The sequence below is a fragment of the Salvia splendens genome, chromosome 5 (assembly GCF_004379255.2).
Source record: "Salvia splendens isolate huo1 chromosome 5, SspV2, whole genome shotgun sequence".
In the NCBI taxonomy this organism is placed as follows: Eukaryota; Viridiplantae; Streptophyta; class Magnoliopsida; order Lamiales; family Lamiaceae; genus Salvia; species Salvia splendens.
In genome coordinates, this window is record NC_056036.1 from 33,426,675 (window position 1) to 33,485,604 (window position 58,930).

General features: G+C 38.5%; 9 protein-coding genes across 14 annotated transcripts; 5 read left to right on the forward strand and 4 right to left on the reverse strand.

Annotated features, from left to right (window-relative positions):
• The first annotated feature begins 6,267 nt into the window (after positions 1-6,267).
• LOC121802885 (probable inactive leucine-rich repeat receptor-like protein kinase At3g03770) lies at positions 6,268-9,143 on the forward strand. The gene is made up of 6 exons (XM_042202573.1): positions 6,268-7,663; positions 7,760-7,884; positions 8,016-8,259; positions 8,345-8,544; positions 8,610-8,702; positions 8,779-9,143. Exons 1-6 carry the CDS (start codon positions 6,283-6,285, stop codon positions 9,010-9,012), a joined length of 2,277 nt encoding a protein of 758 aa, XP_042058507.1. The 5' UTR covers positions 6,268-6,282; the 3' UTR covers positions 9,013-9,143.
• Positions 9,144-9,706: 563 nt separating this feature from the next.
• Positions 9,707-13,098, forward strand: LOC121805557. 2 transcript variants are annotated; one of them, XM_042205458.1, is made up of 9 exons: positions 9,707-9,852; positions 10,120-10,667; positions 10,760-11,523; positions 11,593-11,800; positions 11,870-12,034; positions 12,108-12,281; positions 12,376-12,534; positions 12,610-12,723; positions 12,801-13,098. In XM_042205458.1, exons 2-9 carry the CDS (start codon positions 10,128-10,130, stop codon positions 13,032-13,034), a joined length of 2,358 nt encoding a protein of 785 aa, XP_042061392.1. In that variant the 5' UTR covers positions 9,707-9,852; positions 10,120-10,127; the 3' UTR covers positions 13,035-13,098. The 2 variants fall into 2 exon arrangements, with proteins under 2 accessions (XP_042061392.1, XP_042061391.1); XM_042205457.1 differs by having other exon boundaries at positions 9,716-10,667.
• Positions 13,099-13,157: 59 nt separating this feature from the next.
• Positions 13,158-14,611, reverse strand: LOC121805558 (probable adenylate kinase 7, mitochondrial). Its single transcript, XM_042205459.1, has 4 exons — positions 14,195-14,611; positions 13,966-14,106; positions 13,629-13,805; positions 13,158-13,500 (listed from the first exon to the last, which is right to left on the reverse strand). Exons 1-4 carry the CDS (start codon positions 14,531-14,533, stop codon positions 13,351-13,353), a joined length of 807 nt encoding a protein of 268 aa, XP_042061393.1. The 5' UTR covers positions 14,534-14,611; the 3' UTR covers positions 13,158-13,350.
• Positions 14,612-21,232: 6,621 nt separating this feature from the next.
• Positions 21,233-24,900, forward strand: LOC121805501 (uncharacterized sugar kinase slr0537-like). Its single transcript, XM_042205379.1, has 5 exons — positions 21,233-21,641; positions 22,052-22,314; positions 22,558-22,675; positions 23,741-23,949; positions 24,219-24,900. Exons 1-5 carry the CDS (start codon positions 21,345-21,347, stop codon positions 24,631-24,633), a joined length of 1,302 nt encoding a protein of 433 aa, XP_042061313.1. The 5' UTR covers positions 21,233-21,344; the 3' UTR covers positions 24,634-24,900.
• Positions 24,901-25,141: 241 nt separating this feature from the next.
• LOC121805502 (dnAJ-like protein slr0093) lies at positions 25,142-26,994 on the reverse strand. 4 transcript variants are annotated; one of them, XM_042205380.1, is made up of 7 exons: positions 26,566-26,994; positions 26,411-26,488; positions 26,250-26,325; positions 26,077-26,150; positions 25,914-25,991; positions 25,632-25,708; positions 25,142-25,360 (listed from the first exon to the last, which is right to left on the reverse strand). In XM_042205380.1, the coding sequence occupies exons 1-7, from the start codon at positions 26,608-26,610 to the stop codon at positions 25,318-25,320; spliced, it is 471 nt and encodes a 156-aa protein (XP_042061314.1). In that variant the 5' UTR covers positions 26,611-26,994; the 3' UTR covers positions 25,142-25,317. The 4 variants fall into 4 exon arrangements, with proteins under 4 accessions (XP_042061314.1, XP_042061316.1, XP_042061315.1 ...); XM_042205382.1 differs by having other exon boundaries at positions 25,664-25,708; positions 26,566-26,993; XM_042205381.1 differs by having other exon boundaries at positions 25,142-25,708; positions 26,566-26,992.
• Positions 26,995-39,153: 12,159 nt separating this feature from the next.
• Positions 39,154-40,947, forward strand: LOC121802329 (cysteine proteinase inhibitor 6-like). Its single transcript, XM_042201971.1, has 4 exons — positions 39,154-39,368; positions 39,435-39,654; positions 40,013-40,158; positions 40,530-40,947. The coding sequence occupies exons 1-4, from the start codon at positions 39,162-39,164 to the stop codon at positions 40,662-40,664; spliced, it is 708 nt and encodes a 235-aa protein (XP_042057905.1). The 5' UTR covers positions 39,154-39,161; the 3' UTR covers positions 40,665-40,947.
• A 1,847-nt stretch (positions 40,948-42,794) lies between these two features.
• Positions 42,795-46,023, reverse strand: LOC121805406. Its single transcript, XM_042205247.1, has 2 exons — positions 45,552-46,023; positions 42,795-43,628 (listed from the first exon to the last, which is right to left on the reverse strand). The coding sequence occupies exons 1-2, from the start codon at positions 45,971-45,973 to the stop codon at positions 42,992-42,994; spliced, it is 1,059 nt and encodes a 352-aa protein (XP_042061181.1). The 5' UTR covers positions 45,974-46,023; the 3' UTR covers positions 42,795-42,991.
• Positions 46,024-46,172: 149 nt separating this feature from the next.
• On the forward strand, positions 46,173-53,220 carry LOC121805731 (DNA polymerase delta subunit 4-like). The gene is made up of 2 exons (XM_042205706.1): positions 46,173-46,419; positions 52,840-53,220. Exons 1-2 carry the CDS (start codon positions 46,272-46,274, stop codon positions 53,031-53,033), a joined length of 342 nt encoding a protein of 113 aa, XP_042061640.1. The 5' UTR covers positions 46,173-46,271; the 3' UTR covers positions 53,034-53,220.
• Positions 53,221-53,300: 80 nt separating this feature from the next.
• LOC121805730 (RNA polymerase sigma factor sigA-like) lies at positions 53,301-55,704 on the reverse strand. Of its 2 annotated transcripts, none has more exons than XM_042205704.1 (8): positions 55,564-55,704; positions 54,902-55,447; positions 54,393-54,813; positions 54,266-54,319; positions 54,102-54,179; positions 53,968-54,030; positions 53,616-53,728; positions 53,301-53,530 (listed from the first exon to the last, which is right to left on the reverse strand). In XM_042205704.1, exons 2-8 carry the CDS (start codon positions 55,417-55,419, stop codon positions 53,422-53,424), a joined length of 1,356 nt encoding a protein of 451 aa, XP_042061638.1. In that variant the 5' UTR covers positions 55,420-55,447; positions 55,564-55,704; the 3' UTR covers positions 53,301-53,421. The 2 variants fall into 2 exon arrangements, with proteins under 2 accessions (XP_042061638.1, XP_042061639.1); XM_042205705.1 differs by having other exon boundaries at positions 54,902-55,471; positions 55,564-55,659.
• Between the last annotated feature and the right edge of the window lie 3,226 nt (positions 55,705-58,930).

The window sequence follows — 58,930 nt, forward strand, 5'->3', positions numbered from 1 at the left end:
ATCAGATAATCAGACCACCCATGAGGGTGCATATCGGACAGATGATCAGACCACCCATGAGGGTGCATATCAGACATATCAGATAACAGACGATCCTCGCTTCGGTTATCCAGAAGACGAGTGATCACAAATAATGCAGCGCTGCTGTCCTATGGCATGCCAATTGTACCCAACACATATGACCAAGCAAACAGGACGTTTTATTTCATATTCTTCTTTCAAATCTCCTTTTCACATTTATTCCATTTCCAAATATCACTTCAGATAATCATTCTTATCGAATTCACAGACATTCTTTTAGTATATACTTTTATAACCTTTTCATATTATTCTCTTGTGTTCATTTTATTCAGGCTCTACCTATCAGATCACTTCTTTTTCATATACATTCAGACATATTTCACATTATTTAGACCTTCATAATTTATTACATTTCATTGCATATCATATCCATTGTCTTTTATTCATATTCGTACCATTATTTCTGCGGATCATTCATATTAAAATTAATAAGTATCACAACAATCCACAAATTAAATTATAAGCATATTTAAGCACATTATTTAATTAACATCGCACAAATAATCACATTATTGCACACATCATCTCAACCAAGGAATCGAAAACCATAGAGAGGATACGCTACCTCGCAGGCTTATGAACATAAGCCTATTTCACCTTTCGACCCTTAGATATCTTCTAGATCCATTCATTTTTGCACGGCTCGTGTTACAAGCTTCTATGCCTTATACTATAAATATCGTAAATATGAGTAACATATACTTATTTTCATCAACTTCAGCTCATTAAATCTTCCAAATAAAATCACTAAGTATTATGTTACTCACGGAATACTATTCATAGAAAGTATATAATCATATAATTAATGTATTAAAATTGCTAACCTCAATTAGAAAGTTCCCAAAATTTACATTAATACTCATATTCATTCTAAATCACAATTTCATGATCAAACATCTTAAATGAATTCATTTGCTCTATTATCTTAATATCCCACTTATACATTAACTTTCTAATATAACAATTGCACTGGACTGATTTGTCATAAAACTTCTATATTCATTCGGATGGATTTAGAGGCTTGACCTAATATTTTTAAATACCCAGAGAAGTATAGTCTAATAATCCAACAAGATTTATTCAAAAATTCCTAATGGTTTAAGAGATATCACCATTTCCCCCACAGACTACCAAAATCAGACAATTTCTGGCAGTATTTTCTAAACAATTTTTTATAAATGGTGTTTGTACTCTTTAATTTATCATAAAATTCCCAGAATACCTGGAAACCATATAGTTAATATAAACATTATTTATTCGATTTTAACTCTAGTTAAAGTACCCAGAATAATTCAAATAAGACATACGAAAATAAGGCAGTTTACCAGAATTTCGACAGTTTATGGACATATGGTTCAAACAATTTATACACATAGTAAACGAACTCCTAAATTCTCCATAAAAAATTAGGGATCCTCTAGACTCATTATAATTATTATAGAAATTGTTAAACCAAAGTTTTCACTATTCTACTCATGCTAAACAATTCGGAACTGATCACTGAAAAACAGGAGATTAAACCTTGTTGATCAAATTCTATTTCAATTCATGTTAAATCAACTCTTAAATCATTTATTTCATCTATCATGAACATCTAACCACCAAACTATAAACCCTAAAGTATATTTTCAGTCTCAACATCAAGTTCATACCATGGCAATTTAACTTTGAAATTACCCATCAAAACGTGGCATACGACGTCCATACACTACGTATTCAACAATTAATCGAACATAAAACCATATATCCATCAACACCTATGGAGCTCGAAATTTTCAGATTTCTAACCTTAATACATATTGAATTTTATGCTACAAAAATAGTATAGGAAGAAAGGCTTTACTTGATTTCATAACGTTTACGCGATTGGATCGATATTTCGACGAAAAATCGAAACATAGGATTGCCATGAGAACTCACGGTTCTCTCTTCTCCCATGGATTCTGATTTTCATCCTCTTTTCCCAATAAAGAAGAAGTCAAGCTTAATGCCCGCACGGGCTAGCTCAGTTGGCTCCAGGGGTGGAGATCTGTAACAATGAGCGGGTGTTCGAATCCCACTACCATCGTTAGGAGGCTGCCATCTCTCGGGCACAAGCGTGAGGCCTCTGTGGAGGTGGGTCTCCGGTGGGACAGTGGGTTGAACTCTCCCCTCTAGTGGGCTGCTGAGTACCGTGATTTACCCCCCCTCACTAATGTCGGGCCGGGGGTGGGGGCGCCTGGGGTTGGCGATACAACCTTTTGTAACAAAGAAGAAGTCAAGCTTAATAGATAATGATAGGTGACAACTTTTCTAGAAATTTCTTTTAATTTCTAGTTATTTAATTAGTTAAATTAATTTTATTTCTTGTGCTAATTTATTTCCATTTCATATGATTCCACATTTATGAATTCTATTTACCATCTGGTAGCACATTAATTCTAGTTTAATCTAAAATTACTCCTGTCCGAAACCTCAAATGCTTCGACGATCGATTTTACGAAAAATCGAAATAATCGGCGATAAAAATTCCAATTACCTTCAAATGGCCCAAAATAATTCCTCACATTATTTACAATTATTCTAGGCCATGATTTATAATTTATAAAATTACTAGCCCTTAGCTTCGATTTATGATTTTACACGAACAAAAGAAATTGCCGAAAATTGACTAATCGGCATTTCGTATCAAATTTATACCTTACGGTTTAACTTAACTACTATTCCTCACCACACATCCAAACCTTTCATCGAGCCCTATAATTCGGGATGTTACATGAGGAGTCGCCTCCCGATTCCATTGCCCACTACCAACTCCAGAAAAATCTAATTGAGCACATCTGGACGAAATTTTGGCAACCATTAGCCGATCTCCCGCAACATTTTTTTGGCTAAACTCTTCAGCGGTGCAAGTGAAGGAGGAATATAAAGTAAGCAACGATTATTAGTGCTTCAATTTCAGATTATGTGATTTATCACTTACAAGAAATTGTAATTTTAGAATTTCAATTATGTCATTTTCGATTATCAATAGGATGTCATTTATATGATTTTATTATCATGTTTAATTTAAACTAAATTGGTTGAAAAAAAAATTTAAAAGAATATATTGGGACTTCTGGAGAGATAGTGGATTGGGAGTGTTACTATTTATTCCCTACTTCCCACAATAAGAGTCACTATTGGCACGAATTTTAAAAAATTAAAGAATAGTGAGTTGGAAAAGTTAGTGGAATATGTGATCCACTTTTTTTATATTGATTTTATAATAGAATGTGAATGAAATGAGTTAGTGGATAGTGGTAGGACCTACTTACCATTTATGGTAAAAGAGAAATGTGATTCTTATTTTGGAACAAACCAAAAGGACAAATGTGACTCTTATTGTGTGACAAATGAAATATTAAATAAAAATGAGTTAGAAAGTGGTGTGAGACCCATAAATAATTAATAGAAGTGATGAATTTAATGGATACTTTGTTAATGACCTAATAAGGTTTGACTTTTTAGGAATTTCAACTAATGAAGGAATGCATCAAGCAAAATATTAAAGAACAATCCAATATTATATATGGTGACGGAAACAGAAAATAGTGAAACTCGAGGGGTTGGATACATATAGCAATTAATAATCCATTCGTTCTATAATGAATGTCACACTTGACTGATGACTCATGATTTTAGGATATGTTGTTTTGTTGTGTTAAGTGGAGAGATAAAATATATTTTTATATATTTACGTGAGGGGGAGTGATCAATTGCTAACTCAACCTTTAATTTCTAACTACAACTAATTTAAAACCATAAGATATGTAGAGATATAGTAGTTTATAAATTGTCATGTGTAATTTCGTTTTATTATTATTTAAATTTAAAAAGATTATAAAACTACCAAAATTAGGATTTTGGATCAAAATGTCAATATGATGTATTAAACATATAAATACGATTCATTGAAAATGTCAACACAATTTAGCATTGACATTTTATATGTATTATATTGACATATTATGATAGTTATATTGACATAAAACTGTTACTTGAAAAATACGCAAATTCAAAAAAAAAAAATTCAAATTTTGACATTGGAACATATGCAAGTGAGATCTCGTTAGAATTCTTATAAAATTATCATTAATTTGAAATATTTTGTGTAAAAAAATAATATAAATTGAGAAAGTTATAATAAAAGTTTAGAGATATTTTTTAAAAGTTAGTTATAGCTAACTTTTTGTTAATTGTTACTAATACCCCTAATTTACATTTTTTGTGCTTCGTATTGATATTCGTAGATGAATGATCTTGTGCATTGATTTAATGATCCAATGCATATCATTTAGTTGTAGTAAGCAATTTAAGAATTAGTTAGCAATATAACACACCCCTTGACGTGAGAGAGAACATTTTAAAAAAAGAGTGAACTAAATAAATGGTACCTGATATTTCACTTTGCCACATAAATGGTACATGATCTTTATTTTATATCGTTTTTGGTATCCCATAACAAAAATAACTCTAGGTACCAAAAATGTGATTTTTTTTTGTTATGGAGGATATTTTTAGAATTTCAATTAAATAGAACCAAATATGTGATTTTTTTTCTTCCTTTCTTATTTCTTTTTTTTCTTCTTTAATTTATTCTTCTTTCTTTTTTCTTCATTTTCTTCTTTCTTTTTAGTATTTTATCTTCCTTTCTTCTTTATTATTTCTCCTTAGTTTATGTTCTTTTTTTCTTTTCACTTCTTTTTCTTCTTTTTATAAGTGTTTTATACATACATATAATTGCATTATAATATAAATCAATAACAAAATACCTAATTAAATTAATTATTTAAAGTAATTAAATCAATTGAATATTTCTAGTTAAATTATTTATACTCATTTTAGGGTTGAAACACCTAACTAAAAATATTCAACTTTTTATCATTATGAATACAATTCACAATTTTAAATTTTAATTAAGACTATATTGATTAGTTATTAATTTAATTTAAAATAATAATAATTATTTATTAATTACTACTAGTTTTTACTATTATAACAATAATATTATTATAATAATTAAATATAATTATAACTATAATTATGATTAAGTATATTTAAATGATATTAAAAAATAAATTATTTATTAATTTATAACATCAAAATAATAATATTAATGTTGATTAATAATAATAGTATAAAGAGTGAGGTGAATGACAGAAGATATTATAATATCACTTTTGGTACTAGTTTTGTCAATGCCCAAAATATCCTTTATGACACAAATGGAAAAATAAATTTGTTTAAATGGTATTTTGGGGTGAAAATTACATAAGGTACCAAAAATGTGATTTATAGGTACAAAAAATGATATGAAATAAAGATCAGGTACCATTTATGTGCGAAAGTGGAAGATCTGGTACTATTTATGTAGTTCACTCTAAAAAAAATGAAATATGGCATCTTTTATGAGAAAACTAAAAAGAAAAGTTTGACATCTATTTTGGGACAAAGAAAGTACTAAATAAAATAAATAAATAAATAAATAAATAAATAATTGTATTTCTAAATACACACTATAACCAGAAGTAATATGCAGATTATTTTGATATACTACTATATTCAAGCCAAATTACAATTATTTATTTTGGTTGAGATACAGATAACAATTAATGGAGTCCTAAATAAAATAAATAAATAAATAATTGTATTTAAAAATCACACTATAACCAAAAGCAATATGCAGATTATTTTTCCAATAAATACATTTACAGATTTATTATTTTATTGATTAAATGACCAAAATATTCCTATTATGCGAGCAACATTATATAGCCTAACATATAGTATCCAATTACTAGGATTGGTAATCAGGTGACTACACCTTATTTCCTGACAATAATCTCTGTCTTTGTTCATAGATTTGAAAGTTGGATTTTTAACAGTAAACTAGTTTTTTGTTTTCTTTCCTTTCCCTCTTAGTCTCAATGCTCCATTCCTTATCACCTCAGCCATCAATGCCAAAGTTCCCATTTTTGCTACTCTCATCAATGCTGATTATTCCCTTCCAACCCCCTCTCATTATCATTTGAACTTGTTTCAACTCTTCACCATTTATGTCAAATTCTGTCTGTTAATAAAAGCTTCAAGTTTCACACTTTTTGCTGCCTTTACTTGTATAGAATCCACCATTCTTCTCTTTCTTTCTTTCTTTCTTTCTTTCTTCCTTCTCCATCTTTAATGTTTCCTCAATATCTTATCTCCATGAAACTATCAATTCTACAACAAATAGGGTGTTCAAATTACTATGTTTTAGTGTTTCTTTCATGGCTGCTGTTAGCATGCAGCACTCATCAGCTGAGAAGTTATGAAACTCAGCTTCTTCTTCAGCTGAGGAAGCATTTGGAGTACCCTCTGCCTCTGAGCAATTGGGAAAATCATAACAATCCTGATTTCTGCAATTTGTTATCTTCACCACAGCTCACCATCAAATGTGAGAATGATTCTGTCACCGAGCTTCGGATCATGGGAGACAAACCTGCAAAGGTTAGTAATGAGTTCAGAGGGTTTGCAATTCCAAATATAACATTGTCTCAGAGTTTCTCTATGGATTCTTTCATTACAACCTTGGTAAGGTTGTCCAGCTTAAAGGATGTTACTTTAGTGTCTCTAAGCATATGGGGTCCACACTCTGATAAAATCAATAGATTGTATCTGCTTGAAGCTTTAGACATGAGTTCAAATTTCTTGTTTGGTTCAATTCCTTCTCAAATGTCAAGTATGTCTAAGCTTAGGACTTTGAGCTTTGATCAAAACTATTTCAATGGCAGTGTTCCCGAGTGGTTGGATTCATGGTTGAATCTCACAGTCTTGAGCTTAGAGAACAACAGATTGAATGGTGAGGTTCCTTCTGCAGTTTCAAGAATCACAACATTGATTGAATTAGTTTTGTCTCACAACTTTCTCACTGGAAAGTTTCCTGATCTGAGCAAACTCTCCAGTTTGCAGTTGCTAGATTTGAGAGAGAACAGTTTCGATTCCGGATTGCCCCCTCTGCCAAAAGGGCTGGCTAATGTATTTCTAAGCAATAACTCATTTTCTGGTAACATACCAGAACAATTTGTTAACTTGGATCAACTTCAGCATCTTGATTTGTCGAATAATCATCTTAGTGGAACCCCTCCTCTGCTCTTCTCTCTCCCGAATATCAGTTACTTGAATCTGTCATCCAACACTCTTAGTGGATCACTTCCCGAGCATCTCAAGTGCGGAGAACGACTTAGTTTGATCGATCTTTCTGATAATAAAATTGTAGGCCAGCTCCCTAATTGCTTGGCAGATGAAAGAATAGTCAAAATTAGTGGGAATTGTTTCTCTACTGATGCCAGAGATCAGCATTCTGCATCATACTGCAAAGACGTTAGTAAGGGCGAAGGACGGTCTAGAATGAGGGAAATAGTCCTTCTGGCCGGAACTATCGTTGTAGTGATAATCCTCTTGCTTGTTGGTCTTATGTTTTTCTGCAAAAGGCACCGAACACAGCATGCAGTAGTTCAGCATATTGCACCTAAGGTTAAACAAGACGATCCACTAATTTCCCCCGATCTCCTAGCAAGTGCCAGTATGTTAACTTTTCTGCACTATGGCTCAGTTACAATGTCATCTATCCTTTTTTTTGCTTCTAAATCTTGAATTTTATGTTTTTTCCTTCCATCAGCGATACTTTCGGAAGTTGAGAATCGAAGTTCTCCACCCTATAGGGTGTTTACTTTACCAGAACTTAAAGAAGCTACAAAAAACTTTGATCAGTCATCTTTCTTGGGCCAAGGTTCTTTCGGAAAGGTAGGCGGCTTAGCCAATTATGGAGTTATTTTTTGCCTCGGAAGATAGGCTCTTTGATGTGCTTTTGCATATGTTGGAAAAGTTTCATAGTTTTAGCTATCTGTCTGACTCCTCTGCCTTCACTTGTACAGGTTTACAAGGGAAGGTTAGAGAATGGAAGCTTTCTTGCTATCCGATCTTTAACTCTATACAGAAAATGCTCGATCCAAAACCTCAAGCTGCGGCCTGATTTGCTTTCAAAGCTTCGCCACCCTCACTTGGTTGCCCTTCTTGGTCATTGCATTGATGATGGAACACAGGACGACTCAACTGTGCGTAGGTTGTACCTCATGCAAGAATTCGTTCCTAATGGAAGCTTCCGCTCTCATCTCTCAGGTACTATACGCGTCGCCAATCTTTTTATACGAGACATAAGTTATAAACTTTATAAACAATGGAATTTGGTGGTGTTGTTGTACAGAGAAGGTCCTGAAGTGGCCAGAAAGATTGGCTGTTGTAATCGGTGCAGCCAAGGCCGTACATTTTCTTCGTACCGGGGTGATCCCCCCTTCTCTGAGCAATCGTCTAACGACCAACAGTATACTGATAGATGAGCATGGGATTGCAAAGCTTAGTAATTATGGAATGTCTCTCATTGAAGATGAAATTGAAAAAACTGATGTATGCTCCTCCCTTCACTTTTGATTTCATATTAATTCTTGTAAGCAGCTATTTATCTTTTACAGGATGATGTTCACAACTTCGGGTTCATATTACTCGAGTCACTGGTAGGTCCTATCGCAAGTGGAGAAGGCGAAGCATTTCTGCTAAATGAGATGGTATGTTATGTTGCTTCCTTTTAATGCAGTTTATGGTTTAGGTGTTTGATTTTTTTGGCTCTCTCTCGAATGGCAGACATCATTCAGCAGCCAAGACGGTAGGCGAAAGATGGTGGAACCAATCGTGCTAACTACGAGCTCACAGGAGTCGTTGTCCATTGTGATATCCATCACGAACAAATGTATATCAGATGAATCCTCGGGGTGGCCCTCGTTTGAAGATGTGCTGTGGAACTTGCAGTATGCTGCTCAAGTGCAGGGCACGGCCGATGCTGATCCGGATAGCGCATCGCATCAGAGCTTCGGCTAACCTCTCCTCCTCTTTTGATTCAGCTCATGTGTTGGTTGTAATTCTTTGATTAACTTATAGTACTAGTAGGGAATGTAAATGCATTGTTTTTCAGTATTTGATGTATACATTGAAGAAATTAGGTGGTGGCTCTTGATGGATTAGTTAGGCATTTAAGTTAACTTGGCTTAGAAATTTAACAGCCCAACAAGAATACTAATGTAGATGCAGTGGAGTTTTCAACTTACCATTATGTAAGTTGATGAGCATTTAAGGTTACATCAACTCTAACTCTCTCACCTTCCATCACATTTATACTTACTATTTGTAGAGAGAGAGAGGCAAGATTTCATACTCTACCAACTCTCTCTCTCTCTCTCTCTCTTGCTGGTAAGGTATTGTATGACATAATTACTACTCCAACCAAATAAAAAATATCCAAGTTTAGGTAAGAAGAATAACATGTAGCATCCATAACATAATTAAAATGAACATATATTTGTACACTAGTAAATAAACACAAATACACACAGTAAGAGTGGGAAGAAAACTGTATCATCTATTATCCCAAAGATTTGTTTAGTGATTTCAGGGGAGACAAACGCTAAGTGTGATTACTATTAAGACAAAATATTTACTGTAAATTGGCACATCTTTTGATGTGGTTATCACATGCTTGCATAATTACTCCATTCTTGTTTTTTTTAATCAACATATGTACAAACAAAACCACATTCTTCTGCTTCACCTTATGTTTACCTCACTCAACCTCTCTCTCTCTCTCTCTCTCTCTCTTGTTAACATGAGTTCGAGTGGTTGAGTTTTCACTGTTACCTCATTTTCTTTCTCCTTTTGAAAATGGTATTGCTACATTTGTGCCATTACTAACTGCACCATTTTCTGTTGCTCTCCTACAATTATCTATATTTATTCTTCGATTTTGAAGTTTTAACTATTTGAGGTTTAGTTTATGCGTCTTCATCTCCATGGATCAATGTGGCATTGCTTTCACCTTTAGTAATGTAATTCATTCTAGCTAGCTACAATTTTGCAATAAAAATAACTTCTTTGTAATTTTGATTGTGTTCTAGCATTGCACATTTGGTTTGATGTAAGAAATGGCTTTAGGTGTGAGGATGAAAACTGAGAAAAGCCCTTCGATTGAGGTTGACTACGTTGTTCACATAGTGGAAGTGAAGCCATGGCCTCCTTCTCAGTCTCTGAGAAGATTAGGCTCTGTTGTGATTCATTGGGAGCATAGTGATGGGAGCTGTGGCTTCACCAATCAAGCTGTGCCTGGAAATGGAAGAATTGAATTCAATGAATGTTTTGGAGTGAGGGATAATGGGGATGCTTCTTGCATTGAGTTTAATCTGTATGAGCCAAGATGGGACAAGGGTTTGAAAGGGCAGCTGCTGGCAAGTGTAGTTCTTGATTTGGGTGCTTATGGTGTTGTTGAGAAAGGTTTGAGCATTACCACTCCCATTCATTGCAAGAGGACTTATAGGAATGCTGCTCAACCGCTTCTTTTCCTCAAAATCGAACCGGCCTCCTCCTCGCTGCTGAGAGAATCTGTTTCTTCATTGATGAGTGAAGATTATGCAGAAGAAGCATCATCTGCTACTGATCATGATCACTCATCCCCAAATGCCGCTTCCTCGCCTTTAAACCAGAAGGTACATTGCTTGTTATGTATGATCACATTTTCTCTATCCACAGCTTTACTTGTTTCATTTGTAATGTAGAGTTCACAATTTGTTATAAGCAGATTGCAGTGAATGGTAGTGCAAAAGTTGGCCATCGGGAGCAGGCCACTGAATCCTCCTCGTCCATGGATTTGTCGTCTGATATTGAATGGATTGAATCTCACAGTTCTTCAGTGAAAGAAGCAGATAAAAGGCTGAGCTCCAATCACAGGGAAGGAGAGGGGATTGTTGCAACTGGTAAAAGGGATGCGAACATCCGGATGAGCTCTGAGGAATCTAGAGAAGTGATACGTCAAAATTCTGGCGGCGGTTCATCTACTAGTGCAGAGGAACTGCTTGTGGATGGAAGAACAAACTCTCCACCTCTAAACGAAACGAGGGAGAGCCATGAAAAACAATTCGAGAATGAGGTGCTAAACATATATCCGCAAGTTGAAATGCACAAGGGAATGGCATTGGAAAATGGGATGGCTTCTTCAGCCAGAAGAAACCATCACGTGACAGGCTCGACAAGCAGTGAGCGCAAGGTGTGTAGAATGGAAACAAGGAGCCTTGTTTCGGAAGGGCGAATTCAGCAATTGGAAAAAAGGATAAAGATTTTGGAGGGAGAATTGAGGGAAGCAGCAGCCCTTGAGGTGAGCCTTTACTCGGTCGTTGCAGAACATGGAAGTTCCATGAGTAAAGTCCATGCTCCAGCGCGGCGCCTCTCAAGGCTATATTTCAATGCCAATAAGCAGAACCCGAAATCAGGGAGAGAAAGTGCTTCTGAAAGTATTGTGTCTGGATTAGTTTTAGCTGCCAAAGCATGTGGTAATGATGTTCCTAGGTATGCCTTTCATCACTCAATACCTTCCTTATTTGCCCTCATGTTGATGTGTGTATGTTTTGTATATAGATTGACTTTCTGGCTGTCCAATGCCATAGTACTAAGAGCGATGATCAGCAAGTCGTTTGGCGACAGTCAGATTCAGATACGTAATTCTGGAAAGAAGAAATCATCAGCAGTTGCAAGGAGAGGGGGAGAGAAGGAGAATCTGGTGGATGCACTGGAAAAGGCACAAGGATGGATATTTTCCAGAATCATAGAGTCACTGTGGTGGCAGGTATCGTACGAACGTTGTTGCTGGCTTTTCACTGAATGAAACCAATCTCACCAAGCTATCTGTGTGTAGACTTTTACACCACACATGCAGTGTGGTGGTAATGGAACAAGGCAGCAGCAAGGGAACTTCTCTGTCAAACTGTGGAAGAAGGCTTTCAAGGATGCGTGCGAGAGGATATGCCCTGTTCGAGGTGGAGGACATGATTGTGGCTGTTTACCTATTCTCTCCAAACTGGTACTCCACTTTACTTGTCAATATATACTCCATTAAAATCAAAGCCAGAATTTGACATGATGATGATGATTAGATTATGGAGCAACTGGTCGCGCGCTTAGATGTGGCTATGTTCAATGCCATCCTTCGAGAATCAGCTGATGAAATTCCAACAAATCCGCTAGCAGACCCGATCACTGATGCTAATGTGCTTCCAGTTCCACCAGGAAAACCTAGCTTTGGTGCCGGTGCACAACTCAAAAATGCGGTACGAATACAACAACAGAGATAGATATATGGATATTTCATTGTTCTTTCTGTTCATGCACGTATGATACGATGAATCTCTGATGCTACAACAGATTGGGAATTGGTCGAGGTGGCTGACTGATCTGTTTGGGATGGAAGGCGATGACAAGGACGAGGCAAGATCACCAAAACCTTTCAGTCTGCTAAACGCGCTGAGCGACCTTATGATGCTTCCCAAGGATATGCTATTGACCCCGTCCATTAGAAAAGAGGTTCTCATTCTTTTGCTTCGCCTTGCTTTACTTTGTTCATTCATTTCTTCTGCTCATATTGATTGGCCACTTCAGGTCTGTCCTACATTCGGCCTACCACTGCTCACCCGGATTCTCAACTCTTTCATCCCCGACGAGTTTTGCCCCGACCCCGTTCCTGCAGCTCTTCTTCAAGCTCTCAGTACACAGGTCTTCCTTATTCTTTGCATTTTTTACTTGACATATTCATCATCAAATTCTGATGATTGTATTACTACCACGCATAGGATTTGGAACAGGACTCGATAGTGAACCTTCCGTGCGAGGCAGCACCTATTGTGTATCACCCACCATCACCCGCTACTGTCTTGGCCGGTCGTTCAGAGCTCAATAAATCACAGACAAGCGACGACGAGCTCGACCAGCTCAACTCACCTCTCAAATCCCTCACCCTCCGGTCGTCAGTCAGAACCCCAAGTTGCGTTAGGTATCAACTGCTTCGGCAAGCATGGAAAGAATAGCCACTGTACTGTACAAACACCCCAATATTTGCAAGGTCTTAAATGTTTGTTGTTGCTTCTGCCACCAATATAGAGTGGCTTTGTAGTAGCAATTTCATCTCAATTTCCTTCAACAACAAAGAGTTTCAAATATCATCATATATTCTATATAATATAATGCCGAACAAAGTTTACACTAATTTCTCTATTACAATATCTTGAAACAACAAAACCCAAGAAATAAAAAAGAAAAGCAGGCACATAGCTTTTCATCTCTATCACAAAATTGCATGAGCTTGACAAAAAAAATATTCAGCATGTCGACAAATGGCCAAAATTAGGCAGTCAACTTGTGGGATGAATTGGGAGCCATGTGCTGCAGCTGCAATGCAGCCAAAAGGCCTTCCCACGTATCTGCAGGAGCACCTGCCACTTGGAAGTTCACAAGCTTCTTCTGTTGCTTGTAGTATTCTTCTACAGGCTTCATCTGCCACAAAAAAAAAAAACCAACCCCATTTTACTTGCTAAAGATTTCATTTTTAAAACACTGCAGAAAATCAAGCTCTAAATATTAACCACCAATCAATATCTAGAGACTAGAGGTGAAGGATGTACCTGTTCGGCATACATGGCAAGTTTCTCCTTCAAAATGCAGTCAGAGTTGGCCATGGGATTTAATTCTTGAGAAGGCAAATACATGCCATTGTCTAAACTTGTCTTCTTTACCACAAAACCTTCGTTGCACTTGAGATTCAGTACCATATCTATGTCCGCAATTTGATCCAATATCTCCTGCAAAGCTTAATAATTTGAGACTCTTCACATATTAGAATAACAAGATATTTTTCTGAATATCTACAGCATATCTTTCAAATCAGACTAATCGTCGATGCAAAAGGATATAATTTGATGAGGAAAGAATGATACTGAGACGAGGAGGGGAAGAACTGACAGCTTGAATCGCGGTTCGAGGAATTCCATCTAAAATGAAGCCGGTTTCACCTCTGCAATACCCTTCCTCTAGCCTTTTCGATAAAAGCCCAAATATCACATCTTCTGGAACTAATTTTCCTTGGTTCACTGCGTTTGCAATCTAGTTCAACACCAAAAATCATCAATATAAAAAAAATTGCTTCAATCGATAAATACAAGGGCGAAAACAACAAGACGAGAAATGAAACCATTTTATAGAGAGGGGAATTAGGGTTGAGCTCCTGGCGAACGAGAGATCCCATGGATATGTGAGGCACGTGGAGAAGCTTGGAGAGGCGTTGTGCGTATACGTGTCGGCGGACCAAAGGATCGCCAATGATCACCCACTGCACACCTCTCCCCGGCGTCTCCCAGCCGTCGGATTCCTCCATTCCTCGGCGGTGCGGCTCCGGCCCTGTCTCCTCCTCGGCATCGTAAGAGTAGTAATAATCGTAATCGAGCTGAGCGGCAGCTGATCCATAACCGCGGCGCAGCGGAGAAGAGAGGCGCGCAGCCAGTGCACCGAGGCGGCGCGTGAACACTGACATGGCGGCGAGGGTTCACGAGAAAAGGTAAACGGAGAAAGCACGCACGCGCGCACACACACACACAGAGACAGAGAGGGTTTGTGGAGGGCACGATTTGGGGTTTTAGAGCAATCCCCGATTTTCATTTGCCACTGATTTCATCCCAATATTACATCTTCTGCCACCGTCCCACCTTATTGGAGAGGGGCCACACTTTTTGAAAAATTGATTTAGGTAAAAACACTAAGGAGCTGTTCAGATTCATAGATATACCAAGAATTGGGGTCAATTCTTGAGAAATTCTCCCGTTCATAGATTTATTACTTCAAAGCCCTAGAAAAGACAAAAGCCCGCACTATTTACTCATGAAATGACCAATTTTAAAACACGGCTCAGAGGTAGTTTTTGTATCTGGGAAAGTTGCCCACACCCAGAATTGAAGGAAAAATTACATTTCTACCCATGTGAATCTTATAGATTGAAGACAAGAATGAGAAATGTGTAAGGGCTTTTTTGGTCAACATCCTCAAATAAGTAGCTGTCTTTTTCTAAAATATGTGGCCAAAACTTGTTCCGTGAACATGCAAATTGAATTCTTTAGTGGTGGGTCCTACCTCCAAATTCTAGCCAAGATTTATTTCTTGGCTTTAACATATAGGAGAAAGTGAACTGACTCAACTTTATTTTACCCAAATAATACCCGCAAGTGTACGGGGTTATCGTAGCAAATAGCAAGCAAGAGTATATCGTATCCCACAGAGACAATTAAGTGTCAACCTAAATACCACGAACTAATTTCAACTACTATCCAGACGATCAGAAATTTTGGTTTTAAAACTAACAACTACTGAAAACATGTAAATGAAGAGATTAAAGTAGAACACTTAACAAGAAAGCAATTAAGAAAGCTGTGTAAGATGATGGAGAAATATGCAGAATTCAAGGATCCGATGCACAACTCATAGCCTAACCAAATTAACACCGTTTTACCATTTAAAGTCTCCAGAATTGTTGAATCAATCACAATTGTAGATTAAACCCCCTCCCGATGTGAGAAATCTGTAGATTAGGTGTAATAAGCGAAGTCCCCTTCTAAATCTTAGACCTAACTCCCAAAAGTTTGATTAGACTAAAGATCCCACTCATAATCTCAACTCTCCCGAGTTTTTATTGAATTAAGGTGTGAATTATTCCTCTTTCAAGATTAAATATTTCATCTTCCGATTACTCTAAGAAATCCTACACTCCCAATTGGTGATCAAGCAATTGATAGGAAAAAGCACGAGAATAATTCAAACAATTACAAGAGCAAGATAAAAACGAAATTAATTGGATTAAAACTATGAATCAATGCATCTTCACCAAGAATTCTACATAAAGTGTTTAGTTACTCATATTCAAAGTAGAAAACAAATAAAAACTAAGGCAAACAATAGAATTCATGATACGGATTACAAATGGCGGAGGAATTGAAGCTTGAATCTTCAATCTTATTCCAAGCGTGCTTCCTAGAGAGAGAGTGTGTGTTTTGCGGCTGGTTCAGAATCCCCTTTCATTGCCCTAACTTTTCTCTTTTTATTTCCCTTCAGAAAAATCACGTCTGGGCTAAAAATCGTCAGTCAGACGGACCCGGCCGAGTGGAATTATTGCACATAAAATCCACCCGGTCGGGCAGAAGTCTCTGGACTCTTTATGAACAAAATTGGCCACCCGGCCGGGTGGAATTATTGCACATAAAATTCACCCGGCCGGGTAGCTCCCGGCAGTCCGCGCGGCTTTCGTAGATCGGCCATATCTCTCTCATCCGAACTCCGATTGGGGCGTGTGAGGTACCCACGCGAAGCTCTTTCGATGATGAAGACAATGGTACTCTCAAAATAGGATTTGGACCCCATATTGATAGGCAGATTAACGTTTGAAGCAGACCCCAGTCACGGCTTGGCTCATTTTGACTCTTTTTTACCTATTTTAACTTCAAACACTGGATAAACTCATCAAAGCACCTTTATAGTGAAATATGGACGTAAACTCAAGTAATATGCATTTAAACACCAATTATCATCACGTTTAACGCCCAATAAAACAGTTAAAATACGAGTTTATCATGAACACGCCCTAAGAGCACCCGCAACGCGGGCTGCCGGCATTCCGTGTGCCGTTCCGCCGGAACGACTTTGTAGTGGAACGTGTTGCGGAGCATGGGAAGTTTTTGTAGCGGAACGCGTTCCGTGTGCCGTTCCGCCGGCGTTCCGTGTGCCGTTCCGTGTGTCGAGGTTCCGTTCCCATGCCGTGCCGGGTGCCGATGGAACGACTCGCGGCACGGTCTGTGCCGCCACGCGCTTCGGCGACGTGGCTCTCCCCCGCGTCGTGCGTGACGCCCATCGCCGGCCCGCGAGTGGGCGACGTCACGTGTTGACGTAATAATTATTTTTTTAAAAAAATTCGATTTTTATAAAAAAAAAATTAACGGTATTATTACCGTTTTTTATTTATTTTTATTTTTTTATTTTCTTATTCTATAAATACTCCTAATTCATCCTCATTCCACACGCAACTACACATCTATTCTTCCTAAATCAACTTCATTTCCTCTCCAATTTTCATATTCAATCTCTTCACAAAATGCCCGGCGACGGCAACTACGGCGGTGGCGGCTCCGGTGGGTGGGATCTCAACTCGTTCGGCGATTGGGAGACCATGTACAACACACTTGGTGGTTCCGGTTCGTCGACGCCGGGCACCCAGGGGTCGGCGACGCCGGGTGGGTACCAACCACCCACTTTCGATGTGGATGCATACGCTCGACCCTCCGCCTCGCGGCCTTCTCAGGGATTGTCCCAGATTCGGGAGGATATCCCCGTTGAACCCACCCAGGGAGGAGGCCGAGGCGGTGGAAACTCCAGGGCTGCGTCTGAGGCGGCCGAGGAGGAGGAGGAGGAGGAATCGGAGGATCTGGGCCGGCATCCGTACAGCAACGAAGAAACAAAGGCGGTGTACAACGCCTGGCTCACCGTCTCGTATGATCCCATCGTCGGGAATCAACAAGCCGCCAAGTGCTTATGGGAAAAGGTCCGTGATGTCTACCACCAGACTAAGCCGAAAGGGGCCCGGAAGCGCAAATATACAATGCTCCGTGCTCACTTTGGCCGAGTCGACTTACAGGTCAAAAAATTCTGCGGCATCTACTCGGCCGAAGCGGCGCACTACCAAAGCGGAGCTTCGGGCGCCGACATTCTGAGGGCGGCTTTGCACGCCTTCCACCAGGACACCGGTCTATAGTTCAAATTTGTTGATATTTGGCAGCTCGTCAAGGACGAGGAAAGGTGGGCCGGCGGTGTCCGCTCCAGCTCGGGCTCAACCTCAAAGCGCACGAAGCACACGGCGAGCGGCAACTACTCGTCTGGTGACACCGTGGAGGGCAGTGAGGGTGAACCGCAGGTGTTTGCGGGTACGCCCAGCGAATACGGGGGATCCAGCCGTGGGCGCCGTCGGCCGCAAGGGACGAAGGCGGCTAGAGCGAGGAAGGGCCGAGGTGAATCAAGCCAGCCGGCCTCGGGATCGGGCTCGCGGGGAGGCTCGGACACACTTATGGTGGCGTACATGATCGCCACAATGGCGGACACTTCCCGCTTCTCGTACGCCCAATTCGCGGCCTGGTGGAACGGAATTGTGCATATGGCAGCACAACTTGGCCTTCCGACTCCCCCTCAACCTCGACCGCCTCCGGAGGATGATTAGCCGGCGGAGTAGTTTTTTTATTTTCCCGCGTTTAATTGTGTATTTTTTATTGTGTGTTTTTTATTTTTTTAGGATTTTAATTGTGTGTTTTTTTTAAGTTTAAGTTGTAATTTTTTTTAATGATGTGTATTTTTTAATAAAGTGTGTTTGTTTTAATTGAATTGGGTTGGAAATAAAAATAAGAAATGAAATTGAATGAATAGTAATTTAAGGAACGGTTAAGGAACGGCTAAGGAACGGAGGGTTGCAGGTTCCGTTCCTTAGTTAAGGAATGGAGTAAAAAAGTACAGTGGGGCCCGCAAATAGTAGTTTAAGGAACGGTTTAGGAACGGTATAGGAACAGCGTTGTGGATGGCCTAATAATCCTATATTCCCTTTGTCTATAAAAAAAGTAATCTAATTTATAGAAATTATTGAGTTTTAATAGTCTCTAGGTTAAAAAAAAAATAGTCCTATTTGTAAATGGCACGACTTTTAACAAAATATCAGTAACTAAGATAGAAGTAAGAAAAAGTAGGTAAAATATAGGAGATAAACTTTCTATTTTTAAATTTTTTGCAAACATCCTAAAATGATAAAATATGACTATTTTTTATGGACGGATGGAGTATAAAATTGAAAACAAAAGAGAATACATAAATAAGTAAATAATAAAGATATGGAGAAAAAATGGGTAAAATATGAAAAGGAGGAGAAAAAGTTAGTAAAGTATAATAGAAATTTTTTTATTTTTAGAAATGCAGTTATTTTTTATGGACAAATCAAAATGCAAAATTAGACTATTTTTAATAACTAAGTTATGTAAATGAAATAAATACAGGTTGTGGGCATAAATGAAATGAAAGAAAGTTGTATTGCTAAAATAAAAATTGGAAGATCAGAGTGAGATTTAAAATGCATGATGTGAGGGTAGTTTGGGAAAGAGAGGGTATATGTGGTTGGATGGGGGGACACGTGGAATCGAGATTCTCGCTTTCTAGTTATAGATGGGTGGTGCTTTATCGCATCCGACGGTCGTGGGCGTATCCACTTTGCGTGGACATTTGTTAAAGTCAATATGAATTTGTTACTTAAATTTAAAAGGGATAAAAGGGATATTGACATTTAATATCATGAAATTTTAAAAAAAGTTAGAGTTTTTCTCATTAATTTTAAAATTAGCAAATAATATAACGAATTTTACCCATGGTTTATTTTTTCTCACGAATGGAAAAATTCATGTTATTTTAATAGATTGAAAAACTATCTACAAAGATTGAAAAACTTGAACCCCTCAAAATTGTTGTCGAGAAATTACGAAAAAAAATCTGTATCATAATATTATTTGTGGGAATTTTTTCATTGGAGAGAAATAACAAACTCGTGGTAAAGCTCGTGATATTATTTGTCAATTTCAAAGTTCGTGGGAAAATCTAATTTTTTAAAAGTTCCATGAAATTAGATATCAATATCCCAATTTAAAAACATGTAATGCTTTTATTCAAAAGATATTTTCAAATATATTGATAATAAAAAAGATCTAGTAATAGTTTATATAATTCCACAAAATAATTTCATTGATCATCATTTATCTTTTATAATTCCATAAATAATATTTTTTATACTAATAATTCTATTACGATATGTTATGGAGTATATATATTTATAATTCTTGCATTTCATAAGCTCTTACGAAATTTGAACTCCAAAATTTTTACTATGTTCTTTAAAATAAACGTACCCAAACATTATTAATTGCATGCATTTAAAATTATTTTAATATATTTTTTGAAAAGTAGTGTTTATACCTTTTAGGCAATGACTCTTTGTTTTTATGAAATCTATTTCTTTAATTAGTTCCACTCTAAATGTCAATTATTTTATATTGTCAGTATAACTAAATGTGTGTCAAATTTTATAAATTAGGTTGCATACCTTCAAATCCGAACACGGGCTACATCCATTAAAACTTGATATAATATGAGTTGACACAACTGCTAGAGTTAGTATATTAAAATAATGTTTCGAGTGTGTATGGTGCATGCATAGATACTCCAATAGGTGTACACTTTTAACCCTAGTTAGATTAAATAACATTAAACATAATGAATTTATAATTAAATAAGTGAAAATATATAGTGTATAAAATAAACATGTCTAAGATTTCTACATTGTAGGCCGAGTAGTGGAACATGCCATCACAGTAGGTTACTCGGCCTGCCCCTTGCAGAAGAAAAACACTTTCATGACATAGATAAGATTTGGTTACCTATCGTGAAAGGTTGCAATGACAGTCCGAAAGCTTTTTCTTACCTAATAAAATTGACGACGTTAGTATGGTATATTAATTAACAAGATCTAATTGAGATAAATCTTTATTGCTATCTCCTAAAATATACTTCATTCGTCCCATAATAGATGTCATACTTTCCTTTAGTTTGTCACATATAAAAATGTCACATTTCCTTTTTTGGAAAAAGCTCTCTCACACATTAATATTACTATTTTCTCTCTCCACATAACACACAAAACAACATCTCCTAAAATCTCGTGGCACTCCCTAAATATATCATCTATTATGGACAGAGGGAGTTGTATATTATCAGAAATTTAGTAACATAATCGATAAACATCATTTAATCAGACGTTACTTTGACTTATTTAACATAATAACAATCCAAAATATTAAGATTTTTGGATTGCAAAAAAGTCCGGACCTTTTAATAGATCAAAATAATGCATAATCAATATTGCATTATGGCTAAATATATTGATTAAGAAATGTTGATGATGGAGACCGTCATCTTTCAGTACATAGTACTGAAGACATACTCCTATCTGTCTATTAGATCTGTTTAGTGCTGTACTATGCTAATATCATTCGTTAAATCTTGATAGTATACAGAGTGACACTTTAACTCGAATGATAGGTAGTCAAGGCTATTGAAAAACGGATAAGGTTTATTACATAAACACGTCGATCGTAATTTGTAAAACTAGTAAAAAATATGGATAAGGTTTATTACAAAAATAAGGGAGGTGAGGATAGATAAATAATCGCCAGCGCCGCCTGCACTGCACCCACCATCTCCGCCGCGGACTTGGCTCTCTCCTCATGGCTCTCTCTCCCCCATCCCCCACACTAAGAAAACTGTCCCCTTTCATCTCCCTATCCGAATCCAATTCATTCCCCCTTTTCAACCGGACACCCCTTCGCCCCCCCACATGCCCTCTTCCAATCCTTTCCAACTCTAACTTTTCCTCCTCCACGGATGCTCTGCTTTACGTCTGTCGTTGTGTCTCTGAAGCTGGAGACCTAGGAATTTCCGATTTCGACGACCACGAATCCCCCCACACTCTTCCCCATCACTTGCCTGACACGTGGCACGTCCTTGGCCTCGGCCAAGCTATGGTATTCTTTCCTTTTCCCTAGTTATGGGTATATGAAATTGAAGTAGCATGAATTCATCCAATTTGGGGAACGGTGTTATCTGCAATCTCCCCTAATTTGGATTTCTGATCAAATTTGCTCGGTTCAGCTTTATGTGGAATGAATTAACTTGAAAGGCTTTAAAAACACTTACTTTTTTGTTGCTGAATGTTTGAAATATCCCTGGATAGATTAGAGAGCCGAAATTGAGAAAAAGGGTACTAAGTGTCATCAGTAGATAATGAAATTGGAAACTACAAATTCGAAATAAGGTAGTCAATTGCTCGGGTGATTCCTTGCTTATTCAATCATGCCCATATTAGAGCTTATCTTTACTTCTTAGGATGATGCTATGAGAACAAAGTTATAAGAAGTTCATTTTCACTGCCTAGGTGGACTTTTCGGGAATGGTCGATGATGAATTTCTTGATAGACTCGGATTAGAAAAGGGTACAAGGAAAGTGGTGAATCATGAAGAAAGAGGTAGAATTTTACGGGCCATGGATGGATGCAGCTATAAAGCTGCTGCGGGTGGTTCTCTGTCCAACACCTTGGTTGCCTTGGCGAGGCTTGGTGCTCAACCTATTGGAGGACCTTCGCTGAATGTTTCCATGGCAGGCAGTGTTGGAAGTGATCCCTTAGGTGGATTCTACCGGTAGGATTCATAGTCTTTGTAATAATCTTACAGTTTCCATGTATCATCCATTAGTTCTACGTCTAGACACCTCTCTCATCTTTGTGTATTCTTAAACTTATTTTCAAGTGATCTATTGAATGAGTTGAGGTTAATTAGGCATTTGGTGTGCTTCTGATATTTTTTGTCTCCAGTTTTTTATATCTTCTGCTAGATTGCTACAAGTCTCACTTCTGAATCATGCTTTTGTGAATGTCAACACAGATCAAAACTTCGGCGAGCAAATGTGAATTTTCTTTCGGCACCAGTGAAGGATGGAACTACTGGCACAGTTATTGTTCTCACAACTCCGGATGCTCAACGAACAATGCTTGCTTACCAGGTCAGTAGCATTTCACTCATTTCAGTTAATGAAAAGTTTAAGAATCATGTGAGTATACTCCGCATTGTGGGAAATACAAATATACCATTGTGAAGGTTTATTATTCAAAACAAACATGTTAACATTGAGTACTGGTGATGTAGGTCTTTCAGAATTTCAGTTACCTGCACCATAATAAACTAATTCCAGGAAATGTATAATAGAAGCTTTTTTGTTAGATCAGTTATTATATGTTGTTAGAAAGGTTGAGCAAGTCCAGCATGAAACAAGGAATGTTGAGATTTCTAAGACAGTCAACCCCCCCCCCCCCCTAATCATGTCAGAGGTCTCAAAGCCTTTTGAGAGGAAAAAGTTAGTAAATGTACTCATCATTTCCAATTCCTCTAAGAAAATAAAGATCCTGGATGACTAATTAATTGACGAGTTAGGCCTTCATTACTGCATTGGTTGAGCCAATGAATATGATTTGTGAAAGTAAAATAATTGTTGGTCAATATCTACTCGACTCTTAGATCATCTCCAATGGTACTCTAATACCTAAAATGGAGTAGGCAATGTGCTCCAATGGTACTCCAAAACCAATCCCGTATTGGGTTTTTGAGTAAAATATGCTCATTTTTGGGTTTACACTAAAACAAACCCAAATCAGTTTTTCAAATTTTGTGAGTAGAAAAAGGTAGTGGATAGAGAATATTCTTTTAAGTTTAAGTTTAGTGTCAATGGTTGGAGTAAAACCACTATTTAGTGTCAATGGTTGGAGTAAATGGTTGGAGATGCTCTTAAGGGCTGCTAAATTCAGAAAAGAGCTAGATCCCTTAACATTTAAAGTTAATCTCTACTTTGTCTCAAAAAATGGAGATCTCTCCTTTTCATTTGTGGTCACCTCAAACTTATCTCATGCTGCTGGACATGTCAACTGTCGATAAATTTCTCCCTTTTACCTTCCTAGGAACATCCATATTTTGCGATATTCAATATTTTATCCTGACTCTTATTTTCAGTTCTTCAATTTTAAAATACTAACTCTGTTAATAACTATGAAATCGCTCTCTCTAATGATACCAGGGTACGTCTTCAAGAGTAAACTATGATTCATGCTTGGCTAGCTTGATGTCCAAAACAAGTATTTTAGTTGTTGAAGGATACTTATTCGAATTTCCAGACACAATCAAAACAATTGCCATGGCATGTCAGGAGGCCCGCAAATGTGGTGCTCTTGTTGCGATTACAGCATCAGATGTCAGCTGCATTGAGAGACATTATGATGACTTCTGGTAAATATTTTGCCACGTACCTAATTGTATAGCATATCCTCATTGATCTGAGGTTTGTCTGAATTATAATCTGTCACCTGAGATTTATTTTTGGATGTTGGTTTCTTGTCAAATTAGAGTCTATAGCTACTATTTTCAAAATATTAATCCTGCAAAGCATTCAAAAGATATTGATGGCTCTTTTTGAGTGTTGACGATAGGGTAATTTTATGTAGAACAAATTCATGGAATTTGTTGGTTGCTCATTTTAGTTTGTATCTGTTTGTCAGGGACATCATGGCAAATTATGCAGATGTAATCTTTGCCAACAGTGATGAAGCCAGGACTTTGTGTCATTTTTCCTCGAAAGAAAGCCCCATCTCTGCCACTAGGTACCTGAGCCATTTTGTTCCGTTTGTTTCAGTGACAGATGGCCATAGAGGCTCTTATGTTGGTGTGAAGGGAGAATCTGTTTACATACCTCCAAATCCTTGCGTCGCAGTGGACACATGTGGGGCTGGGGATGCCTATGCATCTGGCATATTGTATGGTTTGTCACGTGGTGTATCTGATTCGAGAAGTATTGGCATGTTAGCTTCAAAGGTCGCATCTGTAGTTGTTTCACAGCAAGGAACTCGGTTAGGGGTAGAAGATGCTGCTAAGTTGGCTGAGTCATTTGCATTCCATTGCCAGAGCAAGAGCTAAGCTAGGTGGTCTGATGTCGGTCCTGATCAAATTTCCGGCTTTTGCTCTTTTGTATTTAGCGAAAGAAAAAATCTGCTTCATGCCAATTCTTTGATCCATTGAACAATTTTAGCTCTTTATAGTTATACTACTGTAATTAGATGACTTATTATTCTTGTGCTTTGAGAAAAATATGTAGCAGCTTATCTCCAAGTATCAGAATGGTGCTAGTGTTTTAGGCTGCAAGCCCCAACTCTTTTTGTTTAAATAAATGTTATTAATTGCTTAGTTGAAAGTTGGCCTGTGACAAGTGGGGAATCAATTCTATCAGCACAAGAACAAAAATTGCTTAATAATCCCAGCAATCAACACAAGAATCAGATTCAAGTCCTTCCCCCTTTACTGGAAAGAGAACAATCACACTGCAGTTAATTTTGCTACAGATAGTTCAACGTATTTCGACCTTGTTAGTTTAAGCTGGCATTCGCGCATCTGTTGTTAGATAATGGACAAAGAGCGGACGAAGAAATACCACAAGATTAGGCCTGCATAACTAGTATGAACACGAAATGATGTTTTTCAACATGTTTTCTGCACTACTTTACTTGACAACATGATACAAATATTTGTCTCATCTCTGAATGTTGACAGACAAGAATATTGAGATGGAGAGATGTGAATAAATAAAATGACTCCCTCCAAACCTCAATTTTCCTTTAAATCATTGAGTTCCATTAGTGCCTGTGACCTGCACAATCAACAAAAATAAACACAAACCACTTACAGTTTTCATCAACCAGAAATGCCAAGCTGCAAAATGTAAACATAAATCATATATTATGTATTTATTAGCACTTTATACTCGATCCTTTCGGCTTGTCATTAAGACAGAAAATTCATTATCGTTACAATTACTGTCTCTAGGCTCTAGCTTTGCTCACTCATGGGGACGAAAGAACTATGCACGGGTGGATCACATGAAACGTACGAACATCATTATCAAATCACAGCAAACTTACGAAAGTGAATGAACAGACTGTCTTGCACATACATTTCCAAGACCACCATAATATAGTACTACAACTACTGCAATAGGCTGCACATGAAAGGAAGATCAGCACGTATTAGTCTAGCTGTGATATATATATGGATTCAACTTATCTACGTATGAAGCTTTCCCCCTTTCATAATCATTTCACTCATTCTACAGTAGTGTAGTCACCAGTAATAGTATAGATGGTAGAGATCATTCAATCAAACAAGTGAAGCATCTAAAGTGTAAACCAGTTAATCATGCTCACCATTTTGATGTTTGGGACTTGGGTCATACCAAGACCATTACAAGTGAGTATCATTCCTTTGAATCTGGCTAAATATTCCTACAAAGGGAGGTGCCGATCAAAACTATGAGCAACAATAGCAAAGTAGAATGAGTTGGATCAGATATTGCCACAAAATACTAACCCGTAGAGTATACTTGTCGATCTCATAATTTCCATTCAAATCATATTCAAGTCTCTTATCTGGATCACTTAACACTGAATGAATTGTGAGGAAAGTTGATCAATTCCATTGTGCAAAAAGAAGGCAACAAAAATGTAGATAAAATCCCAAAATCGAAAATGGGATTGATGTACCAGAATAAGCTTCATTAATTTCTTGAAATATAGAGGTAGCAGCAGCATCACCCTTGTGCTTGTCAGGATGCCACTTCTGCAAATGAAGAAGGTGAATTAGAAGAAGAGATGGAAGAGATTGGGTTCAAAATTCAAATAAGATGAATGAAGTGGAAAGCAACCAAGGCGAGCTTGCGGTAATTGAGGCGGATGTTGTGGTCAGTTGCATCATAATCGACTTGTAAGATCGTGTAGTAATCCTGAAACAAAATGATGGGAAAGTGAGAGGTGGAAAGGAAGAGAGAAGAAAAGAAGGTAGAAGTAGAAGCATAGCAACCTTGTAAGTAGGGGTAGGGGGTTTGAGATTGGAATTGGAATCCATAAGATAGATTATTAGATGGAGAAAGATTCATAATTTCGTTTCATGGAAGAAGGAAAAGATGAATTTTGAATTTGGGGATTTCTGGTTTTCGTGGAGCTCTAATCGCCACAACCGGGTTTCCGATATTTGGAAGAGTTGGGCTTCGAATAAAGATATTGATTGCAGACTTCAAATGGATATGGATCGGAGAAGAAGAAGAAGAAGAACAAAGGATGCATTGCTTTTGCTTCTTCAGTCACAACACCCATCAACATATATACATTTACTACGGTTTTCAAATTTACCATATTCCCAATTCCCAATTCCAATTCCAATTCCAATTCCAATTCATCATCTTCTCTATTTTTGACCAAATTTGTTTGAACCTCTGGCGTCGCGTCTCATCTGCTTGCGGATAAAAATCTATTCTTTGCTATATCGAATAAAATATAATCATTGCCTACTAGAATTAGTCTTCAAAATTAGACATTTTAAATTAAATAATTAATCTAATTCAATTGAGCTCAAGTCCGACTCATTCTAAATAAAATTCACTATCATTAACACTATATATTTTAAATATTTCTATAGTAATTTAATAGTAGTGGTATAAATTATTTATATTGGAAGAAAAAAAAAATTATTCGTATGCCTGACGGACCACTTGGTAATGAAGATTCCAGAGTAAAGAGGGTTTCATATCATAATGGGAGTGCCAAAGTAGTACTCCAACCGTTCTACTGTAAATTAAACATGCATTTTATATACATGATTTAAGAAAATAGAGTAGTAGTAATATTTAGAGAGTTGAGCAATAATAAAATTAACTACAGAAGTGAAAATAGAAGAAAGTTAGGTAAAAATAATGATTAATTTATATTTTATTAAAATAGAAATGATTTAAACTAAATAGGATATCCCGAAAAGAATATAAGTTGTGCTACGAAGGAAGAATTGTTTCATCTAACTTTATAAACATCTCCAACTATTTTAATATAAATATTACATTAAATGGTAATTTACTCCAATTATTTACAATTAATTCAGAAGATTCTCTATATTATCATTCTTTATTCAAGTGTTTTTTAGGTTGTTTTAATGTAAACCTAATAGGAGTAGTACATACTTCCTGTATCTCATTATAGTAGATGTTTTCGTTTTGAGCACTCATTTAAAAAAACAATAATATTAAATTTAACAACTGAATGGGAAAACCAATAACAATCCCTTTTCGTAAATGAACAAATATAAAAACTCCATCATAGTAATTCACCCACTTAAATAACAAGATCAATGAAACAGAAACTGGAATTTCCAGTTATGAACTTATGATTAATAAAGACATAAAGCATAATTGAGCCTCTCAAATGTGAATAAAATAACATGCTTTATTCACTAAACTAGAAACTTCAAAGTTTCTTGTTTATCATCCCACATTGATATCATAACATAAATTGTTGCAATATATAAATGAGTCAAATGCGTAGCTATGTCGCCGAGCCTTGTAACGATGGCTTATAACCCAAGTGGGGGTATTATACCATCTCTAATGGTAATAGGTCAGTCATAGGCTAGCCACAAACTCCTCCTGTTAACAAATAATTAACAATCACACAAAATATGGAATTAAATTAACGACACAAATACGAAAAAATTCAATAATAATATATAAATTAAAAAAATCATTTCACGTTGTTGCTCTTGTACAGAAATTAAGATTGAGAGAAAACCACTTAAAACAAGTGGTGCTGCTCTTGTACAGAAATTAAGATTGAGAGAAAACTCGTTAAAACAAGTGGTGCGAATGAAAATGACTTGCAAATCGCGTATATATAGTGTTTCGAAAAAAATAAACTCTTGTACAGAAATTAAGATTGAGAGAAAACTCGTTAAAACAAGTGGTGCGAATGAAAATGACTTGCAAATCGCGTATATATAGTGTTTCGAAAAAAATAAAAATTCGAGCTGGCCGATCGCTCGCCAATCGAGAGCCTGCAATGGCGGCCAGCCGACCGGCGAGCGGATCGGCCAGCGCCCGAAAATCAGCGTCGGGTCACTGATTTTTTCTCCAAAATGGCGCTCGCCGGTTCCAATGGTTCGGCGAGCGGACCGGCCAGCGCCGGGAATCGGCTAGCCTTTCCGCTCGCCGCCATTGGAGATGCTCTTATATTGGTTGGATATTGGCCCAAACCACTGGCTGGGATTTGCAGTGCTTATTCTGGCATGCCCATTCCAAGCTAAGAGTTGGGCCATGGGGTTTGTGCGAAGGCATCATAGGCTTCATGGCCACTAGAGTGGAGGGCACCGAGTTAGGCTGGTTTTCACATAGCAACGACTACTTCCCACTCTTGGTAGTGGACAAACTAAAAAAAGGAACATCTTTCACACTATTAGGCCATATATATTTTACGATTTCGAGTGCCCCGATGTTCGGTTTTTTGCCATTAGTGTTACTGCTTTTGCTTGCTTTAGACTGATTATGTTGTTTGTGATAGTAGGTATATTTTGTTGTTCGGTTTGGAGTTTTGCTTCTGTTTCATGCTTGGGCAATTAACGGTATAACTCTTAACTGCTTGTCACGAACTTTGCTTGCCATATGTTGGCTCGAACAGTTTTCTCTTAATAGAAAACAATGGGTACGTGCTGTAAATTACTTTCTGCCTATTTATTTTTAACTTTGTATTCTTGTTAGTATAGAGCAGGAAATTGAAAAGAAATGAACAAATCAAATTTAACAACTGAATGAGAAACGTATAATAAATAGTTAAATTAGAGATGGAGTAAAGTAAGAGAGATTATGATGTAAAAAATAGTCTATTGGAAGATAATAATGTAAAGATAATAAGGTAAGAGACTATTTTCTATTATAATTTTAATAGTAGTATTTATTGTTTATATTGGAAGACAAAAAAAATATACATACGCGCAACGGTTGGACCACCTGCTAATGAAGATTTTAGAGTAAAGAAAGAGCCATTCATACTAACATAGGAGTGTAAAAGAAATACTCTCTCCTTCTCGTTTTAAACGTGACGTGTATTGTATACATGGGTTTTAAAAAAATAATGTTCCCTCGGTTCCATAATAGATGTCACACTTGAGTGATGACACGCGATTTAAGGAGATGCTGCTTTGTATGGTAAACAAAGAGTGAAAATGTATTTTTATACTCCCTCCGTCCACTATTAAATACCTCATTTTTCCTTTTTCGTCCGTCCTCCAATAAATATCTCATTTCACTTTTACTATACTGTGGACCCTCTATTCTACTAACTCATTTCGATCACATTTTATTATAAAATTAATATATAAAAGTAGGACCCACATTCCACTAACTTTTCATACCCACCTTTCTTTACAAAGTCAAACAATTTCTTAAAAGCCGAGCCGGTCAAATATAAGACATTTATTCATGGACGTATATGGGCGTGAGAGAATTTTTTTTTAAATATGACATCTTTCATGTGATAAAATGAAAAGGAAATTGTAACATACAAATGAAGTAATATTTAGAAATTTAAGCAATGATAAAATAAAGGAGAGAGGTGAAAATATAATAAATAGATAAAACTAAATAGATAAAAATAAATAAATATAATTATTAATATATTTATTTTACTAAAAAAAGAAATGATTTAAATTAAATAGGGTATCTGAAAAAGGATACTATATGTTGTGTTAGACTATCCGCATCAGTGACCCTCACTCAATCCAACCTCAATCAACTTTTTGATAAAATATTCATTTTATCTCATACACATATTAATATACAACCCTCAATAGCTTACTAAACTTTTACTTCCATCAATAAACCCAACTCAACTCTATTAATTTTTTTATATATATATTTTTAATGTATAATTTATTCAAATATATTAAAAACTCATATAAAAATTATATAAATTATTTTATAATTTAAATTTATAATAAAAATTATTACACATTCATTTAATTGTAGTTCACATTATTTTTTTGAAAGAATAATTTATATGATATTTGGAAGGATATATAGAAATAAATGTAATAATAATTGAATAAAATAAATTAATAATTAAATAAAAGAAATAAAAAATAACTTAGGGCAAAATGCTCGAGATTGAAAATGTCAATATGTGATGTAGATTACAATACCAAAATATGTATATACTTTATGACATAAATCAAGTAATAAAATAAATTAATAATTTAAAATAATATAACAAAATATAAAAAAATGTTTCAATATTTTACCAATAGGTAAAAGCTATTGTACCTGACCCCACTTTTGCTTGGGGCGGCAAGGGTGATACTGGAAGTAGAAGGGGCGTTGGGTTTATTTCATTTAGAGCATTCGCAATAGCGGATATAAGGTCGGACGTCAGATAAGACTAGCAGGATGTTTGTAGGGGTGTTCGCCGCAATAGCGGACATCAGGTAGGACGACAGGTAGGACGAGCTCTTTTCCACGCCTGAAACCGGACGTCCTACCTGATGTCCGTGCTCTTTTCTGCTATTGCGCGGACAAGAGGTAGGACGTTACATTTTTTATTTATTTTTTATATTTTTTTCACCTTTTTTAATTTATACTCAATATTTACCACTCATTGCACCATTTTTTGTATATTTGATAAACACCAACAATTAAAATGAATTAATCGTATTTTTCAATTTGTTTTATTGGCTAGGGTGTTGCTTAGTCCTAGTGTTAGGCTATTATTGCGAGGGATGTCCTAGTGATGTGGCAATGTGGTGGGATGTCCTAGTGACGTGGCAGGAGGTGTTTTAGAGCATCCACAATAGCACCGATATCCCGACGGACTGGCACTAGGACTAGCCAAAAACACCTCCTGTCACGTAGCTAGGACTAGCCACTGCACTGCCACATCACTAGGGCATCCCACTGCACACTAGTGAACTAGCATTAAGACATCCCAACAAACAAAATCACAAATTCACAAATACAGAATTAAAATTTCGATACGAATACGAGGAAAATGCAACCATTTTATATAAATTAAAAAAAACATATATAATCAAAATAATTTTTTTTTAAAAGTACAATTCAACTAAAATAACAACGATTTCCACAAATTACTTAATAAATATCAACGTGCACTCTTCCGCGCCCATAACTTTTCAATTAAATCCTGCTGAAGTCGAATATGGGATTCTTGTTGGCGCATGTCAGCAAATGCACGGACCCGATCTGCATCCTCGTTAGGTGTCCCTATTCGTACACTGGCGGTGGCCATGTCGTGGCTTGGACCGGTAGCATCAGCATCTTCATTGGTCCACTCAGTCAGTTCTGGACCTTCTTGTTCGACGATCATATTGTGCATGATAATACACGCGTACATGACATCAGCAATGCAGTCGTCATACCACAATCGTGTTAGACCCTTCACCGCCGCCCATCGAGCCTGGAGTACACCAAATGCCCGCTCCACATCCTTGTGCGCTGATTCTTGTCGTTGCGCAAAGTAGATCTTGCTTGGATTTGTTGGGCATCTGATCGTCTTCACAAAGACAGACCACCTAGGGTATATCCCATCCGTCAAATAGTAGCCCACATCGTGCTGGTTGCCGTTGGCGACGAAACTGATGGTCGGACCAACGTCCATGCACTGCTCGTTGAAAAGGGGCGACGATTGGAGGACGTTGACGCCGTTGTTCGACCCGACTACCCCAAAATATGCATGCCATATCCACAGCCGGTAGTCAGCCACGGCTTCGAGGATCATTGTTGGATTTTTGCCTTTGAAACCGGTCGTGTACATCCCTTTCCTGGTGGTGGGGCAGTTCTCCTAATGCATACAATCTATGCTGCCCAACATCCCCGGAAACGTGCACATTCTCGTGCATCTGTATCAGAGTCTGGCAGTCTTCGGGGGTAGGCTTTCGAATATACCTATCCCTAACAAAAATACTTGAGGTAATCGCGGGCAGTCGTCTGGCCGATGTGGAGGTACTCGTCGAAATGTCGGCCGCGCCTCCGTAGGCCAACTGCCTGATTGGGCAGTGCACTTCTATATAGGCGAGTGACCGGGTCTGCCACTTGCATCCAACCTTAACCGAAAATACTTGTACAGACGCTCTAAAGCGTTCACGATACGCATAAATAGATCCCGGTGCATCGTTAAACGCCGCCTGAAAAAGTTGTCCCCAAACCGCGACTGCTCAGTGAAATAGTCGTCATACAACCGTTGGTGTGCAGCGACGTGATCCGGGGGAACTACAACTCGATGATGGATGGGGTGAAGTACCGCCGGCTACTGCTGCTACAAGGCTGCTTGTATCAGACGATTTATCTCCCTGGATGTATAGACCTGCACCTCTTCGTTAATTCACCGGCGTACGTCATCAGCATCCTCACCACCACCACTCGCACCGCTACCACCTACATCACCCATTTCGGGATGTATAGAGAGAAATGTAGAAAGAAAGAAGAGAAACTCATTGATACAAATGGTGCAAATGAAAATGAAGTGCTAGCGCCATATCCAACGGATGAGAGGTCGTCCGTCGCGCTCGTCCGTCAGCCATTAGCCGGTCGCAATAGTGGACTAGCGCGACGGACTAGCAGCTCGCCGGTTGCTAGTCCGCGCGCTAGTCCACTATTGTGGATGCTCTTAGGAATGTCCTACTGCTAGGTTATTGGGATGTACACACTACTATGGATGCTCTTGGGTTTATTTCATTTTGAAGTGTTTGTATTTAATTGCTATTTTGTGATCCTCACTAGTCACTCCATAGGCACCGATGGAGGTGTCTTATGGAAAAAGTAATCTTTTGATACGAGTCTGCGATTATTATTATTTAGTTTAGATATATTAGAGTTTTGCATATCTTTTCTTATATTTGTTTCTTGTTCATTAAGTTAGGGTAGTAGTTCTAGTATTATAAATAGGATCGATTGTTATCATTTTATTCAGGCAATCAATTAATGAAATATTTTCTTCACCAAAGATAACGTGTGTTTTCCAATCCTAACTTTGGATTCCCTCTGCCGATCCTAATTGGACGCCGGAGTATTCTATCAGCCGCCGAGTTATCTGCCCGACGGGAGCGACTCCTGCGCACAGAAACTCCGCCATTGTCCGCCGAGCCTATTGGTCGCCGGAAATTTATCTCCACTGCCGAGCGAAACTCGCCGCCGGTGCTTGTTAAGGGAAACTGAAGGGGTTGGCAGCGGAAGCGTGCATGAAGTACCGATCACATAAATTTGATCTATTTAGCAGATTATTTAGACAAATTCTATTCGCGTAATTATCACATGTATTATGCTCATAACTTGAATTAAAATCATGCTTTAGAATATAAAATCCCTAAAACATGCATACTACGGAGTTAGCTAAATTACCTCGTTGATTCGATCAAGAATCGAAGATAGCTTGCGTCTTCTCCACGTGAAGATCTTCAGTACTCGACCTCGGACCTTCTGACTGGTGTCCCGGACTATACGCTGATATTTGTGTGGACAAATATCACCAACGTACTAGGACTTGAATAACGAAGACAGAAACTGCTCACGAAGGAAGCACAAATTTCAAACTCTCTCTCTAGAGGGGGACGAAAATTTTGATAGAAAAATTATTTTCTGTCTCCTTTATTCTCCTATTTATATAAGTCACATATTGAGCCCAGTCAGGGATCTATGGAAGAATTTGGATAAGGCATCCCCTAATTAGCTTTTTACTAATTAAATTGAACCCACAATTATAAGCTTATATTCGAATATTACAAGCAGCCACTACAGAAGTAATATTGCACTGCCTTCCAAATCCGAAATTACAAGTATTCCGGGTTTCCTTTAATTGCATTTAATTTTTATTTCCCGCGCTTAAGATAGAAACATCCATTAATTAATTATTGTCTGCTATGGACTTAATTAATTAACATATTTTAATTTCCAAGAGTGGACTTAGCAACAAACTCTTATTTATTATTCATAGAGTAATTAAACTCTAACTAGCTAGGTTCCGAATAATAAAACCTTGTTTCGAGCTCCTCTTGTGGATGTTATCAAACAAGACTCTCCTCGCGCACGATTCAACATAATAGCAATCCTAGCACCGCTAGATAATGATCACCACTACTCAATATACCTGGATCGTTGGGTGACGAAAAACCCGCATCTTTGGTAAGTCAAAGTAGTAGATACTCAATATCGTATGCTCAATGCTAACGTACATTGATTAAGAAATTAATTATCAAGACCTCGTCTTTCAGTAGATAGCATAAAGACTCGTCTTACTGTTAGATCCATTCAGTGCTATACCACACCAACGTCATCTTATTTCAATAAGGCTTAGAAATAATCGGACTGACATTGCAACCTTTCGCGATAGGTAGTCTAGGGCTATCTAGGTTGTGAAATTCTTATTTTTCTTTGTTTAGAACTGACCGTGTTACCTTAAATTGGACGACGCCCACAACCGGTCTACTAAAACAAAGACTTAGACTTTGTTACGTTTACTTATACATTTAAATATGCAATAAACAACCATTAAATGTAAAACATAACAACATTATGACAAAAAATAATCTGTTGCATTTATTGGAAAATAACAATTAGAGTTTTACAGTATCCAATCACTTGAAAGGTGATTTCTAGTATACAAAACCCTAACAGAAATAACCTTAACAATTGGTGCTTTCATTGAGAGCTTACCCTCCCACCATCTCGAACCGAAGCTACATCGCTGCCCGACGGAAACCATTCCGCGCACAACAACTGCTTTGGTTGTCGAGTCCCGCCTATCCGCCGGACAACTCTACTTCTGCAACGCCCGACGGGAAGGATTCCCGCGTGCCGCATTGAAGTCAGACGATCATCATCCACCACAGCCACGCCTCGATCCGTCATCATGACACACAATCACCATCGCCATTTCGTTCACAAGCATACACAGCCGCTGCCCGATCTGGAGTTTCGCTATCACAAAGCGCTGCCACACGGATTTAACAGCCTTCAGCCGCCCCCCAAACGGGTTCCAGGAGCCTGGAAGGCCGAGGGAGGAGAGCCCTCGCAATTCGACCACCCACAGCAGCCGCTCGACCAACCGGACAGGTACAGCTGCTGGGCTGTTCCTAGAACAGCAGAGACCGCACGCGACAAAGAGATTCATGCCAAGTTGGATCGTATCCTGGCTGCGTTTGATAAGTTGGAGAACAAGTGGGATGCCACGGATCGTTGTATCAGAAGATCATAGGCTCCGCCACGACCTGAGCCAGCTCCCGACCGGGGAGAGCATCGAAGTGCAGGACAGCCATGGCGAGACCCATCGCCGCTCCCGCTCGCAGATGGACCAACTCCTCCACAACATCCTAACGCGAGGTATCAGGGGCGCTTTCACGACCAACCCCATCCGCAAACCATTGCTAACAATTGGGATCAAGGGGGGTGGGACGATCGCATAGACCACCGTCAGCGACAGGGTTTTGAGGAGTATCCGAGGCGACACCAATATCTTCATCATGGCCGCACCGAGCAGCCTACATACCGGTCACCGCACTCCGACCGATTTCTGAGTCACGGCACAGCTCCGTTGACTGCCGTTGCCCCCCCACGGTCCGGCTTCACGCACATGCCACAACAGTCCAACAAGTTTATTGATTCGGGGAAGCAGCGTGGTCTGCCCAATACTCTCAATCTCATGGTTCGTTCGCCTTGCCCAGCCCAATTAGCCGCCCTAAGTGATTACAACGATAAACTGAGTATTTATAGATTGGAGCAAGCCGCCCTTCTCGCCCGCGTGAATGCAATGTTTGAGGAGAATATTGATGACGATAATCTAGCTGAGGATGTTCCTGACAGCGTTGCTCACAATGGGGGCGCTAATAGTTATGTTCCAAACGACGAGGCCATGGAAGAGATCGTCAAGACTGACAATATGACGCTGCAAGGGCTCGTTGGGGTATATGATGAGAAGATTGGTGAAGAGGAGGAGACATTGCTAGAAGATAAAGAAGAGGATGGTTCTATTGGTGCAGTGGAGAAGATAATCGCATCGTTCAATGTTGTTCAACTTTCATCGATGGATGTTGCGAATTGTTGGTTTAAGAGAGGAAATGCTTGCACTGGTGTAAGGAGAACTGCCTATTTCTATGTGGATTTCTTTGAAGGCGATGTTCCAAGTATTGTTCATCGTTCGACATCACTCGACGTCGATACACGATTCATCCCTCCGTGCACTGACACATCATATTTGAGCATTCTTGGAGGTGATAAAGGGAGACATTCAACTGTTCGATATGTATTTGATCCATGAGGAGACGCTTCGCAATAGCTTTTGCTGTCAACTCTCGTCGTTGGTTCGTGGTTTCCACCTTGAGGACAAGGTGGATTTTAACCGTGGGGGGGTTGATACGAGTCTGCAATTATTATTATTTAGTTTAGATATATTATGGTTTTGCATATCTTTTCTTATATTTGTTTCTTGTTCATTAAGTTAGGGTAGTAGTTCTAGTATTATAAATAGGATCAATTGTTATCATTTTTATTCAGGCAATCAATTAATGAAATATTTTCTCCACCAAAGATAACGTGTGTTTTCCAGTCCTAACTTTGGATTCCCTCCGCCGATCCTAATTGGAAGCCCGAGTATTCTATCAGCAGCCGAGTTATCTGCCCGACGGGAGCGACTCCTGCGCACAGAAACTCTGCCATCGTCCGTCGAGCCTATTGGTCGCCGGAAATTTATCTTCACCGCCGAGCGAAACTCGCCGCCGGTGCTTGTTAAGGGAAACACCCTTAACATCTTTCATCTAACTTTGCACGTTTTCTAATAAATTTCATACTTTGTTTTTTAATTTATCACGTAAAAAAATACTCATCCGTCCACAAAAAATAGACCACATTTGTCATTTTTGGTTGTCCACAAAAAATAAACCAAATTTGAAATAGGACCCAACATATGCTACCTAACACAATTAAACACTACTAGTAATATGGATCTCACATTCCACTAACAATACTTCTCTCTTACTTTAGCAATTCCACATTAAAACACGCGTCATTCACAATGTGGTCTATTTTTTGTGGACGGAGGGAGTATTATTTTTTTCTTTTTAAAAAAGTTATTTTTTATATTAATAGAAATACATTGTTTTCTTCTTCAATTTAATATACTTCATTCGTCCCATAGTAGTAAAGTTGCTATTTTTTCAGCACGGATATTAAGAAAAAGATATTAAAAATATTAAGTGAAAAGATAAAAAAGTAGGAAAGAAAGAAAAGTAGAGATAATAGAGTAAGTGAAGGAAAAAATGTTACTTTTTGCTAAATACGGAAATGACTCTACTATGATGGAACGTTCTGAAATAGAAAAATGACTCCACTACTATGGAACGGAAGGAGTATGAAATAACATTTTTAAGGGATATTGGCACCTAATATCATGGAACTTTCAAAAAGTTGGGTTTTTCCCACGAACTTTGAAATTGACAAACAATATCTCGAACTTTACCCTGAGTTTGTTATTTCCCACCAATGCAAAAATTAAGGCAAACAATTTTATGTTACGAATTTTTTTTCGTAATTTCTCGACAACAACTTCGAGAGTTTCAAGTTTTTCAATCTTTGAATATAGTTTTTCTTGAAGTACACCCTCTAAAATTGTTCTTCAATCTATTAATATAGCCGGAATTTTTCCATTGGTGGAAAATAGCAAACTCAGGGTAAAGGTCGTGATATTATTAGCCAATTTCAAAGTTAATGGGAAAAACCCTACTTTTTGAAAGTTCTATTATATTAGATGTCAATATCCCTTTTTAAAAATCCTATGCCATCAAAGTGTGACATATACTCCATTCGTCCCTTAAATTTTGTACACTTTGACCGTCACATGTTTTAAAAAATGTAATTGAAAGTGTGTTAAAAAAGTTAATAAAGAGTGATCCCTACTTTTATATATTGACACATTTTTCTTTTTAGTATGTCCCAAATAAGATTCCTTTTATGGAAACTTTTTCTCTCTAATTAATACACTCAACCACTTTTTCTGGAGGTGCTGGATACCGCGTCCATCCTGGAGGTCTCGAGTTCGAACCCTGTGTGGCGTAATTTGTCTTTCCTCCTTGTTATAGGAGTTGATTTGTAATTTCCTCCTTCATATATATGATATAAATATATGAAGTTAATTTAAAAAAAAAACTACTTTTTCTCACTCCTATTAAAATATTCATCTTTCTTTCTCTCTCTATTTTAATACTTACACCCACATTTTCTCTTTACAATTAAACTCTTTAACCATTAGCTCCTACAATCCTGTGTCGGCTAAGAAATGTGTCATTTTAGCTGGGATGAAGGAAGTAGTTTTATAATAAAAGATGAGTTAAATTGAATTAGTGGTATATGAATTCTACTCTAAAAATAGTAGAAGTGAAATGTGACAAATTTTGTGGGAGGGATGAGAGATAAAATTTAAGCGACGGAATGAGTATTATGGAAAAGAGGAAATAATAAGATTCTGACCACACTAATAAATAAATAATCGAACGTTTTTCCTTGAAGTGTGTGATTTAAATAAAAGAAAACAAAAGAAATTGGGAAAGGAAGGCGTAAATAAAAACACGCGTTAGGCAATCTTCAAATGCAATTGACAATGACACACCTCTGTTTCTTCTTCCTTTTCTTACTCGGTGCCCATTCCCTCTCTTCCTCTCTTTCCCATTCCGATTTAGGGTTTTGCTCCGATCAACCCACCGATAACATGGCTACTCTCGGCGCTCCACGCGATTCCAACTCCGATGTCCATTCTCTCGCCAAATTTGCCGTTGATCACCACAACAATAAAGAGGTATCAGTATCACTCCCCCCACTTCTCTCTCCCTCTTCAATTTGACACATATATTGTGTGTGGCAGAATATGCTGCTTGAGCTAGTCAGGGTCGTCAAGGCGCAAGAGCAAGTGGTCGCTGGCACGATCCATCACCTTACCCTCGAAGTTACCGACGCCGGGAAGAAGAAACTGTATGAGGCCAAAATCTGGGTTAAACCATGGGAGGATTTTATGCAGCTTCAAGAGTTCAAACATGTTGGCGATGTTCCTTCCTTTACTCCATCCGATCTCGGTGCTAAGAAGGGTACCGACCTAATTCATTTCCCCTTTTTTCAAATTTTCTGCATCTTTCTCCGTTTCAGATTATCAATTCCTTTGATACTGTTGTAAGTTTAGTAAATTGTAGTACCACTAGATTCAATCCAATAGGAACATGCTAAGGGCATCCCAACTTACACTATTCACTACTGCTTTAAACATTAGGAAGTTAAGCATTGACACTATTCATGTGCCATTGAGCACTACCCATTGCTATTGAACACTGAGGGGTTGATTATTTGAATCAAATTTGATAATTTCTTTATGTAGTTCAAATCATGTTGGTTAGATATATGTGTGAAATTGAGTCCTGAAATTCCAAGACTTGGGTTTTGCTTCTACAGAAGAAGATGTGCCTGGCTGGAAATCAGTGCCGGTGCATGATCCTGTTGTTCAAGATGCTGCTCACCATGCTGTCAAGACCATCCAGGAGAGATCTAACTCTTTACTTCCTTATGAACTTAGTGAGATTGTACACGCTAATGCAGAGGTGAGTTTTCTTTGATTGATTGGTATTGTATTAAGTAGCAATTTTCAAAAGTTGATTGTGGCACTCGAAAATTCCATTTAGCACACAATCTTTTAATTCATAGATGTAGGTCTCCGTGGGGTTTTTAATCGATAGTCTTTTTAGATAAGATAATGAGTTTCTTTGGCACATGGAAGTTCAAGGTGGTGCATCATTGTTTCGGTGCTTACTCAGTAATTATCCTTACCGATGATGATGTTTGCTACTGGATATGTTGCTTGATAGTATATATGCTGACAAGTTCAACTCATTCTTCGAATCCATATGTAATTTTTTTCATTTTGCCAACTTTTATATAACTAATGTGTCTATAACTTAATTCCACTGGATAGGTTGTTGAATCATCTGCCAAATTTGCCATGCTTCTGAAAGTGAAGAGAGGTGGTAAAGAGGAGAAGTTTAAGGTTGAGGTGCATAAGAACGATGAAGGTGGTTTCCAATTGAATAAGATGGATGCTGATCACTAACTGTTTTATTAGCATAAATGTTCTTTTATAAACTCCAAACTTGACTACCGCTACTTGTGTAGGCTTTTCTAACTTGTACTCATGTTGGTTTGGTCTGGTTTAGTTTAGTTTAGTTTGGTTTGTTTTTAGGTTTTGTAATAATCAACTCGTGTATGTCTCAGTCAACTTCTCTTGGTTTGTTTTGTTGTGTCTGGATTATGTACTTTGAGTAGGAACTTATCACTTATAAGGCTTGTTCGGTTGCTACTTTACTCCAGACTGGATGTTGTGTCTTTTATTATTATCTCTTGATCGGTTGTTTTTTTCTCAAAAGTTTGGTTAGCGATGATGTCTATTATTTTCGATGATGTCTATTATTTTCAACTCTTGTTTGCTATTGCTGGGCTATTTGCTTCTCAGCACGACACGTAACGTGCTGACAACGTGTTAAGGCCATCTACAATAGCAATAGCCCAGCCATAGCCTAGCCACTGCCACATTATCAGCACTAAAAATCCTCCTGCCACATCATCAAAACAAGCAAATAGCCCAGCAATAGCTCAGCCATAGCCTAGCCACATAATATCCATATCACTATTAACAAATATATACAAAATGAAATAATTAACAATCACACAATATACGAAATTTAATTTACGAGACATACGGGAAACATTAATAATACTATTAAAATTTTAAAAAGTACAATAATTTAAAAAAATTACAATAATTATAAAAAAATTACAATAATTTTTAAAAAAGTACAATAATTCACTCCTCGTCGCCCCCGCTGGTATCCCGGGCATCATCTGCTGCCACGGGTACATGTTGTAGTATGGGGGCATCTGATTCCATCCACCTCCCACGGGGATCGGGGGAGTTTGAGATCCGCTACTCCCTGAAGTAGGCTCGTTGTTGAGATCCATTTACCGTTATTGATCTTGTACAGAAATTTAGATAGAGAGAGTACTCGTTAATACAAGTGGTGCGAATGAAAATGACATGCAAGTCGCGTATATATAGTGTTTCGGAAACAAAAAAAAAATTAAAAATTCGCGCTAGGCGGTGCGCTAGGTGATCCGGACGCTGCAATAGAGCCTAGCGGATCGCCTAGCGCACCGCCTAGCGCCGCGGAACCGCCGAGCGCTAGGCGTTTTTTTTTTCGCGAAATCCGCTAGGCGGCTGCAATAGATCGCCTAGCGCTGGCGCTCGGCTAGGCGGTGCGCTAGGCGCTATTGTGGATGCTCTAACAATGTGCACGAAAAGATCTTGCTGCAGTCTAAAACGCCAGCCCCCCATCGTGGCTCCTTGGCAAAGTAGTCAGCAAACAACCGTTGGGTAGCCTCCGATGTGGTCATGGACTCGCGGATGATTGTCCATCGATGCCAGAACGGTCGAGGGACCGCCGCCTCCAGCTCTGTCTGCATGTGTCGTTCCAATTGGTGCGTTGTCCCTTCCCACAAGGCTTGCGAAACGAGCTCATCTATTGGGTCTTCACCATCTGAAGCCATTTGTTACAGAAGTGAGAAAATTGGGAGTCGAAGAGAGAAGTGAGAATTGGGTGAAAAAAATTAAATGTGAATAGGGTATTTTATAAGTAAAATTTAAAAGAAAAAATATTGATCGGCGCACGATCAGCACGCACCAATTTGTGCGCCGATCGGCGTCCGGCGCAGCCCATCACGACAAAGCATGCCGAGCGCCATCTAGGCGCCGATCACTGTCCATGTTACACGCACAATGTGACGAAGGTTTGAATATGTCGCATGAATTTAAACCAGACTAAAATTTATGATTTTATCAACTTATGGTAGTAAAAAAACCAAAATTTATCCAAAGTTGGATAAATTACAAGTATCAGTCTTCTAACTAATCAGAAACCAGTGTAACAAAAATCGCCAAACCTTGAGATATAGTGATGCTTGCTTGCCAAACCTATGTTAAAAAGGTGCCAAGTGCCAAGTGCCAAGTGCCAATTTTAAACCTCAGCTAGTCACCTTCTAACAATCAGATGCATCATTGTATGTTCAAGTAGAAAAACATCACCTTAGAGAGAGAGAGAGAGAGAGAGAGAGAGAGAGAGAGAGAGCTAGGGAGGAAATAGAGGCATTATCAGGTGATACAAAAAAGGAAAGATATACAAGAAGGAAAGACCAACAACATACATCCTTTCATGATCTCTTTTGTTACTCACAAACAACCACAATTATAATATCAAAGAAAACAACAAAGATGATTGAACTCGAGCCTATTTCAATAACACAATGCTGATTGAAATGAACGGTGTGGTGCCATATTAAAGCCTCAAACTATTAACCCTGAGCTGTGTTATTCTGAAGATGAACAAATTATCTTGCATTCAGATCTAACTCACCTCCTTCAGGCCACTCGCTTTGCAAAGCATTATCTCCATTTTCTGTTTCATCATCATTCAAAAAGTCTTCAGATGGCTCCCTATCATCTTTCTGTGCATTGCTCCCCCACCCATTCATAATTTCATCCTGATGGAAATCCTGCTCCTGCTCACCCATGTCAGAAATCGTGCTATTACCACGAGAACCAAGTGCACTTCCTCTTATCGGAGCCCGGGCCATAATTTCTGCATGCACTTGTGATTCTGCACGAGCTTGATCATGTGCCACGGCTGCCATCCGCATATTTGCTTCATGACTTTCTCGACTAGCCTTTTGCCTCGAATCCATTTCCGCCCTTAATTCCAGCAGTGACCGCTTCTCCTCTTGTAAGAGGAATTGCTCCATCATCAACTTTTCTTCAGTCCGAAACTCCCCAAGACCCCGCTTGCGGGAAATAATGTTGAATGCCAGGACTTGCTTCTCGAATGTAGCTGTGAATTCTGCTACTTTGGCAGCAATGTTATTGTCCCACTGCTGAGAGCGAGAAAGAATTTGGCCTGTGGTGGCTGTATCAAGGATCTTGTCATCTTCCTCTGCTTCATAGTCTGCCACGACATGGTATGGTAATAGCCTATGCACAATTCAAGAGAGAAAAACAGTTCAAAAATCCGTAGTGGTTATGCTCCCAGTAAGAATTATAAAAGCACAGCAGTGGGTTGCCCGTATTCAGGTTCCTATACCATCAGAGAAGCTAAAGAAGAGTACCCACTACACTATCCCCTATATTCCGTTTTCATTTCCTTATAGTTGAAGTGATAGGTGGGCAAATAACATTCCAATTCAAAAGAAAGCGAGTTTGGTTCAATTTTGTTTAACTCTACTAGGTTTCATTTGTCGGGGATGCCCGATCTAAAGCTCAATGATTTATCAGCCAAATAAAGGGCATGGCACTGAACAACCATAAATACATTAGCTTTTTATGCATTGCATCTTATGGGTCTAATATTGCAGATGAGGATACAACAGAACACCTAATAAATAGGTAATCATCCAACTCCCCAATTTTATGGAGGAAATGGGGTTTATAGGCTACTTTGCCTTTAAAATAACGTAAATGTACCAATTTTGTTATCTATTCCATAAATGGGAAAAACGCCACTCTCGTTGGCGTGTTTTAAGTGAAAACGCCACCCGTATTGGCGTTTTACAACGTATGTGTCGTCGTATTGCATGTACGTTGAAAGACGCTGACGTGGTTGGCGTTTGAACGAAAAAACGCCAATCCCACTGGCGTGTTTCAAAAAACGCCAATTCGGGTGGCGTTTTTCATGCCTTCCGCCGTGAAAAAAAAGCCAAAAATTATCCCAAGTTATACACGCCAATGGGATTGGCGTGTTTCAACCTTTCAAGGAAAACTTTCGTTCAGGCATTTCATCAAACACTTGGAGAGCAGGTATGTGTAAATTAGGTAGTGATCATCTTTCTCTGTGTTTGGTGGCAGTTTTTGCTTTTTGAAAGTGATCTCTGTACTAGATATAGTGTAGAGCAGGTATGCATAGTGATGATGCTCATGGTTTCTAAACTGTCCGGTTCTGGTTCATAACCGCTGGTCCGGTTAAAACCGAGCACCACTAGGTATGCATAGGGATTGTTTGGCGTTTTCACTACTCCGCTCAGATCTTTCTGTGTTGAATTCTTCCATGGAAGCTAGGAGGCTTGAAAAGATTGCCTCTGCATTGTAGTCCTGTGATACTGTGACCCAAGCACGGATGTCAAAATGCTGCACCATAAGCGGATCATCGTAAGCACACTTTGCAAGAGTAGTTTTACCAATGCCCCCATTCCAACGATTGAAATAACTTGTAAATTGGATGATTCTCCACAGAGTCGTGACTTTATTTACACCAAACCTTCATGTAAACCAACCATATATTCAATCTTCGTAACTGGAGCAAGTCTAGAAGGCGAACCTGCTACGGAAGAATCACCATGTTGCGCTGCATCTGAGCTATTATTTGAACCAACTGTTTGATGAAATGCCTGAACGAAAGTTTGCCCTCCAAGTGTTTGATGAAATGCCTGAACGAAAGTTTGCCTTGAAAGGTTGAAACACGCCAATCCCATTGGCGTGTATAACTTGGGATAATTTTTGGTTTTTTTTTCACGGCGGAAGGCATGAAAAACGCCACCCGAATTGGCGTTTTTTGAAACACGCCAGTGGGATTGACGTTTTTCGTTCAAACGCCAACCACGACGTACATGCAATACGACGACATATACGTTGTAAAACGCCAATACGGGTGGCGTTTTCACTTAAAACACGCCAACGAGAGTGGCGTTTTTCCCTTTTATGGAATAGATAACAAAATGGGTACATTTACGTTATTTTAAAGGCAAAGTAGCCTATAAACCCGATTTCCTCCAATTTTATGCCCAGGGTAATACAGACCTCGATTCACAATGCAAAACCACGAAGAAGAAGAAATGAAAGTAACACCCACAATAGTATTACAGTTTGCGAGAAATGAAAAGAGATTTAAGTTGCAAGAAAAACCTCTCGCAGGCATCCTCGAGGGAAGAGAAAGGGCGCTTGAAGTCGGGATGACAGACACGCCAAGCGTCTTGATAAGCAAGCTGGAGAGAAGCCTTGTGCTGCTGCTGCTGTTGTTGCTGGTGCTGGTTAATTACAGTAGTCGGTGCAGAAGAGGAATTAGGGTTAGGGTTTGGGTTGGGATTGGGGTGGAGCTGATTCGGTTGTTGGGGAGCAGAATTAGGATTAGGATTAGGGTTAGGGTTAGTGAGAGGGCGGGATTGGAGAAGAGAGGGGTGCTGAGCCTGCGCCTGACCCTGAGGGCGGAGATGGGCGTCGATGTTGGAGGGGAACCGTGACATGGCATCTTTCTGCCTTTGGATCTGTTGCATCAGCAGCTGTTGCTGCAACAATTGCTGCTGTTGCTGTGCCTTGTTTTCTTCCATTGTAATGAGCTATGCCTCATTCATTCATGGCGCCGGAGAAGAAAGCAATTAAATTGCCTTTGCTTAGCTTTCCAGGGAAGCATTTATAAATGGGCTAGGCCTTAGCTCATATGGGCCATTATAAGTGAAGCCCATTTAAGCACTTTCTTGTAGTTTATCTAAAATCGGAGGGCTTTTCTGCAATTTCCCTTCTCTAAACAAAATCCGAATCCCTAATCCCCCAATTCAAATTTCAAAATTTCACCACCACCACCACCACCACCACCGTAACCTCCTGGTTGAGATCAGTATCAAATCAATGGCGTCGACGGGGGTCAAAGGATTTTTCCGAGAGAAAAAGAAAGGAAAGCCAGGAGCGGCGAAGAAGAGCAACAAATCCGCCTCTTTCGGCTCCGACGTTGTCCAGCCCCCGGCTCTAATCTCCCATGCTACTCTCGATCTTCAAGGTCACCTCCTCTCCTACTATGCCTCCTTTACTCACTCCTATTGTTCATTTGTTTGTGGTGCGGAATCGGGGTCACCGATGATCGGAACAGTGACCGGAATTGCACCTACTTGTATGGAACCTCGAGAAGGAGAGTAGAATGAAGAAGAAGTAGTGTTTTGCATTAATTTCGATGATGAATTACAAATTGAAGAAGCTACAGATTATAAAGCTATGAGCTAGCTAACTACTTCGATTGGCAGTTGTAACTAACTCGTTCCTAACTAATCTTCATGCCACGTGTCAATCTTCTCTCAGCTTCCCTTGAGTGTACACGTGTCATTTCAGCTCGTCTTCGGCAGCTCGTCTTCGGCTTTTACGTGTCATTTCAGCTCGTCTTCGGCAGCTCGTCTTCGGCTTTTACGTGTCATTTCAGCTCGTCTTCGGCAGCTCGTCTTCGGCTTTTACGTGTCACTAATCTCATTTCCATGCATCAAATCTCCTCCCCTTCAATTAACCTTGTCCTCAAGGTTGAAAATGCGGAAAGCGTTCTTGGATATCATGAAGAAATTCCCATGTAGCATCCTCCGGGAAAGAGTTGGCCCAATGGATTAGGACCTGCGTTGCTGGTTTGTTACCCCGTTTAACCAGGCGTCGCTCAAGGATTTGTATTGGTTCGAGAAAGGTGGAGTTACCCACGGCTGGGAGCGTGCCGTGGAGCTGTGATAGAGGACCCATTTTCTTCTTTAGTTGGGATACATGAAACACGGGATGAATCTTGGAGTCAGCTGGTAGGGAAAGCTTGTATGCCACTTCACCAAACTTATCGACAACCTTGAAGGGACCAAAGTATCTCGGGCTGAGCTTATGAAATTGTCGATCGCGTAGTGTATTTTGGCGGTATGGCTGTAGCTTCAGATAGACCCAGTCACCCAAGGCAAATATGCGATCGGACCTATGCTTATCATGTTGTTGCTTCATACGTTTCTGAGCACGTCCCAAATGATGTTTAAGTACCTCTAACATTGCTTCCCGCGCCATCAAACTTTCATTCACATCATGGACTGAGGAGTCGCCTTTGAAGTAAGGGATGTGGATAGGTGGAGGGTACCCATAGAGAGCTTCAAAAGGAGTGGTTTGGATAGCTGAGTGGAAGGAAGTGTTGTACCAAAATTCTGCCAAGTTGAGCCATTTACTCCAGTCGATTGGTTGATCCCCGCACATGCAAAGGAGATAAGTTTCAAGGCAGCGATTAACTACCTCTGTTTGCCCATCCGATTGTGGATGATAAGCTGTAGACATGTGCAATTCCACACCTTGAAGCTTAAAGAATTCAGACCAAAATTTACTCATAAACACCTTGTCTCTATCACTGATAAGGATGCTTGGTAACCCATGCAGCTTGAAGACATGATCGAGGAAAGATTGAGCCACTGTGAGAGCCGAATAAGGATGTGTAAGGGACATGAAGTGAGCATATTTGGTGAGGCGATCCACAACAACCAAAACGGTGGACTTCCCATGAGAGAGTGGAAGGCCTTCAATAAAGTCCAAACTGATTTGAGACCAGGCTTCTTCTGGAATAGGCAATGGTTGTAAGAGGCCCGGATATGCGCTGTTGTCATACTTATAGCGTTGACAGATATCACATTCCCGGATGAAGTTCCGAATTTGTTTTTCCATGTTCACCCAATAGAATAAAGAAGAGAGTCTTTTGTAAGTGGCTAATACGCCTGAGTGACCTCCTGCACTTGAACTATGAAAAAGTTGAATAATCTTGAGTCTCAATTCCTGATCATTCCCCACTACCAGCCGGCCTTTCCTTCTCAATTGATTGCCAATCCAGGAGAACTTAGAGGGTGCATCAGGATCGAGTTGAAGCTCAGTGATCACTTTCTTTAGCTGTGGATCAGATTCCCAAGTAGCTTGAATCAGAGGGTATATGTCAGTAGAAATTGTTGTTAAAGCCATACAAAAAATCTCAGAGGAATGCACCCGGGAGAGAGCATCAGCAACTACGTTTTCAACTCCCTTTTTGTATGTGATTGCAAAATCAAAAGCCATTAACTTTGACAACCAACTGAGCTGAGCAGGGGTTGATAGCTTTTGCTTCAATAGATGACTCAAGGTTTTATGATCTGTTCTGACTTCAAAGGGTTGTGTACTCAAATAGTGGCTCCACTGTGTGACAGCAAATACAATGGCCAACAATTCCTTATCATATACTGAAAGAGCTCTATTCTTTGGAGAGAGTGTTTTACTAATGAAGGCAATTGGATGGTTATTTTGCATCAAAACAACACCTATGCCATAGCTGGATGCATCAGTCTCTACCACAAAAGGTAATGAAAAGTCAGGCAATGCTAATACTGGAGGCGATAGCATAGCCTTCTTTAGCTGTATGAAAGCTGACTCAGCTGCTGCATCCCAACAAAAAGCATCTTTCTTGAGCAAATCAGTTAAAGGTCTACAAATAATACCATAACCCTTGATAAATTTTCTGTAGTAACCCGTAAGTCCAAGAAATCCTCTGAGTTTTGAAACATCAGTTGGTGTAGGCCATTCTCTCATAGCTTGAAGTTTCTTAGGGTCAGTTGCAACACCCTCGGCTGAGATAATGTGGCCCAGATATTCCACTTTTCCTTTAGCAAACTCACATTTACTTTCCTTAGCAAAGAGAGTATACTCGTGTAATTTCTGGAAAACCAATTTCAAATGATTCAAATGAGCATCCAAATCAGTGCTATATATCAATATGTCATCAAAAAACACAAGCACGAACTTCCTCAAGAAGGGTCGAAACACATCATTCATTAAGCTTTGGAATGTGGCTGGGGCATTGGTGAGGCCGAAAGGCATCACCGCGAATTCATAGTGACCATCATGTGTACGAAAAGCAGTTTTTGGGATGTCCTCAGCTTCCATTCTGATCTGGTGGTACCCTGCTCTTAGATCAATTTTAGAGAAAACCGTAGCTCCTTTCAATTCTTCAAGTAGTTCATCAATGAGAGGAATGGGATACTTGTCTTTGATAGTGATCTTATTCAAATGTCTATAATCCACACACATTCTCCACGTACCATCTTTCTTCTTTACTAAGACCACCGGGGAAGAAAACGGGCTAGAACTCGGCTGAATAAATCCTTGTTTAAGTAAATCAGATACCTGCTTCTCAATCACATTTTTCTGTAAAGCAGAATGTCTGTAGGGCCTTGAATTTACAGGTGAAGAGCCCGGTATGAGAGTGATTCTATGGTTATGAGATCTCAAGGGAGGTAAGGATGTAGGCTCAGCAAAGATAGCCTTCTGATCCTCCAGAAATAGCTTGATACTGTTAGGAGTTGGCAGTTCAGATTCATCTGATTTCTCCACAGAAAGCAGAGTAGTGTTCCTTTCATTATCGACTTGTATACAACACAATTGAATTCCATCATTATGAGTAAGGAGTTTAGTCATTTCCTTTTCTGAAACCGTGTGGACTGTTAGCTCTTTCTGGCTCCCTCTCACCAAATGTCTTTGACCATTTAAAGTGAAGTCCATTGTTAAATTCTTGAAGTCCCACTGGATAACTCCTAATGTCTCCAACCATTGTATGCCTAGCACCATATCACAATTTCCCAAAGGAAGTAGAAGAACATCTGTGACAAAAGGGGTACCTCTCAACCACCAACGCATGCCTTTGCACATAGATTTACACTCCAACCTGTTACCATCAGCAACATCGACCATCACTGATTTTACTGGAGTGAGTTGGAGGCCCAATTTCTTTGCCAAATGTAAATCTAAGAAGTTGTGAGTACTGCCTGAATCGATAAGAATGTGGATAGCTTTCTTACTTACACGGCCAGTGATGCGCATAGTACGAAAGCCTCTGGAAGGAGAGCCATTTATAGCATGTATTGAGATCAGGGGATTTTCATCATCATTAATTTCCTCTTCCTGAATCTCATCATCAACACTGAAATCTCTCACTCCATCATCTATTTCCAGTAAGTATAATTGCTTCCTAGCACAGCGATGTCCCCTTTCGAACTTTTCATCGCACCCATAGCACAATCCCTTAGCTCTTTTATCCGCCATTTCTTCCTCAGTTAATAATCTCTTAGTTTTAACAGCAGGCATAGTAGGGGTGGGGAGTAGTGGTGTAGAGTGTGCTGTAGATCTATAGTCACTGCTATTAAATCGCTTAGAATTCTGAGGAGCGACATCTTTAACAGTAGTAGATAGATCTTGAAGTCTAGCTAAGGCATAAGCGTGTACTAATGTTTGTGGCATGAACATTCGCACAACTTTTTGCACATGTGGTTTCAATCCATTAATGAAATGGCTAATAGCATAAGATTCAGATAAGGACACGCGACCAAGGAGCAATTCAAAACGGTCATGGTAATCAGCGAACGAACCTGTTTGCTTGAGAGTGAGAAGCTCAGTCATTGGATCTCCGAGTAGTTGATCACCAAATCGACCTTCTAGAGCTCGCAGGAACATCGGCCACGGCGTAGTCATTGCTCTATCTTGATATTTCGCCCAATTTTGGAACCATTGAAGTGCACGGCCCTCGAAATTGATCACCGCGAGACGCACTTTCGACTCTTCCGGTGTCAGATCCACCGCGAAGAAATGATCACAACGAAGAATCCAACCAGTTAAATCCTCTCCGTTGAAAATAGGAAAGCCAACCTTTGATTGACGAGTAGCAAAATATTGTTGGCGAGGCTGAGCTCCAACACCCGCACCATTAAATTGGGCGTTCGCAGCACCATTCGCCGGTGGAACAAAACGAGAAATCAGTTCGTTTTGTTGCAATTGAAGAGCTAGGAGCTCTTCTCGGAATTCTTTCATAGTGAGGTCGCGTGCTTCCTCAGATTCAGTAAGTTTTGCAGAGAATTCAGCCATAGTAGCCTTGACTGATTCCTCCAGACGTCGCATCTCACCGGAGCGGGTGTCCACCATGACGGAAGTCGGATCGTTTAGGCTGATACCACTTGGTGCGGAATCGGGGTCACCGATGATCGGAACAGTGACCGGAATTGCACCTACTTGTATGGAACCTCGAGAAGGAGAGTAGAATGAAGAAGAAGTAGTGTTTTGCATTAATTTCGATGATGAATTACAAATTGAAGAAGCTACAGATTATAAAGCTATGAGCTAGCTAACTACTTCGATTGGCAGTTGTAACTAACTCGTTCCTAACTAATCTTCATGCCACGTGTCAATCTTCTCTCAGCTTCCCTTGAGTGTACACGTGTCATTTCAGCTCGTCTTCGGCAGCTCGTCTTCGGCTTTTACGTGTCATTTCAGCTCGTCTTCGGCAGCTCGTCTTCGGCTTTTACGTGTCATTTCAGCTCGTCTTCGGCAGCTCGTCTTCGGCTTTTACGTGTCACTAATCTCATTTCCATGCATCAGTTTGCAACCAAACGATTGCGTGAACCCTAATTTTTTATCAGTCACGCCTTCTTAAGCTTTTCACCCTTATGACAAAGAGCTAATGATCATTCAATTGCTTTCTTTGTGTTTCGAAGTTTTTTTTTTCTGATTTTATATTAAAATTTCCTCCATGTTTTTTGAGAATTTCCTTTTGAATTTTGTAAATACAACATTCTTATGGCAGTTTCATTGGAGATTCAACTATCTGCTGAAGTTTCAAGCAAATCATAAGTTTTTTCAATTATTATACCAAACTCATTTGAATGTAAATGTCAGGTCAAAAGGTGATTTTGTTCCGATCATTTACATCAAATCAAATTCAAAAGAATATTTTTGTTCACTTACCTTTTATACATTTCCATTAACCTATAATAAGTATTCCTACTTCATTAAATGACGAACAAGACTTCATTAAATGACAGAATTTTGCTTAGTACATTAAGCAAACGAGGTAACTTCATTACATGACAGAATCCATTTAATTAACTAAACCATTTTTGGATCAACTAATTAAATTAATTTAAATACAAATCCATTTATATTTACATAAATATGGCTGATTAAATTGAGCTAATTCATAAGACAATTCACTAATTAAATTAGGTCAACAATCTAACTAACTTAATAAGGTTAAATTCTAAATTAAGTTAGTGCCTCCATCTAAGTGTGATTTTTGAGTTTATATAACCTAGCATTGAAACTATGTTTTAAACTTTTTGAAGAATCATATTGTGAAGAGGCTCATGGAGTTTGCAATTGTTTCTTATAGTGTTTTTACAGTATTTCTGTTACAGTAGTATGTTTTAAAACCAGATTGCACTGTTACCTTCTTTTCTCAATTTTCTACTTACTTAGAAACTAAGATGGCAGACAGGGTGTTTCATGGGAACAATACTTGTGGAATTAACAAAGCTTTCTATATTCAAAAGATGACACAAGGCAGTGCCAATGCTTACTCTGAAAGAGAGGTTGGTTAAAGATAATTTCTGATGCAATGCATTTTGACATAATGCAGAAGAGTATGATGAGAAAGAGGAGGTTCTGAGGCAATTTGACATGAACATGGCTTATGGGCCCTGCATAGGGATGAACCGTCTGGATCGCTGGGAGCGAGCTAATAAATTTGGTCTAAACCCGCCCGCGCAAGTTGAAAATCTGCTCAGGATGGAAAAAGCTAATGGCCTATGCTTGTGGGATGGTCGTGCTTAGCCATCCACATGATGTTTGTGTGCCTAGTGCTTGTTTTGTTTTATGTGTTGGGAGCTAGGAATTTGGTTTTTTCTAGCTAAAACAGTCTAGTAGTATGATGTATCAACATCTACTATCTTAACTCAACTATTTCTACGTATGTCCAGCCTTCAATTATTTCGCATATGGCAGCACTAGCTTCTCCTAACAATTGTTAGCCATTGTGTTGGCAATGTGAAGTGATTATGGTTAGTAGTTGTATGAAATCATAGACATCAGACAGAGATCTAACATGTCTAAAAATTGTAAGTACATCCTTATGAATATTGTGTAAAAATGGCATATGATCCTCATCTATAACGTCCTTTTCTGCTCTATATATACATTAAGCTCTCAGTATTTATAGCTATCAGTGTTGCACCAACATTGTCTCCAATCCGCTTTTCCTGGCAGCATGTTTTAATTTCTCCAGCGCCACGAGCCCAACCTGCCTTACTCTCTCTCTCGACAAACCTATGCTGAAAATTTACCAACAAAATGGTTCAGTCAATTCATCATCAATCTAATCCAAGCCAGGGAACACAATTTGGCTAGAGTCCATACCGTCTGCTAATGTCTTCCCAAGTGAGGCATTCATTATCTAGGCCATAGTATAGACGGATAATATCCTGTTCCCTTTCTCGCAACGTCACACTAATAAGTTTATCTACTTCATCCTGCAAACACACAAACCATGTTTACTTCCCCTATGTTTTGGTTCATTTTGGTCTTTCACTTAACATAAGAAGAACATATTCACATCCAAAAGGAAAGGAGCAGGATAAAAGAATGAAACTGATCCTAACTTAAGACGAAAATTTTGACACTTATTATGCTTCCCCCTAAAGTTAGGAGGGACAAAGAGGGATCTCTAATGTAATATCATATTCAAAGAGCTTTTCTGGGGTTTTAGTACCTTAAGTGCCCACTCATCGACTCCAGTCCATGGGTTATTCTCGATGTGAGTATCTGCAATGTACTGCATAAGCACTTAATATTAGAATCAAACAGAAAATCATAATATGAAGAAGATATGAGTCGTGTACTTACGCTATGAAGAGTTTCACCAGGAAGACCATTTAAAGAGGGGTATGCTTCTCTGTCAAGAGAGAAAACCTTGCTGACTGCCTGTAAAGATAGTGTTATTAGGATGGAAATGCAGAATCCATTTGAAATTGAATAATGACCCATAAATAAAAAAAACATTAGTATACCTCAGTAGCATTCCTCACTTTCCTCTCAGTCATGTTGAGACTCTCAGCAATTCTCTGCAATAGGCATCAAATGACATGTTAGATCTGAGATGTTAAAACATGGAAACCAATAGCTAGGCATACTCACATCAACAGATGGAGTTACTCCTCTTTCTTCAAGCCTAGCCTTTGCATTTCTGATCAAAGTTAGCCTTTCGTGTAAATGCGTTGGCAGCCTTAGGGTTCTAGAGCTCTCGACTAAAGCTCTCGAAACACCCTGTCTTATCCACCAATACACGTAGGTAGAGATCTTGAATCCCTTTGAGGAATCAAACTTCTCAATCCCGCGTAGCAATCCAATGAGTCCGGCCTGAATAAGATCAGGCATTTCAGCACCCATGTTGTCGTATCGTTGAGCAATAGACATGACGAGCCGGATATTGCTCATCGCCAGCTTCTCTCTGGCCAGCGAGCACTCAATCATCTTCGACTGCAGATTAGCACGGCTCATTCTCAGGGAGGCCGCAAGCTGCTCATCCGAGGGCTCGCAGCCTAATCTCTGCTTCAGCCTGATGGATTGATTGATCACATCAACAACCACAACAACACAATAATGAAAAACATAATAATGCTATGTGAATCACTATTTTTTAAAACCTGGCCCTCCGCTCTTCCAAGGCAAGGCCGGCTTTGATTTTGTGCGAGAGCTGAACGACTTGGGCATGAGTGAGGAGCTGGTCGCTCTTGACATAGCCTCTGCGAAGAAGCTCGGGATTCATAATCGGCTTCTCAACTCTCTTCGTGGATTCCAGCCTGCGGCGGCGGGCGGATGTTCCGGAACAAGTGACCTCAGTTTTAGGGGCGAGATTCCATTGCTTCTCGAGCATAGATTTCTGCAGTAGAAGCACCGCATCGACGAGATGATCTGGATCGGAGAGGCAGGGGTGAGGATCTCTTAGGGCTTTGATGGAGTGCGGGCGGCGTCGTGAGCGCGATTTATCGCCGGAGGAGGAGATGAAATTGATGGAGGAGGAAGAGGAGGTGGTGGTGGAGGGATCTGTGGAGCAATTGAGCCTTTCGGCGGAGAGATCGGAGTAGTAGGAGGTAGCGCCGAGGCGGAGGAGGCTTTTTCCGGTGGCGGTGTGCAGTCCGACGACGGCAGTGGCCATGATCATCACCACACCATAATTCACTCGCCTTCAGCTAAGAAACAAATATATATGCATGCTATTGGTAGTTGGATAAGATCGATGAATTCGCAAATAAAAAAAATGAAAACAAGAAAAATAACAATGGAGAAAGAAATCCAGTTAGGTTACCTGTTTGGGGGAAGCGCAAGGTGAGGTGTGTATATGTGTGACTGTTGTTTCTTCTTCTTCCTCCTCTTATTATTAGAATTATTTGAATTTGATTTGTTAGAAAAGCAATGAAAATGGAATAATATTATTGGTTATTTAAAATAAATGTGGCAGGGCGGGGATAATATATGGGAAAAGGGAGAGGCCAACAGCTATTGGCTGGTTTAGATATTTGGAGGTGAATCGAGTGGTGTGTGTGCAAACACAAATTCGTATCTATACTATTCCCATGGATTTGATATTTACTATATTGCCATTGTATTCAACGATGAGATAAATTTATGCTCTATCATCTAACCAATATCACTGCCCAAATCATTTTCTTTCTTTTACCCTTTCCAAACCAGAGACCATCATCGGTGGTCATTCTTTTCTCTGTTAAGTCTCAACAAAATATATGTATTTAAAAAAGGAAAAAATTACAAGTGCAGGAAATGGAATGCTAAGATATATTCCGTCCGTATTTTAAAAATAACAATTATTTTCATTTTGGATCTTTCCTTAAAAATAGAAACTTTAAAATTTTTCTATTTTAGTACATTATCTCACAATCCACTAACTCTACTTTCACTATTTTTTCTCTTTCACTCTCTTACTTTACTCATTTTTCTTTTCTTCTCTCTTACTTTACCAATTCTTCTCACTTACTTTACAAATTGTGCATTGAAACCTGTGCCGTTTTAAATGTTTCTATTTTTTGAATTACGGAGGGAGTAATTTTTACTCCATCCATCCCAAGTTACTTGAGTCGTATTCCATTTTAGGTTGTCCCAAGTTACTTGAGTCATTTTTTTTGGTTAAAAACAAAACATCTAATTACACCTACTTTATTCTTTCTTTTACTTTACTTTCTCTTACTTTATTCTTTCCTCTACTTTATTTAACTCACTAAATACAACTTTCTTAAATCTCATGTCGAAAATAAACGTTTGGGAGGGACGGAGGGAGTATGATTTCTCCTCCTCCTAATCAGTGGCGTGCCACATGGGAAAGGGTACCATTGTACCCCAAAACTTATGTTCATAATGTATTTTGGTATACTCATTAACAATTCACGTCCTAAACCCTAAACCCTAATCAACCCTTCTTTTGTAGGAAAGGCTCGAATTCGATTCTCCTCAGTGCCATCAACATAGTCCTTTTTGTATTACTTTTTATTTATTTATTCAAATCTCTTTATAAATCCATTTAATGCACACATCTTTTGTTTTACTAAATCTCATGCATATTTATACTTTTCATTCATTCGTTTTTTTTAATATTCTAATGCATTTAGAAACCGACACAATTCACATATGTAATTATTTTTTCTATTTTTTCAAAACTTTAAAAGCATTTTTTTATACCTTCATCATTTAATTTTTTTTTAAATATTTTAATACTATAGAAACTTATACAATTCACACATATATTTATTCTTTCTGTTTTTTAAATCTTTAAAAGATACTAGTATTTTATATCTTTATTATTTTAGCTTTTTAAAAATATTCTAATGTATTTTAATTCTATATTGTTTAGTCATAATATATATAGTAGTAATAATTTTTTATCTTTCCAGTTTTCTTCTGATGCACATATTTATGATGTTTTTAATAAAAAAATAAAATAAAATAATCAATTATGATTGAGAAAACAAATTAAAGAATATAAAAAGAATCGATTAGAGTTTGAAGCTTCGAAATGCTATAATTATTTATTGTACCCCAAACGAAAAATCTTGAATTAGCCACTGCTCCTAATCTCATCATAACACTTTAACATTATGCATTCCTTCCGTAACAGGGGCGGATCCACTTAGAGGGAATAAGGGGCAATTCCCGACCTCAATATAATTAGTTTATACTAATTTGTTAATGAATTTTTAAAATTTTGTAATTTCCTTTATAAATGTCCCACCTCAAACTTCTAAAATTTCTTTGTGTATTTATTTTTGCCCCTGCTAAATTGAATTCCTGGCTCCGCCCCTGTTCTGTAATATTTTCTTCCATGCCTAAATTGTGATCTAGAATTAGAAAAAACTAAACTCAGCTTCTTTTAACGTCAACGGGCCACAAAAAAGCTTAAAATCGGAATCCTTTTTAAACAGTTACATGATATCAAAACGAGGATGTCGTAGTTTCAATTATAGAGCCATAGTTCAAACTTATGATATTCTTGATGGTCTTGAAAGGTATTTGTCCACATAGGCCACACCAAGGGATAGCTTTGTTAAGTAGTAGATATAGTTGAAAACTAGAGATAATTTGCTATTTTATTTTCATCTGTGGAAGGAGATTTCATTAAAGGCATGACAAATGGTGAATGGGTATTGTTAGATGAAGTAAATTTGGAGATCTTGCAGGGAGTTTCTGGGGTTCTTGAAAATGAGAGAGAATCTGTATGCTTGTCTGAAATTAAAGAGGATATATTAAATATATTATTCAGTGGCATCCCAACCTCGGAATGTTGGCATGCATGAACCCACCTAGGGGTGGGAAATTATACCGAAATACCGTAATACCGGACTTACCGTACCGGAAAAATACTGAAAATACCGATTTTTCGGTATACCGCAGTTTCCGGTACGGTATGATACCGTACCGCAGTGTTTCGGTACGGTAACGGTATCATTTTTTCTATACCGCGGTATACCGAATCCACGGTATACCGGTATACCGTGGTATATCGAATATTCGGTATATGCCGAAGATTCGGTATACCGTGGTATACCGGTATACCGATATATATATATATATATATATATATATATATATATATATATATATATATATATATATATATATATATATATATATCTAGAGAGAGAGAGAGAGAGTTGTGATCAATGTCGAACCAATTTTAAAGACCGAACTAGAGACCAAATCTGGGCCATTAGATCTAGTTTATTTGATGAGATGTGCTGCTGTGTAAATTTTTCGGTCTTCATTACAAGCCAATTTTACTTCATTGTATAGGTTTATTACTTCATTCCGTACGTAATACCTTGAAACTACAACATGTTTTTACTTTCTTCCAGTAGGTTTTGAAATGATTCAACATACGTTTCATTTGAATTCATTGACCTGAGTTTTTACTTTATTTACATTAAAAAATGCAATTTATTCAAGCGCGTTTATTACTTCATTCAGAAACGTTATTACTTCATTAGATAAGGTTTTTACTACATTCCAGTAAGACTTCAAATGCTTCTACACATACTTCATTCCAATAATTTATTACATCATTCCATGTGTTTATTACACCATATCAGCGTTGTGGTGGTGGTGATAGATATTGTAGAGAAAAAGAACGGCACGCGAAGGCGAAACCGCATTTACGTACTAGAATG

What these genes read in the sequence shown, in the direction of transcription:
- LOC121805406 (XM_042205247.1), bottom strand. Translation starts at nt 45,973, where the DNA reads ATGGAAGAAAACAAGGCACAGCAACAGCAGCAATTGTTGCAGCAACAG. An exon ending in CTCGAGGATGCCTGCGAGAG is followed by an intron (nt 43,629 to 45,551) that starts GTTTTTCTTGCA and finishes AATTGTGCATAG; the next exon opens with GCTATTACCATACCATGTCG.
- LOC121805731 (XM_042205706.1), top strand. Translation starts at nt 46,272, where the DNA reads ATGGCGTCGACGGGGGTCAAAGGATTTTTCCGAGAGAAAAAGAAAGGA. An exon ending in TGCTACTCTCGATCTTCAAG is followed by an intron (nt 46,420 to 52,839) that starts GTCACCTCCTCT and finishes GACATAATGCAG; the next exon opens with AAGAGTATGATGAGAAAGAG.
- LOC121805502 (XM_042205380.1), bottom strand. Translation starts at nt 26,610, where the DNA reads ATGGATTCCAATTCCAATCTCAAACCCCCTACCCCTACTTACAAG. An exon ending in AATTAATGAAGCTTATTCTG is followed by an intron (nt 26,151 to 26,249) that starts GTACATCAATCC and finishes CAATTCATTCAG; the next exon opens with TGTTAAGTGATCCAGATAAG. An exon ending in CAGTCTGTTCATTCACTTTC is followed by an intron (nt 25,361 to 25,631) that starts GTAAGTTTGCTG and finishes TTGATTGTGCAG; the next exon opens with GTCACAGGCACTAATGGAAC.
- LOC121805730 (XM_042205704.1), bottom strand. Translation starts at nt 55,419, where the DNA reads ATGATCATGGCCACTGCCGTCGTCGGACTGCACACCGCCACCGGAAAA. An exon ending in GAGTAACTCCATCTGTTGAT is followed by an intron (nt 54,320 to 54,392) that starts GTGAGTATGCCT and finishes TGCCTATTGCAG; the next exon opens with AGAATTGCTGAGAGTCTCAA. An exon ending in TCGATGAGTGGGCACTTAAG is followed by an intron (nt 53,729 to 53,967) that starts GTACTAAAACCC and finishes GTGTGTTTGCAG; the next exon opens with GATGAAGTAGATAAACTTAT.
- LOC121802329 (XM_042201971.1), top strand. Translation starts at nt 39,162, where the DNA reads ATGCAATTGACAATGACACACCTCTGTTTCTTCTTCCTTTTCTTACTC. An exon ending in CGATCTCGGTGCTAAGAAGG is followed by an intron (nt 39,655 to 40,012) that starts GTACCGACCTAA and finishes TTGCTTCTACAG; the next exon opens with AAGAAGATGTGCCTGGCTGG. An exon ending in TTGTACACGCTAATGCAGAG is followed by an intron (nt 40,159 to 40,529) that starts GTGAGTTTTCTT and finishes TCCACTGGATAG; the next exon opens with GTTGTTGAATCATCTGCCAA.
- LOC121802885 (XM_042202573.1), top strand. Translation starts at nt 6,283, where the DNA reads ATGTTTCCTCAATATCTTATCTCCATGAAACTATCAATTCTACAACAA. An exon ending in GCCAAGGTTCTTTCGGAAAG is followed by an intron (nt 7,885 to 8,015) that starts GTAGGCGGCTTA and finishes TCACTTGTACAG; the next exon opens with GTTTACAAGGGAAGGTTAGA. An exon ending in CTTCCGCTCTCATCTCTCAG is followed by an intron (nt 8,260 to 8,344) that starts GTACTATACGCG and finishes GTTGTTGTACAG; the next exon opens with AGAAGGTCCTGAAGTGGCCA.
- LOC121805501 (XM_042205379.1), top strand. Translation starts at nt 21,345, where the DNA reads ATGGCTCTCTCTCCCCCATCCCCCACACTAAGAAAACTGTCCCCTTTC. An exon ending in TTGGCCTCGGCCAAGCTATG is followed by an intron (nt 21,642 to 22,051) that starts GTATTCTTTCCT and finishes TTCACTGCCTAG; the next exon opens with GTGGACTTTTCGGGAATGGT. An exon ending in AGACATTATGATGACTTCTG is followed by an intron (nt 23,950 to 24,218) that starts GTAAATATTTTG and finishes TCTGTTTGTCAG; the next exon opens with GGACATCATGGCAAATTATG.
- LOC121805557 (XM_042205457.1), top strand. Translation starts at nt 10,110, where the DNA reads ATGGCTTTAGGTGTGAGGATGAAAACTGAGAAAAGCCCTTCGATTGAG. An exon ending in TGTGGTAATGATGTTCCTAG is followed by an intron (nt 11,524 to 11,592) that starts GTATGCCTTTCA and finishes TTTTGTATATAG; the next exon opens with ATTGACTTTCTGGCTGTCCA. An exon ending in CCCCGTCCATTAGAAAAGAG is followed by an intron (nt 12,535 to 12,609) that starts GTTCTCATTCTT and finishes TGGCCACTTCAG; the next exon opens with GTCTGTCCTACATTCGGCCT.
- LOC121805558 (XM_042205459.1), bottom strand. Translation starts at nt 14,533, where the DNA reads ATGTCAGTGTTCACGCGCCGCCTCGGTGCACTGGCTGCGCGCCTCTCT. An exon ending in ATTCCCCTCTCTATAAAATG is followed by an intron (nt 14,107 to 14,194) that starts GTTTCATTTCTC and finishes GTGTTGAACTAG; the next exon opens with ATTGCAAACGCAGTGAACCA. An exon ending in TTGCCATGTATGCCGAACAG is followed by an intron (nt 13,501 to 13,628) that starts GTACATCCTTCA and finishes TTTTTGTGGCAG; the next exon opens with ATGAAGCCTGTAGAAGAATA.